The sequence below is a fragment of the Ovis canadensis genome, chromosome 1, assembly GCF_042477335.2.
Source record: "Ovis canadensis isolate MfBH-ARS-UI-01 breed Bighorn chromosome 1, ARS-UI_OviCan_v2, whole genome shotgun sequence".
Classification (NCBI taxonomy): Eukaryota; Metazoa; Chordata; class Mammalia; order Artiodactyla; family Bovidae; genus Ovis; species Ovis canadensis.
Window position 1 is genome coordinate 252,709,179 of NC_091245.1, and position 72,089 is coordinate 252,781,267.

The following is a 72,089-nucleotide window of genomic DNA, read 5'->3' on the forward strand; positions in this document are numbered from 1 at the left end:
AGCCCAAAGTAGAGGAGAGGTGCACAGGTGTGAGTTCTCATTTCTTGGCTTCACTAGCCAGGCCAGAAATGCTGGCTACACAGATGAGAGACTCCAGCTGAGGTTTGAAGCCTGGGAGCTGGTGGCCTGTTGTACATGAGGGGTGGCACTGGGTATTTGCTGGACAGAGTGTTCTGTTTGGGGCAAGGGGTTCTGTGGGAGCCCAACCAGCCAAAAATGAGGTCACCAGGACACCCATGCCTGGCTGTGCCAGGTTTTGAGCGTACATTGCTCATAGTCCTGCTGAGCTTTGCAAAGGAAAGGAAAGTTCCTTTCGGTTGTACTTGTGATCTTTGAGCTTGTTATCTTCAAAGTCTTAAGCCTGGCCCACTGGATTATAAAAGTAGCTCGTTCTAACATGTTCTCCCTGCAGCTTGCTCCTTGCCATCCAGCACACACCGACGGTAACCAGAGGCCACCACCATGACAAGGGACCAGAATGGAACCTGGGAGATGGAGAGTAATGACAACTTTGAAGGCTACATGAAGGCCCTGGGTAAGGGGGATGCAGCAGGTGGGAGAGAGGGGAGGTGAAAAAGGGAGAGAGAGGGCAGCTTCGTAAGGACTGCGGTCTGGCCTCTCTGACAGTGCTGCGGTGGAGTTCCCCAGACCTGTGTGCAAGTCTTGCCCCCAGTTCTGACCAGCTGTGTAGTATGAGGCAGGCCATACTCATTTGCTGAGGCTCAGATTCCTTGTTGGCAAGCTAGGAACAGTATTAAATGAGGCTACGTCTAGAAGGTTCTTGGCACACAGAAAAGATTCGCTGAATGGAGAATGCATACACACACACACACGCACACACGCACACACGCACATGAAGGCACATGCATGCACACATGAGGAAAGCCAGACTTGAGAGGAAAACACAGCAGGTCTCCTTGCCTTGTGGTCGCAGCCAGCTGGAACTGATATTATACACAGATGACCCCTGCATTGCTCCTTTGCTAGTCTTGCAGTGGAGAAGCAAAAAAAAGTGGCTAACAAACCTCTCAGCCGAGAGAAAGTCAGGCCCACAGAAAGCTAGGAAGGGCTTTCGTCACATAGATCAAACAATTTACTGCTCACCTGACTTCTGAACTAGACGCCAGCCCAGGGGCTCCATCAGCATGTGTACTGAGTTAACCTCTTGTGGGATCTCTTGTGGGGCAGGCAGAAAAAACATGAAACCAGAGAAGCTGGACCCATGGAGGGGAGCTCACTTTTGGGGGCAGCTACTGTAGGCCCCAGGTGGTGCCAGTGGTAAAGAATCCTCCCGCCAAAGCAGCAGACACAAGAGATGCAGGTTCAACCCCTGGGTTGGGAAGATCCCCTGGAGCAGGAAATGGCAACCCACTCCAGTATTCTTGCCTGGAGAATCCCATGGACAGAGGAGCCTGGCAGCCTACAGTCCAAGGGGTCTCAAAGAGTCGGACATGACTGATAGTGACTTAGCACACAATGTAGGCCAGGCCCCAGACAAGGAACCTTGCCTGTCCTTATTCCTGTGACGGCTTCTGGATCACCTTTTCTAGCTTTAGATCTCTCCACATATAGAGTTTCCAACTGGAACTTCTCTATACCAACCCTGAGGAAAACGACTGCAAGTGGAGTTTGAGGGCCAATAATTTGGATGTGATGATAGAATGTCTCATCAAGAATGGGAATCATAGGTTTTTCTGTGCAGTTCACTTCTACCTTGATGACACTTCCACCGTGTCAGTGAATAAGAAGAGCTCATGTGATATGTTGTGCAATTTTCAGAGACTGGAAGTTTTTCACGGACTTTGGACATGTTTCCAACACTGAACAGATTTTTTTCCTCCTGGCTACAATGTTGGGCTTCCCAGGTGGTGCTAGTGGTAAAGAACCCAGCTACCATGCAGGAGACATAAGAGATGTGGGTTCAATCCCTGGGTCAGGAAGATCCCCTGGAGGAGGGCATGGCAACCCACTCAAGTATTCTTGCCTGGAGAATCCCATACAGAGAGGAGCCTGGGAGGCTACCATCCATAAGGGTTGCAAAGAGTCAGATTCAACGGAAGCAACCTAGACTGCACGCATGCACAGAGTGTTACCAATATACTTGGGAGAGAAGGGAGGAGGTAAAAAATCCTCCTGCCAGAGCCCTAACCCTGTTGCCTCTGCTTTTAATACTGAGTGAGGATAGAAAATGGAATCCTCCCTCTAACATGTGGGTAAATGCTCTGGAGCTGAGCTCAGGACTAGGATTCTGAACAACATCATACAGAGGAGGAAACCAAACCAGAAGTTCAGCTGAGGCTTTCTCTCTGACCAAATTTTTAACCTTTCTGACCCAGTCTCTTCATTCACCAAATAGAGATACCAGCCTTGCCTGTTTCTCCAGATGATGTTGGATGTGCTTGTTATTTGGAATGACTGAAAATACTTTAACAAAAGCTATTTGGTGGTTTCAAGCTTTCTGCAGTAAACTGAACAAGCCCAACTCAGGGAATATAATCGAAAAGCAATTTTGTCTCCTTTGCTGCTTATTCTTAAACAATAAAAAGTCCTGTGGTGACTTTAGGTACAAAAGCAGGTCTCAGTTTAGTTTTATTCTGTACAGGGTGGGCCCCTGGAGCCCCTCTTTCTAGGCTGGAGGTGAAAGGCATGCAGTCCTGTTATCATCCCCTGACCCCTCTGGGTGGTGCCAGGAAGCAGGGCACCCTGTCAGCTCTTTCAAACAATCCTCTTCTAAAGCAGCTTTCCACTGGACTCTTTCACCTCAACTTACAGCCTCCTGATGGAGGAGGGGTGCTTGGATTGTGAGTGTGATGTGTGGATGTCTTGTTGCAGAAGGTTTTGGAGGGAGTGGCCTTTCTGGTTCTCCTTGGCACTGGACACCTCTTATCTCTTGGAGCTGCAGTCATGACTTTCCATTCAACATCGCACTATGTTGATTTCACTCTAGCAAGCCAATGGGTTGGCCTCTTTGTGCCAGTCTCTGCAGTGCAGAGGGGTGGGCTCACAGTTCCCGGTGGAGACTAATACCATAGGGAATGGTATTAGCTAACTCCAGAATGCGGATGCGCTCCATGCCTTGGCTTGCCCAGCTGCCTCAGTGTTCCTAAGGTGTCCTAGAAATGTGCCCCAGCTTGAACCCATGACTCTTTGTGCAGAAACGCCGCTGCCAGAGTCGCTGTCCCACTCCAAGAGAGGACACCTTACCCCGCTCATCTGCCCATGGGGACACAAGTGGCCAGGCAGGCACTGGCGGTGACTGGAGACAGGTCTCAAGGGCTCAGCCAGAAGCAGCTGAGTGGGGCTGCCCACCCCCACTCACTACCCTGCAATTGAATCTGTTAACAGAAACCCAGCAGATCCATACAGTTCCCTCCGCATCAACCCCGCAGGACAAACGTTACTGCCCCAATATTGACAAGTTGAAGCCTGACTTTCTTGCCCCTTGGAGCATGAAGCCCTTGGCATTTGGAAAGAACATGTAGAGATCCTTCTAAGTCCCCAGAAGCAGAAATATCACTAAGTATAACTCCAAAGAGCCTTCACTTTCTTAGATCTTAGTCCCTAGCACCAAGGAGTCGGCTTTCTCCCTGAACCTGGAAGCTAGTTCCGGAAGAAGGAAGTACTCTTTTTTTTGAGGGGGAGGGGGTTGGGGGACAAACTGGCTTTGTTCCCAGCTGGCAACTCACTCCACACCCAGCCTCCCCACATGACCTGGCTGCCAGCCTCAGTAGTGACATGTCAGGGCAACCTTTGGGCTTGCCCCAACTTATCCAGGTCACTAGCTGTTCAGAGGGTGAGTGCCAAGGGTCAATGGTACCTTGTTTCCTGGTGTTCCTTGAGGCCCTAGATTCTTTACAGTAAGGAAATCAGCCAGTGAACTCATCTTCCCTGAGGAATCTCTCATGTCCTGAGGTCCTCCTTCAACTTGGATCAGGGGGTCAGAGAATGGAGGAGTGATCTTCAGTCTAAGGGACAGACCCCTCAAAGTGAGGTCCCGGTGCTGTGACAGGACAAAAGGGGAGAGTCCATTCACTCTACTCCAGAGTGAAGCCAGCACTGCATGTACATGGGATCATTCAGCTTCTCTACCAAAGCTGTAGACGTTGCCCATGGAAGCCAGGGATTGTGCCATCTGAGGCAGGCCCAGGCCCAGTCTCTATTCTCAAAGAGCTCAAAATGGTGCAGCCAGTCAAGCTATAGCCATATACAAGTTGCATTCCTGTTTTCTATTACAGTGAGATTAAATCACCTCCAAAACATAGAGGCTTTATTTTCTTATACAGCGATTTTATTATTGCCTCTCGTAGATGTGGGAGCTGACTGGGTTCACCAAGAGAGGTCTTGCTAGGAAGCTCTCACTCCACTGTAGCAGGACAGTGGCTGGGGCCATCTCAATGTCTTCCTCGTTCCTATGTCTAGCATTGGGTGCTGGCCAGCCCCTGAGACCTCAGCCAGGGCTGTGGGTGTCTACTTGTGATGTCCCTCATGACCTGGGTGTCCTCACATCACCCTGGCTGTGTGCAAAGAGAGAGGAGGCAGCAGATGAATGAGATTTTATGACCCAAACCCAGAAGTCACATAGCATCACTTCTGTTGTATTCTATTGGTTGAAGCAGTCCTGAGTTCACCTATATTCAAAAGAAAGGTACATAGACCCCGCCTCTCAAAAGGTCAAAATCAATTGTAAGAACATCCAGTAGGATGAGACATTGTGTTGCAGCTATTTAAGAAAGTATAATCTGCCACAGATGGGACAGCAGGTGATTCTGTCCCTTAGGGCTGAAAAGACTATAGTGACGATAGAACAATGGTGACCTGAAGTATGTAAGCTGTATGGTGAGGGACGGTACCCAGGCTTGTGGTGAGAATCACTCTGCAGTCTACACAGATGTTGATTTATGATGTTGTACATCTGAAATTTACATTGTTTTTTTTTGTTTTGTTTTTTAAGCGTGTGTGGTGGGGGATGGTGGTTGGAGAGCTACAATAGACGGGTCATTGAAGGCTTCCTGGGACTTCCCCAGCAGTCCAGTGGCTAAGACTCTGTGATTCCAATGCAGGGGGCCTGACTCTGATCTCTGGTCAGGGAACTAGATCCAACATGCTGCAATTAAGAAAGACCCAGCCCAGCCAAATAAAATAATAATAATTTTTTTTAAACCCAAGTAGCTAAAATTGTAGATGCTTATTCTTTGGACTTCCCTGGTGGCTCGGTGGTAAAGAATCAGTCTGCAGTGCTAGAGACAGAGGAGACTTGGGTTCAATCCCTGGATCGGGAAGTTCCCCCGGAGGAGGAAATGGCAGCCTACCCCAGTATTCTTGCCTGGAAAATCGCATGGACAGAGGAGCCCAGTGGGATACAGTCCATAGGGTCACAAGGAGTTGGACATGACCGAGTGACTGAGCAGGCATGCGTGAAGTCTCCCTAAGTGCTTCTGGGTGAAGTTTCGAAGGAAGGAGAGGAGCGCTCCACACAGAGATAGAGTTGGCTCTGGCCCTGTGGGCACAGGCCAAGTTTGGTTGAAAAGGATGTTTGCGGCCAAGGGACGCAGGAGTCATGTTACCAAGGCAGTGGGGCGAGAAGAGTCGAAAAGGCAGCAGGGCTGGATCATAAAGCGGTGCATCACCACATGCGGACGCCGCCCAAGGGCATCACGCAAGCAGAGAATCCTGGGAAGCACTGTCGGGAGGAGAGAGAGACCATGAATGCCCTGACGGCCAGGGAGTAAGCAGGTAGCAGAGACGGTCGGAGAACTGAAGAAGTGGTTATAGTGGCCCCGGGAAGATGCAAGAGCGGCGCCAAGGAGGGCAGCCAGGGGGACATCCATAGCAGGAAACAGACTAGGCTCGGTGACCAAGTGGAGAAGAGGCAAGGCTGAGCCTAGAAAATAAAACACCACCATGCAACTTTAATCAGGAAAACGGGAATGTATAATGGAAGGCATCTGTTCTGAAAATACCCAGTTACCTTTGAACTTGAATCTTTGGGGAAATTTTTATTCCAAACATTGTAGACATCAGGAAAAATACAATTCCCTTAATTCACACAGAAAAGTGAGAATCTTCTTCTATGAAGAGCATCTTTTCACTGAAATTTTCATGCACAGATTTAAAAGAGCAGTGGCCACTGCAAAAAGTCCTAGTTGCTGCTGCTACTGCTGCATTGCTTCAGTCGTGTCCGACTCTGTGCGACTCCATAGACGGCAGCCCACCAGGCTCCCCCGTCCCTGGGGTTCTCCAGGCAAGAACAGTGGAGTGGGTCTCTGAAAAATTTTACCAGGACGGCAGTAGCCTTAGAGATGGAAGTCAAGGAGCTCCCAACCTGAGTGGTCTATGCCAGGAAGCCTTTCCTGATTACCCACAAGGTTCAAAAGCCTTACACTTTGAAGGAACCAAAGTGTAACATCGGACGTGAGCACATGTACAAACAATTCTCATGCCATGATAAGTATCATGCTATCATGAGCTTCCATTTTTTCATTTGTTTAATTCAGTTTCAACAAATGCACAAGCACCTAAGACACACCAGGAAATGCTCCAGGCATTGGCGAAGTGTAGTAAATGAGGTAACAAACTCCCATCCTTTGTGGAGGGTGCATGCTAGTAGGAGAGAGAGTAACAGTTTGAGATGATGTACTTTAAAGAAAAGAGAAAGGAATTCTTGGGAGGAGAGTGATGGGTGGTCAGGGAAGGCTGTCGAGGAAGTGACATTGGAGCTGAGGCTTGAATGTTGAGAAGCGATGTTTCGGGTGCAGCAAGTTCACAGGCTCTGGGTGTGTTAGGGGAACAAGCAAAGGCTGGTGTGCTGGGCATGTGGTGAACCCAGTGGTAGTCAGGCCTTACGATGGGCAGACTTAGACCATCTTATTTATATTCTTTAAGGTTTGCTATACTGTGAAGAATGAATCACAGGAGGGCAAGACTAGAAACAAGTAGGCCCACTAAAGAGGTTTCTGTGTTGTTCAGGCAAGAAATGATGGTGGGTTGGGTTGGGGTGACGCCCAGGACTAAAGAAGAGAAGATAGAGATTCAGTGAATATTTTGGAGATAAAGCCAACAGGGCTTTCAGATGAAAATTAAATGGGAAGAAATGCAGGTGGCCCCCAGGTTGAAGCCTGCATAATTGGGAAGACCATGACTCCACCAGCTGACATGGGGAAACATGGAGAGGAGTAAGTTTGGACAGGGGTGCCGGATAGGGGGGAATGCGTTAAGAATTCTGAGTTGCTTATTTTGATTTCAGATGGCTGTGATGCATCCAAGGAAAGTGTTAAAATTGGCATCTTGATATAAGATCTAGAACTCAGGGTAGAGTCAGGGATAAAGCCAAAGGAATGCTTGCCATTTTAAGGAGTAAAGAAGCTGAAGGTCAGGGAAGTAGAGAAATTTTCCTGGGGTCACTTCTGGCTGGACAATGGTGTTGCTCAGACAGGAGCCCAGTGTGTCTGCTTCTAACCCCCAAGCCCTTGCTGCAGCACTCTCTCAGGTGCTGCAGCTGCTGCTAAGTTGCTTCAGTCATGTCCGACTCTGTGCGACCCCATAGACGGCAGCCCACCAGGCTCCCCCGTCCCTGGGATTCCCCAGGCAAGAACACTGGAGTGGGTTGCCATTCCCTTCTCCAATGCATGCATGCATGCATGATAAGTCGCTTCAGTCGTGTCCGACTCTGTGCGACCCTATGGACAGCAGCCCACCAGGCTCCTCTGTCCATGGGATTCTCTAGGCAAGAATGCTGGAGTGGGTTGCCATTTCCTCCTCCCAGGTGAGAGTACTAATATGGAGTTAGAGGAGAGGGCGCTTCACGGTGAGCAAGGTTCGTCAGGATGGGGAGCTCCAAAAAAGGCGGGAGAAACACTCAGAACACTGCAGAGACACTGCAGAAACACTGCAAGAGAATAATTCCGAGTCCCTGGGCAGAAATGAATGAACAAGTGAATATATGAATGAATGTCTGATGACCTAACAAAGAGTTAGTTTCACGACATTTAAATTGCTGCTGGTGCTCACAAATCAATGAAGTCAGACACTTGCCAAAATCTTTACTTGATTGAATTTTCACACAGGGACAGTGCTGTGGGAAAAACCCAAGTGAAGATAAGTTTGGTCCCTTTCTATGGGTCTTCCCTGGTGTGTACTGGCAGCCCCTCCTCCCTAATCTCCAGCCCAGTGGTGAGGACCTGACTATGGGTGGGGCACCAAGCCATTTTTTCAACCTAGAGAAGAAGCAGTGTTTGATTCAGTTTGCATAGAGATGAAAAGTACAAGGGGACATGGAGGCACTTCAGGGTCTCCAGCCTGCCTTTGCTGTCTAGGGAAGGCTTTGAATATATTTGGAGAAGTCCATGAGGGTGAGAGAGGAGGAGGCAGGAGGGGGCAAGGACAGTTCCTCTCTCAATGGATTATCCAGAGGAGGAAATGACGTGGAAAGATGGAGAACATTGCTCTTTCACTCTGCTTCTCACAACTGCCTGAGTGCTGATGACTTGTGAATTAAGAGTCCAGGTTCAAAGTCCATGGAAGCTGCACTTGGAAGGGTCTCAGATTTCATGTGATGAATCCGTGTGCATCTCTGCTCTTTAATTTACAAAGCTCGCCTGCCCTTTTAGCCTACAACTTTAGCTTTTTCCACAAGCACATTACAAAGCATTTTAATGTTGAGTAGCATACTCATATTTCAACTTTATGGCTTGCATTGTTCAAAATGCAGTTATGAAAAGTATGCTTTAATAAAGTCACTTCAGTGGTTTTTTTTTTTTTCTTCTACAGCAGCTACAAGCCATATATATTATTCAGAAATTGCTTGCCTTTGGACCTTTTCCTCTGAGATAGAAATTCATTTCACCTGGCTATAAATCAGGCTCAGAGATACCTTTAATCCAGAAAAGCAGATCAAATATATTTGATAACCCTGGTGTTCAAATACCATATCAGGAAAATAATTTCCCTCCAAAGTAAAAAGAGGAAGTGTTTTTGTAATCTGTGTGTGTGTGCTTGTGTATTCTACAGCAGCAGTTAAACCTTTCCTTTTGATTAGAAATATTGAGAATCCACCAAGAGAACGTTCGGCTCCCTTCCCTGGGGTGGAGCAGAGGTGACATGATTAACTAGCCGGCGCACATGGTAAAGGGTAGCCAAGAGACCAAGCTATTTTTCAATCCAGAAAAGAAATGATGCTTGATTCAATTTGTATAGGGCCTCTAATAAGATTCCCTGGCTCTGGTCAGAAAGACTGACTGGGGCTGGGATTTCCAGGACAAACCTGTTCTCTTGGCAATAGACATTTTTAGATGCGCTCTACCTCTCTGAACTACCAGGAACAAGCAATAATTTCTGTTTGGGGAGCCTTAGTTGTAGATGATAAACAGAATGTACTTGTAGGCAAAGAGTCAGGAGCACTTCCTAGCTGGGTACCTCTGAACTGGTCACTTAAATTCTCTGAGCTTTGATTTCCATATCTGTGGAGTAAAAATAGATTTGCTCTCTGAGATCATTTACATTTAGATTTCTAAACGGCTCTGTAGTTCCCAGTTCTTCCTTAGTACAGTTGACCCTTGAACCGCAGGGGCAGGGGGGTAGGGGTTACAGTGGGGGCATGTCAAGGGTCCTGACACTTCACGCAGTCAAAACTGTGCACAGAACATATATTTGGCCCTCCCTATACATGTAGTTCCTCCATATCTGTGGTTTTGCATCTGCAGATTTAACCAACCACAGATGGAGTGGTTCTGTAGCTACTATTGAAAAAAAATCCATATATCAGTGGACCTGCACAGTTCAAACCTGTGTCATTCAAGAGTCAGCTGTGGTTTTGTATGACACCCTCCCCTGTGTTTCATCTGGTTAACACATGATCCGTGGTTTTATTTCCTCATCATCTACCTGTGACTCCAGCAGGGTTTAGCATAGCCTGGACCTCACTCAGTACAGAGGGCTAGAGCAGAAACTCAAGTTTCTACACTTTGGCCAAACTATGGAGTGAGGAAACCAGTCCATGCAAACGAAGGTCTGGTCAGGCTGGATTAAATGCCCTCGTGGCAAGCCGGGGCTGTATGAGGGAGGGAGAGCGTAGATTAGTCAGCATTCTGACTGTTCCTTCAGAGCCCAGGACCCTTGGGCTGTGTGAAGTGGCAGATGGCTGTGGAGATGCATAAATAGGATCTGAATGCTTATCTGGCCACTGTTTTGTTTTTTAGGCATTACAAAACTATTTTTATTTATCTTTGGCCATGTTGTGTGGCTTGCAAGACCTCAGTTCCCTGGTCAGGTATTGAACACGGGGCCCTGTGCAGTGAAAGCCTGGAATTCTAACCATTAGACCACCAGGCCTCCCTGACCACAGTTTGGCCAGAACAGAGAAGACCAATGAGTGGGGGCCAATTGCATCAAATACCCACCAGCTCCTTGGCACTGGGAAGAGCACTTACCTATCATTTTAACAGAATCCTTACATAAATAATGCCATGAGATGAGCTTTCTTTCCCCACTTTACTATGAGAAACAGACTCAGTACAGGAAAGTGACTTCTCTGAGGTCACACAGCTGGGAGATCAGAGACAGGATCTTTGCCCAGATCTCACCCTCACTCTTTTATACTAGGGATTCTAAACATGGAAATGTGCAGAATTACTTGGAAGGCTTGTAAAACCAGGAAGGGCCCAACCCTCTACTGTAGGTTTAGGGTGGATCCCAGAATATACATTTCTAAAATGTTGTCATGTACTTGCTTGCGGGCCCAGGGGCCTCACTTGGAGAACCCCCATCCTAGACCACAGTGCCCACATTAGCCAACCCATAAGTATCTCTTGAGCTCCTACTGTGTACCCAGCCCTGGCTCTGGTTCTAGGGGGACACAGAGGAAAAAGCCAACATCGTCCTTGTCCTCACAGAGTTGAGACTTTGGAGAAAAGAACAACAGACCCCATGAAAAAGAGGAGAATGTCAGGTAGAGCCTCCTGGGAGCTAAACTTCTGGGCCTGGAAAGCAGGTGAGAAAGGAGGCAAGAAAGAGTAGGACGTGCTGAAGCAGGTGAGGCTGGGTGGAGAGGGGCAGGGATTCGGGGAGCAGAGGTACAGGGAGTATCTGGGAAAATGCAAAGGACTCTGAAGAAACTAGCCTATGCAATCAGGGGGCTGATTTCAATGATGCCAGCAGCTACACTTAAGGAGCCATTACCATACCCACCGGATTCCAGGCAGAACTCTCCCACACCATCACATTTAATCCTCAAAATAGCCTGATGCGGTTTATAAATCACTCCACTTACAGCTGCTGCTCTGTGCTGCTTCCAGATCTGGACCCTAGTGACCAGGGATGTGGCTGAAGTGAGACCCCCAGACACCACCTGGCTCATTAGGCTATATTTCTGGGGCAGAAGGAAAGAAACATGAGTCAGAGGATGATATTAGGCTCTGCCTAGCATAAGCACATGTTTATACCAACTGGAAGGTGGAAGACATTCTTTTTCAGCTTTTAACAATTTTAAGGAAGGATTCATTTTTAAATCAGAAATACTTGACCACTTGGTCCTGTTCCTCCATTCCAAACGAGGCAACTATTGCCTTAAATGGGAAAAAATTGAGTAGGGGATATTTTCACAATTGCAGGGACCAGGAGACAGAGATAAAGGCCTCAGGAGGGGCTCTGTCAGCCCTTCCTGTATTATGTTCTGTGAAACCCTGACCAGCTGGAAATCCCACCATGGAGGGTTCTACAGCCACATAAGGTTGGGAAAGGGCTTCCCAGGTGGTACCAGTGGTAAAGACCCTACCTGCCCATGCAGGAGATGTGAGAGAAGCAGGTTCGATCCCTGGGTTAGGAAATTCTCCTGGAAGAGAGCACAGCAACCCACTCCAGTATTCTCACCTGGAGAATCCCATGGACAGAGGGGCCTGGCAGGCTACAGTCCATAGGGTCGAACAGAAACAGACACAACGGAGCGACTTAGCACACACGGAAAGTTGGGAGAGGCTAGCTACATCTTGTACCCTGCTGTTAGAGCTACAAAGGACCTTTTCCAAATTAAAGGCTCCATAAAGTTTTTCAGCATGGGAAACAGCCAGCCTGTCTTGGTTTTAATTATTCATTTCTCAAACTTAGCTGATCGTGAGTTCCCATTTGAAAATAATTTTGACCACTAGTCTTTTACGGACTGAACCCATGGCAAACACCGTGGGGCACCCTGGGCTCTGTGAATGCTGGTCGAGATGCCCAGGGGCTTCACAGTGGCAGAGAGGGCATTTATCCCCCCCCCCAAGCCCTGAGGCCTATACAACTTCCCCCCAAACACCCAGGCTGTATGGCTTAAAAGTGCCCAGGTACCATTTTGTAAGCCACAAGGCTGAAGCTATCAGAAAACATCCAGGGTTGAAGTGTAGTTCCTCCAGTTCTGAATTTCCGTAGAGTCATAGGCCTAGTAATCAATTGCTGTTTGGTGGGGACAGTGCATATGAACTCTGGGGAACATCAGCTGCTCCAAACAGGGAGGGCTCATGCAGTTGGGTCAAGAAGCCCTGTGGCTCCAGGGGAAATGTAGAGTCAGAAGTTCTTGGTATCTTGGGCAGCCACTGGAAGCGCACAAACTGGAGTGGTCTGATGTGATGCGATGGGCCAGCCCAGAGCTCGTGGAGTTCAGAGCTGGCCCTGAAGACAGGCCATCAATTACAGGTTCTATTACCACCTCTATTGCTTCCTCACTATATAATCCAAGGCCAATGGCACAGCCTCTGTAAGCCAGGTTCCTCATTAGCAAAATGGAGATAATATAGAACTGATATTCATCTGTGGGTTTCGTGAGAGAATTGAGCGAGTGAAGTTTCCCAGGGAAGGTCTACCATGGGGCACTATTCCTGGTTGATTCCAAGGCATGTCTTAACTATCACCCTGAAGGTTCTCACACAGCATGGCCACCAGAGTCATTTTACCTAAAACTTAGCTCCTAAGTGCCCCCGTAAAATTTTTTCTCCAATTTGTCTGGTTCTACCTTGGTTCCCTAAGCTCAGAACCTCTGTTTTCACCTCCCAACTTGATCTTCCACACATCCATCCAATTGCCAAACCCTTCTGATTGCTTCTCAACTGTGTAACCTTAGACAAGTCACTTAACGTCTCTGGGCCTCCATGTCATCAGAGAGATTTGCTAGTGAGATGCCATGAGAGATTTCTGCAATTGAAAGGACCTTAGCCCTTTGAGGAAAGAATTCAACAAAGAGACCAAGATTATAAAGCAAGCACAGAGTTTATTAGAAGCACAGTATGTGCAGAAGAGTGTACAAAGAAGCAGTTGATTTAGGGCAGAAGCTGAAGTTGCATCTTCGAAGAAGAAGAGCGCAGGTGTTCTTATGTGGAGGGGTATGAATAGGGGTAGCTTAGCTTGTGAATATGGGCTTAATCTTTCCAGGCTTAGATGGGAGTGACTCCCCTTTCCCTCTCCTGTGATTGTATCATCTGTAATTCTTTATTTGGACTTCCACCAGGCTCCATTTTGCATCTTTCCCATAGCACCTACTCGAAACCCACAGGCGTGGGGGTGGGGTCAAAACTGCAATGCCAATCATATTATGATGGTATTACAATGTGGCTAGGGTTACTAGAGGACTACTTGACATCCTCTCCGCAACCATGTTGGGTGAAGAAATCCTCTGCATCGCAAGGGTGAGGAGGCTGCCGTGGCTGCTTTGTCTTTCATCAAATCATCTGCAGTCTGTACATTTTTATTGAGCCTGCTCCATGGTTTTCATATCAGAGTCTCTTGCTCAGATGCTACAAAGTTTTTGTCTTGGGTGCCATGCCCCCGTCATGGCCTCATTAAGTGCAGAACAAGGAGATGGCTTGCCTTCTGCGTAATACCTATGCATGAGGAGCCTGTTCTCAGGCCCAGCCTTGACTTTTCCTAACTCATGCTTAAACAGCAGCTTTCAAATTTCTTAAACTATTGAAATCTTTCCCCCAAAAGCACTCCCCTAAGGAAATCTAAGGTCTAAAACTGTCCAGAGGTTCAGGGTCTGAGAAGAGGCCCAGTTCTATACTTTTTACATCTTCCCAGGTGATGCAGATGGGCAGCCAGTTTTGGGCCCCATCAGTGAACTCTTAGATGTGGCAAGTTCTGAACAAATAGTATTAATAATGAACAGTAGTTGAGCAAGGTGCTGGCATTCATGTCCCAGCTTAGGGCAACTTGAACCTTTTTGTCTCTTCAACTTACGGTGTGTAATCCTTTTACCTTCTGGGTTGCCTAACATAACTTGAAATTATTCCCTTATGATTAAAGTATTAGTTGCTCAGTCATGTCTGACTCTTTGCAACCTCATGGTCTGTAGCCCACCAGACTCCTCTGTCCACAGGATTCTCCAGGCAAGAATACTGGAGTAAGTAGCCATTCCCTTCTCCAGGGGGGTCTTCCCAACCCAGGAATCAAACCCAGGTCTCCTGCATTACAGGTGAATTCTTTACCATCTGAGCCACCAGGGAAGCCCCTTGTGATAAAAGCTGACTTTATACAATTTAGGATCGCAAAGGCCATCCAGTTGAGATCCTTCCTAGACTCTCCTGTGGTCCAGGCATCCACTTGGACCTCTGTGACAAAGAAAGTGGTAGTGACCAAAGAGAGATTCGGAAAGAAATGGGTCCAAAAGGAAATGGGAGGAGAAGGTGAGCGAAATGATGCTTCACTTCAGGGAAGTGAGTCGCTGCTATCCAGGGAAGGATAGCAGAAAGGGTGGGGATGCAACCACAGGAGCTGTTCATTCTCTAAACTGACAGTTACTCCATGAAGTGTTGATAACTGCCGGTCTCACTCTTGGGCACAATAGTATTTATCCCCCATCAGATAATACACAATGTGAAGTTTAATCACCTACTACCATAGAGATGAGGCTGGAATTCTCAAAGAAACAGCACTCAGTGAATTAGAACTATTCTTTCTCTTGACGTCATTATTATCTTGGGTTATGAGAGAATCAATCTCAGTGTGTTTTGAAATCTAGGTAAACTGTCTCTAAAAAAAAAAAAAAGATTTAGATTGACATCCAAAGATTCTGAAGAATTCACAGTGTGTGTTTGTTGCTCAATCGTATCTGACTCTTTGCAACCCCATGGACTGCAGCCAGCCAGACTCCTCTGTCCACCGGGATTCTCCAGGCAAGAATACTGAAGAGGGTTGCTATTCCCTTCTCCAGGGGATCTTCCTTACAGGGATCAAACTCGGGTCTCCTGCATTGTAGGCAGACTCTTTACCATCTGAGCCACCAGGGAAGCAAGAAAATTCACAGGCGTTAAGGTCAAATGTGAAATATGATTTGGCTAGAGACTGAAAACTTAATGATATTTGTAACAAGGATATGAATGTAACAGTTCTGGTATTAGCCTCTGTTTCTACATCATTTTCACAGGCCAGTAACATTTTGGCTTGGGTGCCACTTTATGTACAGAGGTTAGCAGGAGGTGGACTCAGCACTTAGATTCTTGCTGTAAAATGAAAAGCTTAGGAAATGAAATACACTATTAAAGGACATGCTCCCTTTCACTTACAAATAGTCTCTAGGAAATGAATAAGATTTTCTTTAAAATATCAAGGCAAAGAAAAGGTGTAAATGGAGTAGATGCAACAAAAACTGGACAGTAGTGAACTCTGCATGGTGAGTGTGCTGCGTTCCTTGTACTCTCACCTCTACTTCGGTTTGTTTGGAATTTTTTGTAATAAAAATATAAACAATTATTCATCTTTTCCTTAAAGACAACAAAAGAAAGCTCTGAGCAAGTGTTGATTAAATGTCTGGTGTATGTCTAAGCTGTGCTGGGGGCCACGACTAAGGCACAACAGCCTCCTAAAGCTGCTATAGAATGGAAGTTTGTATGTATGCCTCCTTTTGGAGAGCATGAATGGAAGTTCTGTCTTTACCCAGGATCTAGACTGGTTGCTTTTAAACCACAAAGACTTCTGTTCAGCAGACTCTTAGGAGGAAACCGATATGTCAATAGATAGAAGGGAGCTGCTGTGGGGGAGGGGTGTGTGCATATTGTATATATGTATGCATACAAACACATATGTATGCACACACATACACCCTGGAGAGTTGCAGCTCAGGGGTGAACCCTGCCTGCTATCTCCTCCTCCCATCAAGACTCCCAAGTAAGCGCCCAGAGACCCTGGGTTTCCTGAGAGTTGGCTGAGATGCCCGGACTGGCCGTGTACAAGACAGCTCTTGCTTCCCACTTAAGCAAAGAAATGTGGCCGGCCTGAGATCTGCATCTCTGGTCTTGAGTGCTTGGCCTTGTTAAAGAAATGAATGAAAAAAAAAAAAAAGAAATGAATGAGTCTGGCTGAGCACCTCATAACCTCCACAACTCCCTGTGCCAACAGATATTGATTTTGCCACCCGCAAGATCGCCATCCATCTGACTCAGACGAAGATCATTGAGCAAGATGGTGATAAGTTCAAGACGCAAACCAAGAGCACATTCCGTAACTATAATGTGGATTTCACAGTTGGGGTGGAGTTTGAAGAGCATACAAAGGGCCTGGACGACCGGAAAGTTAAGGTACTGACCGGGCTAGAGTTTTCACTGGCATACTCTTGGTGCAGCGGCTGGGTTTTGGCTTTACAATGGAACAATGACTGAAACAACCTGTGAGGCATCAGGAGAGGGGCACCAGAATGGACTCAATGATGCTGGATAAGCAAGTATTGAAAGTTTAGTGAGAAGCAGCAGGCTGGCCTTTGCATGAAGCTTATAAGCCAAGGAGAGATTAAAGGATACTGACCTCTCAAGTATCCAGAGTAACAGACTGACTCATAGACTGCCATGGGCCTAGCAGGCAAAGGGAAGAGGGCCAGGGGGAGTCATAGGGAAGGATGATAATGGTGCCAACTGAACAGCGTAGCTTCATCACAGGGCAGCCCTCCTCAGCAGCAGCCAAGCATTGCCATAGAGCATGAAGCCCTCATGTTGCCTGAATTTTTATTCTTTTCAGGAGCTGTTGAGCATTCATATGTTCTTACATGAAATATCTCCATTTTAGATGATCCCAACTGATTTATCTATTTATCTTTTAGAAAATTGTAATGCAAATCACACCCAAAAATCAGTAGACTAGATGAAGTCAGGCTGTCTCCAATCCTAGTAACTCAGAGAAATCTCTACCAAGTTTGCATCTTCAGTCTCAGCCTCACCTTAACTTGCAGGACATAATCGAGGAAATCCTCTGTGCATCTGAAGGCAGACTTCTAGCCGCTTGAACTGTTTGGATATAGGGAGGCACCTAAGGCAAACAGACAGCTGAGTGCAGAGTGGGAAGTGATCTCCAAGCCTGAGAACTGGAGTCTGCAGAAGAGGCAGGCCCTCACCCAAGAGGCCCTCAGGAATAAGGCAGAAATTGGTACTAGCAGGGAGAAGTGGGGTGGTGGTGGGGAACATGAGGCCGGCAGCAGGTCCTTCTCTTCTCCCGTGTCACCTGGTGGTATCGCAGCCTAGTGACTGACTCTTATACTGTCCACGCTCATGCTCAGTGTGAATGCCTCTGGTTTCCCAAATGCAATTACACCTGAGTAGTCCCAACAAACACAAATGGGGAGAAATCCAGTCTCAGTCATGTCCACCCTCACGATCAGTGTGAACGTCTTTGGTTTTCCAGATCTAATTGCACGTGGGTAGTCCCGACAAACACAAATGAGAAGAAATCCAATTTAAGGATGCCCACACCCAAATCTTAGTATCATACAAGTGCCCTGAGATTGCACAGTCCAGCACAAGCCCATGCAGTTCATACAAGAGTGGGCAGCTTGAAGCCTCATGGTACCCACTCCCTCTGTGTCAATGCGGCCACCAGGACCTCTCTCTTGACTCCCAAGCTGAGGAGAGCTGGACCAAGACTCCTGTGCCCAGTTACCCATGCTCTCACCTCTACAGAGGGCCAGTCTCTTGGAGGGTCACGAGGAAGCAGGACCCACCAGCCTGCCCTTCTCCTTTCCCCGTAAGCACCTCTCACCCCAGAGTCCCACTCTTTCTGGTGCTTCCAGGAGCTCCTTCAAAATTGGAGATCTCAACTCTTCCCCCAGAGCTCTGGCTCTTCTCCTGGCATGTGGAGGAAAAGAGGTCATCATTCTCTGAGGACGACTCTAAAGCCAAAAAAGCAAGATTTTATTTCTTAATCAGGTTGTCCTGACACATTGATCATCTCAGCCATTGAGTCTGGGTTGAATGGCATTTAATGCCCCTGCTGAAGAAAAGTGGGAAATGGAAAGCACTTTGGAAATGCTTCCATCAGAGCAGTCTTGGCAGGAGACCCGAAGCTCAGCCCTTGTGGAATTACTCCCCAAGGGTTTGCTGGATCTTCAAGGCTTTTCTGAACTGTGTGGCTGTAAGGCCAAATCATCAGACACCAGAACTGATAGGAAGATTTGTCTCAGGATTTTTGCATCCCTCTGCTGTTCTAACCTAATCAGTTCTAAATGATTCATTTTCCCTTCGCTTCTCAGTTTTGGGTGTGGGCTGTTGGAAAGCAGCCCTCTGACTCATTCTTTTATCCCCTTTGATGTTGGAGAACTCACTTTTGCTGAAATAGATCATGTCCTTTTGATCCTTCATGACTCTTAAAGGACTCCATCCGATAATGCCTACCCTTCTGCCTCTCCATTCCACACACTGTCCCCTCTGAGAGCCATCCATCTTCTCTCCTAGATCAGCTCTTAGCCCTGCAGAGAGATAATCCCCTTTCTCGCTTCTGGTCGATGTTTCGCCTGCAGCAAAAAGCCAGGGTTGATGAACATACATAAACACACACACACACACACACACACACACACAATGGGGGTGCTGAGAAGTACCCAGACAGTGGCCTCCTGCATGGGCTGTTCCCATGAGAAATACAACACAGAGCAGGTGCCCTGGGCACTACCTTCTTCTTGTAACCTAACTACAACCCTTTAGCTGAAGAGGGAGGGGAGAAAGCGGGTGAGTCTAAGTCTGATTAATTTCTATTGCTCACGCTTGATAGTAGCGCACGTAGAAACTGTTCTGTGCGCATGCGCATGTTTGCGTGTAGTACTCCTCTACTCCTCGTCCTCTTAATCTCCAGGATCCAGGACGCCACTTTCTTAACTCCATGGTCATTTGCATGAGCCCCTCTGAAAACCTCCTCGTTGAGCAGTTTGGAGGCGAGAGGTTGGGGATGGGGTTGCAGCAGAGGCCCTTCAGGGCCCTGCAGGGCCCAGTTCTGTGATGTCCAAGGGCAGGAGTGATGAAACCACATTGATCATGCATTTGACTCTTTTCTGAGGGACTCAGGGGCCGCCTTCTTCCTTCCTGTGGTTTGTATACATTACTAGCTTCCTACACTTACTTCTTTCTCAGAATTTAAAGCCCCATCAAAAATACACAAGCTAGAGAGTTTTGGGGAGAATAGATACATGTATAGGTATGGCTGAGTCCCATTGCTGTCCACTTGAAACTATCACAACACTGTTAATTGGCTATACTCTGCTGCTGCTGCTGCTGCTGCTGCTGCTGCTGCTGCTGCTAAGTCACTTCAGTCGTGTCCAACTCTGTGTGACCCCATAGACGGCAGCCCACCAGGCTCCCCCGTCCCTGGGATTCTCCAGGCAAGAACCCTGGAGTGGGTTGCCATTTCCTTCTCCAATGCATGAAAGTGAAAAGTGAAAGGGAAGTCGCTCAGTCCTGTCCGACTCTTCACGACTCCGTGGACTGCAGCCTACCAGGCTCCTCTGCCCATGGGATTTTCCAGGCAAGAGTACTGGAATGGGGTGCCATCGCCTTCAAAAAACAAAAAGTTTTAAAAAAATAAAATACACAAGCTACCCAAAGTAGAATAAAACTAAGAAGCAGTAATTTATGTTCACGCCACAGAATGTCATGCAGCCATATAAAGGAATGAAGTGCATGCCCACGTACTATCACATGGATGAACTTGGAAGCTGTTATGCTAAGTGAGAAGACAAACCCAAAAGGCTACATATTGTATCATTTGTATGAAATGTCTGGAATAGGTGAATCTGTAGAGACATTAATGGTTGCCATTAGTAGGAACTGCTAACAGGTACTGGGTTTATTTTGAGGGTGATGAAAATGTTCTAGATTTAATTAGCGGAGATGGCCTGACAACCCTGTGAATATACTAAAAATGACTGAATCATATGCTATAAAAGGCTGAATTTTATCTTATCAGAATTATATCTCGACTGAAAAATAATGGTAGGGAAAAACAGATATTAAGATGGTGGTTAGAGTCATGATTTTGAGAGGACCCATGAGAGCCCAGGGAAAATCGACTCCCCAGGAGGGGCCCCACCGGGCAAGGCAGGAGGCAGAGCTGAGGCTTAGAAGAGAACAGATGTACTGGGGAGGGTTTTAACATGCTGATAGTGTCCTTCACTGCTCCTAATTTAGAGAGCTGTTACTTTCCTTTAAAGAAAACTTATTTGGGAATGATTCAAATTTACAGAAAAGTTTCAAGAGTATAACCAAGAGTACCTATACACTCTTCACCAGGGGAGTGACCAGTTGTTAACATTTTGCCTCATTTGCTTCATCATTTGCTCTTATTCTTTCTAGTATATATACATTCTTTTCTGAGCAATCTTATGGGTTACCTCTAAATAATTCAGTGTCTATTTTCTAAGAATTAGGATGTTCTCTTATATAAGCACAGTGTAGTTATCAACCTCTATAACTTTAACATTGACACAGTACCTGTATCTAATTTACCACAAAAGGCTGTTGTTATGGTTGTTGTTTTCTTGTGGCCATTTTTAGGGGCCTTAATGACTTCGGTGTCTTAAAGTCTCATAACATGGCTTTCTTATTGCCAGCTTTTTCTAAATATGTTTCTGCAGAAACACATTCAGGTAAGCAGGTTCACTGACTGGCTATCATGGGATGTTTTTAATGATGTTAACTTTGTGGGCTTCCCTGGTGGGTCAGATGGTAAAGTGTCTGCCTGCAATGTGAGAGACCCAGGTTCAATCCCTGGATCAGGAAGATCCCCTGGAGAAGGAAATGGCAACCCGCTCCAGTACTTTTGCTTGGAAAATTCCATGGACAGAGAAGCCTGGTAGGCTATAGTCCATGGGTTCCCAAAGAGTCATACACGACTGAACGACTTTACTTTGGACATGGTGATGGGGAAATTGCAGTGTGAGGCCAACTTCCTTCTTTAATTTCCTACAAGTCATCCTCTTCATCTTCATGGAACACTACTCTCCCTCTTCAGCATGGCCCAGAACCAGTGGTTTTCCTCTCTTATATCCATCTCCTCAAACTCAACATCTGTGAAGGCAATTGAATCTCTTTTTGAAGCCTCCTCCAATGCATGGATAAAGGACACCAACTAAAAAGCAAATTGAGTGGTGGCATTTTAGTTCTTATAATCATTTTCTTCTCCCTTCTGTTTGGTTGCTTCATGTAGGAGTGAGGCTACAGTATCATAGGTATTACCACAATTCCTTAGTAACCAATTTACTCTGGGGTCAGAATAACTTTTAGTTAATCTTGTTCCCAAACATGAGTTATTAAAAGAAGACATTGAGACAAGCCCTCATGCACCAACATTTTTCTCCTTTGTTCCTTCCACAAATTTGTTAAGCCCCTACTACCTGTGAGGCCTGGGAGCTATTGATAAATAATGAATCAGACCCCCTTTCCTGCCCTCAAAAATCTCACAGCCTTTTGAAGTAGCAGACAAGTAGATGACAATGACCATCTAGTGTCCATGTTAATGGACACGTGTACCCTCCAGTGATACCAGAACTAAAGCAAAAAGGCAGGGTGACTAAGACACTGTCAAGACTATCAGTGAAAAATATATACACATGCTCATTTATTTCCCCATGTGGATTTATCCTCAAGATGCTGTTTCAACAAAATCATTTAACCACAGACTTACTCAACAGTGCTTCGCAGGGACCTCCTATATGCTGATGACTATGCTGAGTCTGGGGCTGAAGAAATGAACGGCTGCCATGGCCTCTTCTTTTATGAAGCTTGTTGTCTATTGGAGACGGACATTCATTCAGTCAACATAATTTAGGTGTCCTTGATGTGTGAGACAATATGGGCTGGGGGACTGGAAGACCCTGTCCTTGCCCAAACAGAAGATGTGAGTCCTTCCTTGTCTATTTGGGAGGCATCTCTGGAATATTCCAGGTAATAAATTCCTTCCAAAAGGACAAAAAGAACAACCTATGAATTAAGCTTCTCTAAGACATTAAAAAATGTGAGGCTTGGGATGGCCCTGAAGGAAGAAGAGATATTTTCTTTATTAAACATGTAAAATTTTATTGCTAAATTAATTGGGGGAATATTAATATATATACATGGTTTAAAAAAAATTAAACACTAAAAGTGAAATTCCTTCCTATCCTGGCCCCCAGCCCCTCAGTTCCTTCCCCAGGGACAACCACTATTAAAGATATTCTTGCCTCCTTGCAGAGAACATATTCAAAACATGTGCGTACATCCCCAATCCCTTTTTCTTTCATGTACATGGCCCTCCTCCTTGCTTCTTTAACTTAAATTATACACTATGGAGACTGCGCTTCTCCATAATATAGAACTGCCTCCTCCTTCCAAGGACCGCAGAACAGGGAGGAACCACACTATATTTAACCAGTCGCGCACTGATGGGATTTATGAGGCTTCCAGGCCTTTGCTGTAACAAACAATGCTGTGATGGGCTGAGGAGTTAAATAAGGAGAAATAAAATTGTACATAAAATATATAATTTGGTCAAGGTCAAATATTATTTTAAGAAGTAGGTAGACTTAACAATCTGTAGAAAACAGATTTCTACCAAAAAATAGATAGAGCTGAAGTTGCAAGGACAGTGAATTAAAATAAACACACAGGTTTGTTTATCACCAACTGGGTTTGCAAGATAGAGGGGAAAATAAATGTCTGGTCTTTAGCATAATATCATTCATAGAGGTATAATATGGTTCGCACATACTTGGAAGAAAACCAGCTCACATCAGGATCATTCTTGAGGAATGGCAGTACCCACACACCACCACTGCCTGGATGGGAATATCATCACTTCACGTGCAAGCCTAATGTGGGCACAGAGGTGGGTGGCTTGGAGGACCACTTAGGGATAGCACAGATTGTCCCTAGGCAAGTAATAAGACAGGTAAAGAGGGAACCAGAAGGAGAAGTGGGGCAGGGTGTGAACTTTGTAAATAAGTAAATTTAATAAGAGGTTGGAGCCTCTTGTGGCATCTCCAACCCACTGGTCAACTCAGCCAGGTCGTCCATCACAAGCTCTGCATCTCTGCTACCTTCTCTGTGCTAATTGGTTTCCTGGAGGAAACCCAAGACCAAGGGAAAGTCCACCTCCTGGTTCTGGATGACAAGGTTAGCTTTGGAGTGATCTGTGGAGCCCCCTGCTAACTAGGGAGTTTCCCTGCCTTTATTCTTGCCCTCCAATGGGCAGGCCTCCAATGTGTTTCCTGCAGGGAGAATTCCCAGAAGTAGAATTTCTAGGTCAATGTTATATTTTCAAAGGTAATGTAAAATTGCCCTCAAAAAGATTCACACCAATTTATATACCCACTGGCCCTGTATGAGGGCCTATGTTTCTCAGCATCCCCTCCAACTCAGTGTGTTATTAGGCTCTTTGATCTTTGACCGCAGGATGAATTGTATCTGAAAAACAAACAACCTTAAAATGTGCATCTCTCTTATTATAAGTGAAGTTGAATATGTTTTTTTTATGTTTAAAAGCCACCTGCTAGGGTGGTTTTGTTTTTGTTTTGTTTTTTTGTCTGTACTTTAAATTTATTTATTTTTAATTGGAGGACAGTTGCTTTACAATACTGCGTTGGTTTCTACCATAGATCAACATGAATCAGCCATAGGTAAACATTTATCACCTCCCTCTTGAACGCCCCTCCCATTTCCCACTCCATGTCACCCCCTTCCGGTTGTCACAGATCACCGGGTTTGAGCTCCCTACAAAATACAGCCAAATTTCCACCGATTATCTATTTTACACACGGTGATGTATGTTTCCATTCTACTCTCTGTCCATCCCACCCTCTCCTTCCCCTCCTGTGTCTACAAGCCTGTTCTTTATGTCTACGTCTCCACTGCTGCCCTCCAAATAGGTTCATCAGTACCATCTTCCTAGATTCCTCTGTGTGTGTGTGTGTGTGTGTGTATGTTAACATACAATATTTATTTTTATCTTTCTGACTTACTTCACTCCGTATGATAGGCTCTTAGGGTGTTTTTTTTTCTCCTTATAAGTTGTTGGTTTGGTGTCCTATGTTGAATTTCCTATTAGATTAATGATCTTCGCCTCCTTGATTTACAGGAGGGCTTCCCTTGTGGCTCAGCTGGTAAAGAATCTTCCCACAATGTGGGAGACCTGGGTTCCGTCCCTGGGGTGGGAAGATCCTCTGGAGAAGGGAAAGGCTACCCACTCCAGTATTCTGGCCTGGAGAATTCCATGGACTGTATAGTCCACTGGGTCACAAAGAGTCAGACATGACTGAGCAGCTTTCACTTTCATTTTGTATATAAGGAAATCAGGTCTTTGGTCTGATATGAGTTACAATTACTTTTCCCAGTTTGTTATGTATCTGTTGACACTGAGGTATTTTTCCCTCCCAGAAATTTTACATGGCAACATAGTTAAATTCATCATCATTTTCCCCCACTGATCTAGAATACTGTCTTTACCATATGGTAAAGGGGAAGAAGAGAAATCTTTCCAAGAGAACAAAACTAGCCATGATTAGCCTGTCTGGCTGGAATGAAGAGTGTGTGGGGAAAGGAGTCTGGGGCAGGGTAGAGAGGGTGATGCTGGCACGGCTGTGGCTTGAGGCTCTGCCCCGGAGCCAAGCGGGAGCCCGAGAGTGGCTGCAGGGTCTGCACCTGCAGGTTACATGCATTCAGTCCCCATCAAGACCATGTGTTTGATTTTGACTGGAAACCTCTCATTACAGACTTTGGTCGTCTGGGAAGGTGATGCCCTTGTGTGCGTGCAGAAGGGGGAAAAGCAGAACCGAGGCTGGAAGCAGTGGGTTGAGGGGGACAAGCTGTATCTGGTAAGTCTCAGGGTCCACCCAGCTCCCCTCTACTCTGCTTTTGCCAACTGCGAGTTCACCTCGCCAGGCACTTGGACAAGAAAAATGGCCCTCCCTCCTCCCCTAAGCTCCAGCCAAACAAGTGTGGTCATACAGTTAGAAAGTCATTCCTTCCTGGCTCAGGGGACTCCAGGAGGAACTCTATATGGCTATTTCTGTGAATGGCTGCAATTAAAAGGAAAGTTCAAAATGCTGAGTTAGGAAGCTGAAATCCAAGGAGAAATGTACAGAGTCTGTTAAAGACCAGCTAGGGAGAAATGTGAGGCACAGAATTAAGAGGCCCTGGAGGAGGCTGAGACCAGGCCTCAGTGATGTGAGCCTCAGAGGAGCAGGGTCACCATAGGGGTGGGATGTTGTGGGGACACGTTGTACTGGGGGCAGCTGGGCCTGGGAACTGCCTGTAGACCACAGGCACTCCACTCCCATCCTAAGGTACATCCACTTGATCCCAAAATACTTTATGTTAATTTGACACCAGAACAGAGCAGTTGGAATGATTGCTGATTTTCTTGAATAAATTACACCTGTCTAGATAGCTTAATTTTTCACACTTCAGTCTTTAAAATTGATGCATTCAACATTCAAAGAGTGAAAAACTTTTCACTGCTTCATGCATTCAGCCACTCATTTGTTAACTGAATGACTCATTCAATGGATGGCTCTTCCCTCATTCATTCATTCAACCTGTAGTGTCAGGCAGATACCTGCCTCCAGCATCAGTATTCAGGTCACAGGGTGTCCTTCAGAGCCAGCCTTGCCTCACCTGAGATCTTTATTTCAAAGGAAATGTCAACCAGTGATGAATGGGAGGGAGTCACCATGTTTTCCATCGATGGTTTTCCCTACGTGCTCTGGTTTGGATGATAGATTTTTTTAATTGTAGTACAAACCCTGGTGGTCCCTGTGGCTAAGACAATGGATTCATTGTCAACTGGAAAGATTTTTCTGGTTGTCCCACACTCGTGTTTTTCCTCTCCCCCCAGGGGGTTATGAGATGCGGGTAAGGCCTGCGGACTCCCTCTGTCCAGATGAAAGGCCAGCATCTTTTCTACCCAGGCAGGCCTGGAGGAGCCCCTCTGCAGCCCAATCTACCAGAGGCCAGAAAACCCCTCACCAGGCCTTCCAAACACTCCCCTTTCAGATCCTTCCCTTTACCGTGGCTTCGTGCCTTTTGTAAATTAAGCGATGTTGCTTTAATCATGAGAGTAGGAGAAATCCCGCCCAAGAGGGTAATTTCTTTGCATTTTTCATTTTTATAGCTGTTCAAGCTCAATTCAAGTGTCAAAATCAAATTACTGCTACCTGCAGGGCACGCCAGCTGATTGGGTCTCTGAAATGCTCTTTGCCTGGAATGACTAACTGTCCTCTTTATTCCAGCTCCCCTTCTCTCTGACTCAGACACCCAGAGGGCTGGGGGTGGGTGGAAGGAAGGCGTGGCTTGTTAATCGCTCGCCTGCTTTATAATGTTGCAGGAGCTGACGTGCGGCGACCAGGTGTGCCGTCAAGTGTTCAAGAAGAAGTGACGGTGTGAGGAGGGCCTACTGAGCATACACTCCATGCTCCCTGTGAAGAGTTCTCTGCCAGCATTGGGGAGCAGCCATGGGGACCCTCCTGGTCCTGACAGAGCCCATTGAGATATCTGGGCCTCTCCCGCTTCTGTGATGGTCCACACTATGTCTATGGAGTTTGTTTCCTCCCTGAATAAACCTTTTTTCTCTTTCAGTTTAGTTCAGTTCAGTTCAGTCGCTCAGTCGTGTCTGACTCTTTGCGACCTCATGAACCACACCATGCCAGGCCTCCCTGTCCATCATCAATTCCCGGAGTTTACCCAAACTCATGTCCATTGAGTTGGTGATGCCATCCAACCATCTCATCCTCTGTCGTTCCCTTCTCCTCCCGCCCTCAATCTTTACCAGCATCAGGGTCTTTTCCAATGAGTCAGCTTTTAGTATCAGGTGGCCAAAGTATTGGAGTTTCAGCTTCAACATCAGTCCTTCCAATGAACACCCAGGACTGATCTCCTTTAGGATGGACTGGTTGGATCTCCTTGCAGTCCAAGGGACCCTCAAGAGTCTTCTCCAACATCACAGTTCAAAAGCATCAATTCCTCGGTGCTCAGCTTTCTTTATAGTTCAACTCTCACATCCATACATGACTACTGGAAAAACCATAACATTGGCTAGATGGACCTTTGTTGGCAAAGTATTATCTCTGCTTTTCAATATGCTGTCTAGGTTGGTCATAACTTTCCTTCCAAGGAGTAAGCGTCTTTTAACTTCATGGCTGCAATCACCATCTGCAGTAATTTTGGAGACCAGAAAAATAAAGTTCAGCCACTGTTTCCACTGTTTCCCCATCTATTTGCCATGAAGTGATGGAACTGGATGCCCAGTTTAGCTTTAAGCCAGCTTTTGTTTTCTGAATGTTGAGCTTTAAGCCAACTTTTTCACTCTCCTCTTTCACTTTCATCAAGAGGCTCTTTAGTTCTTCCTCACTTTCTACCATAAGGGTGGTGTCATCTGCATATCTGAAGTTATTGCTATTTCTCCCGGCAATCTTGATTCCAGCTTGTGCTTCTTCCAGCCCAGCGTATCTCATGATGTACTCTGCATGTAAGGTAAATAAGCAGGGTGACAATCTACAGCCTTGACGTACTTCTTTTCCTATTTGGAACCAGTCTGTTGTTCCATGTCCAGTTTTAACTATTGCTTCCTGACCTGCATACAGGTTTCTCAAGGGGCAGGTCAGGTGGTCTGGTATTCCCACCTCTTTCAGAATTTTCCACAGTTTATTGTGATCCACATAGTCAAAGGCTTTGGCATAGTCAATAAAGCAGAAATAGATGTTTTTCTGGAACTCTCTTGCTTTTTCCATGACCCAGCAGATGTTGGCAGTTTGATCTCTGGTTCCTCTGCCTTTTCTAAAACTAGCTTGAATATCTGGAAGTTCACAGTTCATGTATTGCTGAAGCCTGGCTTGGAGAATTTTGAGCATTAATAAAAAAGACATCTGAATGGGTTTTAAACAGGAGTGTGTAACAGTAACAGACACAGTCTTCCTTCCTTGAAATCTGGCATTAATCCAAAATCAAAAATCATTCCTCTTCTTTGAAACCCTTTTATCTATTCTCATTTATTTCTAAAACTGTCAGTTTTATTCATAAGCAGAGTGATTGGCTACATGGTGGTTTTCTGTGAAGCTTTTGTTATTGTCTATTTTTTAGTTTAGTTTAGCCTTGTTTGTTTGTTGTTAGTTTCTGTGCGGGGTTGTTTTACCTGGAAACATTCTCTGACCAACACAGCAGCCCCTATTAATCCTTGGACATTGCCTGTTTGAGATTTATTCCTTTGGATAGCACATCTATGTCTTCAAGGTTCTATTTTAAGAAGCATATGCCTTCCAGTTTGTTCTTTCCCTGGAGGAGCCTGAGTGGAACTACCTCTAAAAGCCTCTGCAGGTCTGCAGTACCAGCTGCTCTTGGCTCAAGTCAGCCCTTTGCCCTACAGCTCCAGGCAGACCAGCATGCTGGCAGAGAGGTCACAAAGCTCTGCAAGGTAACCTGAGTTCAGGTCTTATTGCGCCACTTCTAATGGGGTCACCATAGGCAGATCATTTGACTCTCTATCCTTGTTTTCCTCCTCCATAAAATGGAGAAGATAAAAATAACATCTTCTAAAAAAATTAAAAAAAAATAATAACATCTTCTCCACTGGGATGGGTCACTGTGAGGATTAAGTAAGTTAACACAAACAGATTGCTTGGAAGGGCTCTCCTAGCTCTAGTCATTATGTAGAGTTACTCCCTCTACAACCCCAGGGGTCCAGATGAGTGGATGCTAAGTAGCAAGAGGTCAGCACCTCCAAGGCCTCCTGGTGCTTCCAGAACATTAGGTTCGTTCCTCTGAGCAGCATTGTATTTTCCTGCTGGGTACACAAGTGAAATAGTGCACCTGAAACAGCAGAGTAGTTAATAGGGATGGATTTAAGGTGGATCATTCATGGGGTCCTGGGAAGGCATCTCCTCACTCCTCTGTAATGAGGCCTGGAATCTCACAATCAGACAAGCCTTGCCGTTGAAAAGTAGGCTCATGCCAGGAGGGGTAGCCGGTAGTGTTAGCACACTCTGGTATGATTTGAATGATCATTGATCCCAAACATCCTAAATGGGTTTGGGGATGGAGAGAAAGGCTGTCAGCTGCCTGAGTGACCCAGGGTCAGTCTTGGCTCAAGCCCTTGTGACAGGAGGTGGTGACATGGGCCTCCTGGCAATCTGCACTCCCCCAAAGCCATGTGATGTCCAAGGAAGTGACCCATGGAGCTTCACGCTGGCTGGGGACCCAGGGGAGGTGGGAGTTCTCCCCATGGTTGTTGGGGGCAGGGAGCCTAAGGAGGTGCAGGCCCATCTCCTGGGGCAGGCCAGGGTCCAAGTGGAGGAACTGGTGAAGGGGGCCCTTGTCCCCAGCTTCCCAGGAGCCTCTCTGTGTTACTGAATGACCACCCCACCCCTAGTCTTACCCTTGCTCACCACAGCCTCAAATGACCCTCTCATTTGTCCCCCAAGAAAACCCTATTGAATGAGGTCACTGGGGACTAGCTGAAAAGTATTCTTCACACATAGGGGTTATATTTATTAGTAATTCTTGATCCTAGTTTCTGCAAAGTGTATTCTAGGGAATGGTAGCCTCCCAAGATTCTGCGCAACTCTTCGTGGTCAAATGAACTTCAGAAATGCTGAGAACTACATCCTCTTCTTAGGAATGCAGAGTGAGAATTAGTGTCTTTAAAGCCCTGCAACGTCCTTCAGCCAAGAAGCTTGGCCTTAAACCCCAGCACCCCCTCCACCCTGCAGTGTTTCCTGTCCACAGGGTGTTTTGGAAACACTGTACATCTGCATTCAATGAGAGAGAACAAATGACTTCATTTAAAACCCTCTTTTCCCAAGTGGGATTTTCTCAGTATATTTTTTTTCCCACAAATGGAGAGTAGCTGAATTATATTATATATGGCGTGAAAGACTTGCTGTGGCGGTATTCATGCTACTGATCATTCTTTTTCAACTAAAATGCATCTGAACTCTTCAGATATGGTCAAATGAGAGGTACCCATTGTATCTATTTTTTATGATTTTATCTACTTATGCTTTATTTGGCCCCACCATGCAGCATGTGGGATCTTAGTTCCCTGACCAGGGATCAAACCCATGTCCCCTGTATTGGGAGTGTGGATTCTCAACCACTGGACCACCAGGGAAGTCCCTAGAGGTTCCTATATTAAAGCCAGGGGAAACATTTGGGACCTGGGCTAGTCGCCCAGTCCTGCACTCGCTGTGAGTGAGGCAGAGCAAGTTGCCTGCCTCCTATTTCTGTTCTTTCAGCCTATTTCAAAACCAAATCATGACAGGGTTGCCTCACCCCAGTACTGACAAGATTGTCTGGGAACAGAGTGGAAGGGGTCACGCTGGTGGGAAAGACTCCCAGACTTTCAGGACCCCTGCCTTCAGAGTGTGTTATAAGGCTGGGGTTAACTATAAACCTGGGAGCTGAATCTTGAAAGTTAAAGAGAACTTGTCACATGAAAATCTCAGCTCACAAATGGGCAGAGCTGCCAAGTGGCCCAGTGTGGACTTACATGTCAGCCTTTGGATCAAATCCTGCCCCATCTCTCTCTAGCTGTGTGATGGTCTGGCAGTTTCTTCTCCTCTCTGAGCCTCCATCTATCTGCAAAGTGAGGAATAGGGACTGTGATTCATGAGGATTAGTCAGGATTGAGTAAGATCTTGGCACAGTGACTGAAACAACAGCCAACATCGTTATTATCCTCAATGCTCTGTATCTGAGGATTCCAAACTTAGACCAGAGGTTGGCTGAATTCATGGATTCAAAACCTGCAGATATGGAGAGTCAACTATATTATGACATTTTATGTAAGGGATATAAGCATTTCCAAATTTTTGTTTCCATGGGTGGCCTGGAATCAATCCCATGAATACTAAGGGACAAATATGTATGTGTAAATATACAGATGTATATACATATATGAACTTCCCTGGTGGCTCAGATGGTAAAGAATCTGCCTGCAATGCAGGAGACCCAGGTTCAATCCCTGAGTCAGGAAGATCCCCTGGAGAAGAGAATGGCACCCCCAACCCACTCCAGTTTCATTGCCTGGAAAATCCCATAGGCAGAGGAACCCGGTGGGCTACAATCCATGGGGTCACAAAGAGTCAGACACGACTGAGTGACTAACACACACATATATGTATACATATTCTCCATCCCAGTTCCACATATTTATACATACATATATAATAAGTGATTCCCTTCATTAAAATTATTTGCTTTCTAAAAGCTTTAACCCTAAGATTCTGACTATAGTCCTCCAAAGTAAAGATCACCAGGAGGACTTTGATTAGAAACACAGATTCCTGCCCTCCCTTTCAAGATTCTGGCTCTGAGGTCGCAGGCACAGTCCAGAAATGTCTGTTGTTATAAGCTCCCCAGATGAGCACCCAGAGGTGCTTGGCAAGCACATTGACAAACACTACCTTGTTCAGGAAAGCATGATTGATTCACTTTACATACACACTATCAAGCAAAAGCCAGGCCCATCTCTGCAGGTGGCCAAAGGTCATGTGAACCACCCACACAGTTCTTTCTGCTGGGTGGAATCAGGACTGCTGCCCGTGTGGCTGAGCCCTGTAACAGAAGTGATGTCACACTCTCTGAAGCTGGTTTGTGACGGGGCGGGGGTGGGGGGGTGGGGAGGCAGGTGGTGGCATTCAGGCCCTGGAGGATGACGGTGGATGATGGGGACAGGGCACAGCAGAGAAGAAAGGGGCCAAAGCAGGAGGCAGAAAGGCAGCGAGGGCTCGGGGTGGTGGGAGCGCCACACCTACCTGTGATGGTAAGTGAGGAGCTGGATGAAGAAGGTAGTTACTCAACCAAGGTAGGTTATGAAGGCCTTGCTGGGCCTCAATGGGAGCATCATGGGGGCCAGTGCAGGCTTCTGAGAGCCAAGTGATGTGATTCAACTCACAGGCCAGCAGCGATGCTCAGCCACTGTTGGCAGGAGGGATGGAGGTGAGGAAAGGGACTCAGGCTGCTGCAATAAGTCATCCATATGAAGAAGCAATGAGGGACCCATGTTAGGGCCAGGGGGTGGCTGTAGGATGCAAGCAAGGAAGATGAGAGATGATGGGAGGGGGCCCTGTACTAGGTGTTGGTTGCTCGAAGCTCTGAGAGGAAGTGAGGCCACAGGGTAGTGTGAGTTTGGGGAAGAGGGAGGAGGAGCCTCAATGCACCTTAGCAGCCAAGGGGGGAGAGGGCCACAGAGAAGGTCGTGGGCTTGGGTCAGGCCTGATGCACAGGACGCGACAGAGCAGTGATTGCAAAGCCCACGTGCCTTTCCCATCACCCACTGCCATGCTCCAGTGGCCAAGTGTCACCCCCTACACCCTACCTCCCTGCTGGGGCAGGAGGCCATGCTGGGGCTGAAAGAGGGCCAGGCTGCAAAGACACTCTTGAGGCCAGGAAGTGGTGATGACACCAGGAGGGAGGGGAGGGAGGAGGAGAGGGAGAAGGGGAAGAGAAAGGAGGGGACAGGATGGGAGAGGGGAGGGAGAAGGGCAGAGGGAGGAGGGGGAAGGGAGGGGAGAATAAGAGAGAAGAGGGGACAGGAGGGGAGAGGAGGAGAGAGGAGGAGGGACTTGGGATGGAGCCCCTATTCACCTTGAGTAAGGGCAGAAGAGAGACGCAGACACAACCTTGACCAACCAGGCGAGCAGCAGCAGCTGAGACACACCCCAGAGACTTTCTCTAGTTTTGCTCCCCTACATACACCCTGAAGCTCGAGCGCATGCTCAGTCACTTCAGTCGCGTCGGACTCTCTGTGACCCCTTGGACTGTATAACCTGCCAGGCTCTTCTGTCCGTGGGATTCTCCAGGCAAGAATACTGGAGTGGGTTGCCATTCCCTTCTCCAGGGGATCTTCCCAACCCCAGGGATGGAATCTGAGTCTCCTGCATCTCCTGCATTGCAGCTGGATTCTTTACCACTGAGCCACCTGGGAAGCCATAAGCATAGGAAGTTTTCTTTAAATGAAATTGGCAAGTCAGTACAGAGCAGGTATGTGTGCAGGCGCTCAATAGACCTGGGTCCTTAATTGGTGTTCAAAGAGAGCATACAGGCACTTTTGTTAAGTACCTCATCAGTGCTAGAACACTTTCTAAGACTAGGACAGAGGATCCCATTTTACAGAAGAGGAAAGCTCTGACTGGCTCCAACACTCACCCAGAACTTCACATCTGGTAAGTCATACAGCAGAACTTGAACCCAGCTGGGTCTGTCACCAGAGTCAGAGACCTTTCCTGGGGGAGGTGGCCCCTGGCAGGAACAGGGTGGGTCTCCCCATTCCTTGACGTCCAGGCCCACCCCAGTAGGCTCTGGACCCCTGGAGACCAAAGGCCAGGAGACCAAAGGCCATCTCTTCCTCATTATTTGAAATCAGGTTTTCTTTTTCTTAAATTAACATTCGCTATGTCTCTTCCAAGACTAAGTCTGCGGACAAGACATCACTGGAAACGACTGCTTGCATTCTCCCAGTTGCGGAGTTGGGTCACGCCTCTGTAAAGAGCCTAACAGAACTGATATACTGAGCAGACTTCCTGGAACTGATTTTTCCACTTGAACTGGCTCTTTTCATTCATGATTTGTGATTGGTTAGAAGGTCAGGGGTTAGGGATATTTAATTTTGGCTCACTGATTACATTGGTTATGTAGATGGATGCAGTTAAAAGCTGGGGCTTAAGAAAATGAAATAGAAATGAACTAGACAGAATTGTCAAGAACTTCCAAGATTTGGTCATAGATTGTCTGGGGCTGGCCTCACTTTAGTTGCTCCTCATGCTTCTTGGATTGCCAAGGTTATGGAAAGTGAAGGGACACCAAGGAGAAAACCTGGAAAAGATGGTCAAATTCCACCTTTTTTTTAAGAATATTCTAACAGAAAATGCATTCGGCCAATAAGAGATTAGTGAGCACCTGCCAGGGTTAGAGTCTGGAGACGCAAATGTGTCAGTTTACTCCTGGGAGGGAAACAGCCTTGCTAGGCGTTTCTCATGAAGGGGATTCGGTACCAGGAATTGCTTACACAGAAGATGGAAAGCTTAGAAGCCTAGTAGGAGATGAGGCGCATCCAGATGCTTGGCAATAGCAGGAAACTGCCAGTACCACCTACAGGGATGGATGCATCCGGGGGAACACAGTTACCAGAAGCCAGAAGCTGGGGTGGGGCTGGACCACAGCAGGAGGAGCTATCAGAGAAGGCCAAAAACAGAAGATGGAAGAAGTGGACAATCATCCTGTCTTCTTCTTTCCACTTTCCAACCTCCCATCAGTCCTCCCACAAGCAGAAAGTAGCCCAAAGCCTGCTGCCAGGAAGCCTGGGAAATGGAGTTTCCAGCAAGGCAGGGCAGCACAGAGAAAGGACGGGAAGGAATCTGAGAGCAAATGGGCACGAGGGGCACGAGGGGGAGTGGCGCCCAGGCGCTGCCCTTCAGGAGCTTCCAGTCTGACTCAGGCCACCTCTGCAGTACAGGGAAGAGGGAAGGGTCATCACCAACTGACCCCTCCTTGTGCCACAAGTGTGCCAGGTGCTTTCCATAGTGCGGTAGATCTCTTAACCCTCAACACAACGCTGCACAGCAGCTCCATCCCCACTTTACACAAAAGGAAACTAAGGCTTGGCGGGGCAGGGAGGGTGGCAGCCAGGACACGGTGGGGGTGGGGAAGCTTTGGGTCCAGCCTCACAGAGCCTAGGCTCCTGCTGGCATCCCCAGTGCCTGTGGCTGCCTGGCTCCTGACATCCATCGCTCTTTGGCCAAACGCGACTCTTTCCAAATGCAGACAAACCTTAACCCCAATCTTAAAGGACAATGAAGTTAATAAAAAGAAAGCAGTTACTGAACTGAAACAAAACAGACTATTTTATTCACCTTACTTTTAACTCCTATTAAGTACTTAAAAGCTCAATGGAAACGTTTTATTAAAGTTCACTGTTTTGAACTTTAAAAGCAATGGAAAGTGCTCTAAAACTTCCCCAGAGCCCAGATCCTTGGCTAACCATGGCCCCACAGGCTACACCACAGCTCTCGCAGATGTGCTTACGTGTGTCCAGGTGAGTGTGGGATGTGAGTGACTCTGAACCCTTTCTTTGTGGCACTTTTCAAATTGGTAATTGCTTAGCGATTTGGAATTCGTGTTCTTTGTCATTCCCATCCTCCTGGATCCCAGACTCCTCAAGGGCAGAGGCAGCTCTGGTTTGCATACCGCTCTCTGTAGCCTCTGATGCCTGCTGCTGCCTCTGCCCTTTGCCTGTCTGCATCGCAGACGTGGTCAGTCAGGAAGTATTCATCGGACACCCTGGTGCCAGGGCCTACAATAGATACAAACATTTTTCTTCATCAACCTATTCAGTCCAGGAATGTTACTGATCATCTACCAGGACCAGCAGGTGGACACTGATGGGACAGAGGGAAGCCAAGCAGCCACGTTACCTCCTCCCTCATTTTTGGCCTCACAGCTTTGCAAGGCAGGCATCATTATCCACATTTATAAATGCAGCTCAAACAGGGTGAGAAGGATTCCAAAAGCACACTACTGATTTGGAAGTGACAGAGTCAGGCATCTCTTCTCCCTGCTCGACACTGCTCCTCTTCCTTGCTGGATGGGGCAGGAGGTAGAGCAAGAGCCTGCAAATTCACTAGAGAAATCAGAAGATGCTGTTGCTGAGACTTTCCTGGTGGTCCAGTGGTTAAGACTCCGTACTTCCTCTGTAGGGGCTGCGAGTTCGAGCCCTAGTCAAAGAATTAAGATCTTGTAGGCAGTGAGGTTAAAAAAAGAAGACGCTATTGTTTTATGTGTTTTCCACAATGTTGTTTTTGTTGTTTAGTCGCTAAGTTGTGTCTGACTCTTTGGGACCTCATGGACTGTAGCCTGCCAGATTCCTCTGTCCATGGGATTCTCCAGGCAAGAATACTGGAGTGGGTTGCCATTTCCTCCTCCAGGGGATCTTCCCAACCCAGGGATGCAACCCAAGTCTCCTGCATCTGCAGATTCTTTACCACTGAGCCACCGGGAAGCATGATAAGAGAAGAAAATTTAAAACAAACAAACAAACAAACAAAAAAAAAACCCTTATAATCCACTATCCACAGATAAACAAGATCTTGTCTGTAAGGCCCTTAACCCAGAGCCAGGCAGGTAACAGTCAGGCAACAAATCTAAGACAGTAGTCTGTAATTCCTTTTTTTAAAGAATAAAATGGGACTATTTTTTAAAACCAGAAAGGAAAACTTTTGCCCTCCAGGAAACATTCAGCATTGCCTGGAGACCATTTCTGGTTGTTGTAACTAGGGATGGAAGGCACCAGGAATGCTAACACCCTACAACACACAGGACAGCCCCCAAAAAAGAATGTTGTGGCCCCAGATGCCAAAAATGCCAAGGATGAGAAGCTGGTCTTATGGAGACTTCTCTTGCAGCATCAATTATTTATTATAACATTATTTTCAGCAGACACAGAGTGATCAATTCCCTGGGTGATGATCTAGAATCAGTTGGAAGGCTTTTTTTTTTTTTCCCTTGTAACCTAAGTATAGGATTAATAGGCTTTACTCCAGCTTCACAGATGGGCTTCAGGTGTTGCCACTGTCTGCCTCATCCCACGTCCCCTCTGTCTTCTCGCCTCACTCAGGGACCACGGAAGTTAGACAAGACCTACTTTTTTGCAGAGTCAGGACTTCCAAGATTTAGTTCCTATATTTTAAAAAGGAGTTTTTTCAGATTAGATGACAAGTTAAATGTTTATTTATCTATTTATTTATTTATTTGGGGGCACACCATGAAGCATGCGGGATCTTAGTTCTCTGAAAGAAAAGTGAAAGTCGCTCGGCCGTGTCTGACTCTTTGTGATTCAAGAGTCGACCCAAGAATTCTCCAAGCCAGAACACCGGAGTGGGTAGCCTTTCCCTTCTCCAGGGGATCTTCCCAACCCAGGGATCGAACCCAGGTCTCCCACATTGCAGGCAGATTCTTTACCAGCTGAGCCACAAGGGAAGCCCAAGAATATTGGAGTGGGTAGCCTATCCCTTCTCTAGGGGATCTTCCCAACCCAGGAATTGAACTGGAGTCTCCTGCATTGCAGGCAGATTCTTTACCAACTGAGCTATGAGGGAAGCTGACGAGAGATCAAACCCATACCCCTGCAGGGGAAGCTCAGAGTCTTAACCACCGGACCGCCAGGGAAGTCCCTAACTCCTGTTTTTAAGTGCTCGCCCTGTCTGAGTTCCTTCTCTCCCTGTTGCAGGCCTGGAGGCCCCTCTTAGCCCCGTTAAGACCTTTGGGGAATGTTAATGCACTTCCAACAATGGGAAATCTGAAAGCCCGTGCCATGTGACGTGAGCCCAGCCAGATTAGAACGACTTCAAATCCCTTTGGACTCAAGGAACAAAGGCCTTGTCAGAATTGCAGGGATAATTAGAAAATGTGGTGCTACTTTCTCTAATCAGGGTGAGGTTCTGGGACTGCAGAGGCATCTGCAGGGACATGGCTACATTTTCTCTAACAGGTGAGGCTACAGAAGACCTTCCATGGTCAAAACTCGAGTCCCTTGACCAGAAGTCAGGTCCCCAGTTTGCTCTATGTTAATTACACTTCAATAGAGCTCTTTTTGGACCTTGATATAACATGCGAAGAGCTGACTCATTGGAAAAGACTCTGATGCTGGGAGAGATTGGGGGCAGGAGGAGAAGGGGACGACAGAGGATGAGATGGCTGGATGGCATCACGGACTCGATGGACGTGAGTCTGAGTGAACTCCGGGAGTTGGTGATGGACAGGGAGGCCTGGCGTGCTGCAGTTCATGGAGTCGCAAAGAGTCGGACACGACTGAGCGACTGAACTGAACTGAACTGATAACTCTGGCTATAAGGGTAGGGATTTCAATAAAATTCACAGAACTGAAGCTAAGACATGACTTGGTGGTCATCTGACACTCCTTCCCTGCTAGAAGCCAAAGAAGGGACTTGCTAAGATGCCTTAGTGATGAGGACACTGGGACTCGAATTCAGATTTTCCCGACTTTCACTCCACACGCTTCCCAATTACGGTTCGGCTTAAGGGGAATAACCTCCTCATTGAAGACTTGCTGCCTGCTCCCATGCTCTTCTTTCCAGGTAGGGAGAAATCACAAGGGATAGCACTGGGGTCACTAAAAGGGCCACCTGACAATCATGAAGCATCTTTCAGTTTGTGCAGCGTTTTCATATTTGTGTGCGATCTTCGTGAAAACCAGGAAAAAAAGGCAGGTAATGTCAAGATCCTCTTGGCAGATAAGAAAACTGAGGCCCAAGAGGGTCAAGTGACTTTTCCCAGGTCACTCCAATGCTTACAGCAGAGCCGGGCCTCAGATGCAGTTCTCCCCGCTCCCCTGGGGACCACATTTGCTCCAGCCCCGGGAAATCCAAAAGGCAGGAGAAACCCCAGGGTGCCCAGAAATTCCTGGTGGGGGCCATCCAAATTTGGGAGACTTTGGAAAAGGAGAGAAAGAGCCTGAAAGAACCAGGCACTCACTGACCTGGAGGGTGGACGTCTCAATGACCAGAGGAGCCCGCAGCCTCTTGTTGGCACCTGGAAGGTACAAGGCAGGGGTGGAATGGATAGTCCCTGATTCTGGTTCTCTCATCAGAATAAGAAGGAGGAAAAGGCCATACACACCCATCTCCCTGTAACCCCTCCAGGTGGCAAAGGTCAGGCCCCGCCAGCCCATAGGTGGACTCTGCTCCTTGAGTACTTTGAAAACCAGCTTGTCCAAAGTCCTGTTTCCAGTTCCTTATTTTGTACCAAACATCAACAGGGAAACTTCATGGAAGGAACCACATCTTCCAATGGATGAGTCAGTGTCTTCTCCTTGATGGCACTGATGGTCCATCTGAGAGCACCCATACCGATTGTCTCAGATCTGCTCAGATGGGCTTCTCTGCCACATAGCCTGGAGCAGGGGTGGGGGGCAGCTGCCCCAGCCTCCCTGCTTAGGAATGTGCTTCTCTCTTTCCTTCCCATCACACCCACACTAGAAGGACTTTGTCATTAACTGATAGTGCGGAGTTGTGAGACAAAGGTACTCAAAGGTGGGAAGGGAAAATGTGAAAAAGCAGGACTTGTGGGTAGGAAGCAGAGGAAGAGCTGGGTGATGGGGAGCTGCCGGTTAAAGGTTAAGGACTGGGGGCTGGGATGAGTCTAGCACCAAAATTCTAGGATGTGCAGGTGGCGGGGTTGTCACAGAGGGCATTGTTATGTACCAGTCATATGCACAGCAAAAATTCAATCGTCTCTGGGCACTAGAACACAAATGAGCTCTGAGTGGGCAGGGAGGGGAATAAAGACCCGCTGCTGCTTCTCTACCGGTGTGGCCATGCGTGCAGTTCTTAACCTCTCTGAGCCTTGCTGTGGCACGTAGGTAGACTAATCCTTGCCCACCTCTCAAGGTTGCCATGGGTCTTTGTACGATCAGGCCACTCAAGATGCCCCTTCTCTTTCTCTCCGGACATCCCCTGCCCGACTAGTGCCTGCTGCACCTATGCCCTCTGCACAGGACTGACCTTCCTGAGTGCTTGCCTCAGGCCCTGCCAGTGGTTGTTCTTATCAAAGAGGTTGCAAGGAGCGTGCCCCTCTGCTGGTTTCCCTGGTAACTAATGAGCCCACCTGACAACAATTCCCCTATAACTGGCAATCCCCCCTTCCCCTGGAGAGTGAAAACTTCTGCCGTGTCCTGCCTCCACTGCACACAGTGGGATGTTGCTGTAAGTCCTTACTTCAGATCTCTATTGCTAACTCTGGGCTCTTTCTTTGGTCTTGAAGCTGGACAGCTCTTGCAGGCCTCCTGGGTTTAGCCTAACAATCTTCAAGAAGTTAGAAGATGTCATAGTCCTAAAATTCTGGGAGTGCTTCCTGTGAACTACAGTGAGGCACGTCTCTGTTAGGACATGCTGGGGAGTTGCTTGCCCACCCAATCCACAATTCTGCCCTGTGCCCCTTCTAGTTCAGTCTCAAGTTTGTTCTGGGGCCCACTCAGCTCTAGAGGGAAACTGTGTTATTGATTCTGGGGCACCCTAAGTTGCCCAGTCAGGCTGAAAGGATTTACATTTCATGATTGGGGAAGGGGACTCTTGCACTCGTCCCCTACCCTCACAAGAAGGCTGAGACTAGCCATTTTCCCTGCAGCCACCTTGAGATTCTGAAGAAAAGCATCTTGGGAGGATGTCCACTGCAAGGACGGCAGAGCCCAGACACAAGGACAGCCTGCATTCTTGACGACGTCATTGAGCCACCTGTAGTCCCTCGCCTGCATAGCTGAAATTTGGCCTCTGTACCCCGACTCCAAACTGAATCTCAGAGACAGAGTTTGGGGTGTAGTAGAAAAGAATAGCTTTATTGCTTTGCCAGGCAAAGGGAGACACTGCAGCCTAATGCCCTAAAAATTGTGTGTCCCAACCTGGAGTCGGGAGTGAGCAGTTATATAGAAATGGTTTCAAAGAGGGTGTGACCAGTTCATGGACCTTCTTCTGATTGGTTGGTGGTGGGGTAAGTGGGAGTTAGCATCATCAACCTTCTGGTTCCAACTGGTCTGTGGTCTGCGTGCTTATGGGCAGCACAAGTTAACTTCTCCCACCTGATGGGGGTTTTAGTATCTGCAAAACAACTCAAAGATATTGCTGTGTGTATTCTTTGATGGGAAACCAGGACCCTGCCCCAAGGCTGCACTATTTCTCCTTCGTGTCCCCACATCCCCTCCATTCCTGATTAATAACTGTTTGAACCTGCCCATTGGCACTCAGGGAAGGTCATGAAGGCTGAATGAAGCCTACCTGTTAAAAAAGAAAGCTTGTGGGGTGAAGGTGGTGGGGGGAGAGGAGCAGAAAGGCTTTCATGCTCAGGAGCCCCACGGGGTCCTGCTCAGTTCCACCTGGAGCCTGCCTCCTCCTGTACCTCTAAAATTGTGAGAAAACATATAGCCTTATGTTTCAAGCCTATTTGAATTGGGTTTCTGTGACTTACTGCTTAAACATCTTAACTGCCCGCAGTGATATTGTCTTTCCACACTAGCCACTGAAGCCATCCCGGGTGCTGCTGGAAACTGCCACACTTCTCCACACACACTAGGATGCAAAGCAGTCACATGGCGGTGGGACAGAACAAGGTCACCATCCCCCCCACCCAGGATCAACGGTCACTCTTAGGTCCTGCTTTTACCCAGGCCACCCCTCCTGCCAGCCTGCCTTAGGTCCTAGACTGCCTGCCCCAAATCTCTGCTCCCATTCTGTTCCTGAGTCTTCTCTAGACCTGGATTGAACCCTGGGCCCTGATGCATGAAGGCCCAGACCCTTGCCCTAGTGAGAAGGCTTCCCCCTTGGGCCCATACACTTGCTTCTACTCCAGACCCAGGAGTCCACATGACTCAGAGGGACCCTCCATCTTGCAGGAAGCCCCCGCTCCTATCCTGGGCTCAGTGGCAGCCACTAAAGGGCTTCAAGTACTACAAAAGACATGTTTTTATAGCTCCATGTTTAGAAAGACCCTGCTGGTGGCCATGTGGAGGGTGGACCATGGAGTGGGCCCAGTGGGCCTGTGTCTGGGCCTCCAGGCCCCAGGGTCTGTGTAAGGCTGTAGATTGATGGATCCTCTCTGGAGTTAAAACTTTGACACTGAGCTATCCTTTTGAAAGGAATAGTAATATAGTCATAGTTTATAGTAATATAGTAATAGTTTATAGTAATATAGTAATAATAATATGTTATATCATAGTATGTTATCTAGTGATAAAGGCTACCATTTCTGAGTACTTATATCTGAGGCACAGTGCTGGGCCTCTCCCATCCATTCCCTTACTGAGTCCTCACAATAACTCAGTAACCGTTTTTGGTCCCCATTTTATAGACGAGGCTCCCTGCTGTTCAGAAAGTTTAAGTAACCTGTCCAAGTGCCTCCAGCTGCAAAGCAGCAGACCCTTCAGTAAACCCAAATCCAAAGTGCCCATTGCTCTTAAGCAAGTGCTGGTTCCAGCCCTGTACATCAACAGCACATTTCATAGTGTAGGAGAGGAGAAGTGTTGGCCAATGGGGTTTTTTGAGGAGCACACTGCCACATAAGCTTGCATTTGTTCATTGTTCACTGGGTGCAGAGCTTTCCCTGAAGAGGTCTCAGGGCCCTTCAGAATCCTGACCGCCCCCTCCCCCGCCCCCGCCTGCCCTCCCTGAGCTCAGGGATGTGAAAGTGATACATGTGGGAACAACCAGCCCCTTTGTATTTAGGTCATGCTCTCTTTATGGGTGGGTATGATGCAGGGGGGAAAGGATGCCAAAAAGTCCTGAGGCTCTTGTGTATCCAAGAGATGGGCCCTGGGTGAGCAATCAGTTCAGTCTACAAGCAAGACACCTGCAAACACAGAGGAGGAAGAAAAGTTTACAGGTTCTGTCTCCTTCTGGATTTCTGAATGCCAATGGGAAATTCTGCTAAGAATCCAGCCAGACCTCAATCAGTAATGCTGTTAGCTCTCTAGAACCTTAGATTTTGTTTACATTCCCTTTGTCTTTTATTTTTGCTCATTTACCACCGTGCTTTGAAAACTGGTTCCATCCCAGGTCAAGGAACTGAGATCTCACTTTTGACAAGGCAACTAAGCCCTCAAGGTACAACTACTGAGCCCATGAACTGCAACAAAGAGCCTGCATGCCGCCAAAGACCTGATGCAGCCAAATCATAGTTTTTAATTTTTTTAAAAGAGAAAAGAAACCTTCAGCTGATTGTACAGCAACATGCCTGATCAGCCCATTTTGGCCGGGTCCTGTCTTCCGCTGCAGTATTTCCTCTGATTCAGAGGCCAGGCAGGCCACCCCCAAGCCTGAGAAATCCCTGAAGAGTCTAGCTGAACCCCCAGCTCCCAACCACAGGCCTTTCCCTCCCTGGTTTCAACTTTGTTAATTAAGAAAGCAGACCGGGTTTGGTGTGAGGGAGACTATTGTGCCTGCCTTTCAAAAGCAAAGGCACCACTGTAAGAACCAGTTGGCATGGCGACTGAGCCAGGAGGACGCTTTCAAAATGGGCAATTTAATTTAAACAATCATTGCGTTTTTAACTAAATGTCACATTCCCATAATTGTGAGGGCAGCTAATTGGGCAATTAATTGGAATCTTTTATTTCTGTTCTCTTGGTCCACTTAATGTCTGTGCATGTGTGTGCATGCATGCACACACACATACATAATCCCGCACAGTATGGGCCAAGTACTAATCCCATACGAGGAAAATTCTGAAGAGCTCAGTCTCAATGATTGACCATTTGATGGTGGTTGATTCATCAGTGTCATCACTTCCTAATCATGTTCAACCCAAGACTTTGCCCCTAGAAGCCTCAATCCCCAATTCCCACACTAAGGATGTTGACGAGGGTCAAGGTATTGTCAAGGCCCCCTGCAGACACACACCCATTGGACAGAGGTGAAATTTACCTGGTGGAGGGACTTGGACTTGTAAAGTTATCACCTGGACCTTCATGCAATGTTTAATTCTGAAGCCCTTGGGCTAGGTACACATCTAGGTTAACCTGTATAGCCATCTTTTTAAATCACTGCATGCATGCTCAGTCACTCAGTTTGCCCAGCTCTTTGTGACCCCATGGACTGTAGCGCACCAGGTTCCTCTGTCTGTGGAATTTTCCAGGCAAGAACACTAGAGTGGGTTGCCATTTCCTTCTCCAGAGGATCTACCTGACCCAGGGATTGAACCCACGTCTCCTGCATTGGCAGGTGGATTTTTTTACCATGGAGCCACCGGGGAAGCCGGGGGCCACCTCAGTAAAAAAAAATGCAGATATTGTCCTCTGAGAGAGAAATTGCCTGGACAGTGTGCAGGTATGTTATTTGCTCTGGTGAATCCTGGATTCCATGATTACAGGCTTGGGGCCTGAACTGGAACTCAGCCCTTTGAGTTCACTGCTTTGATATAATAACCCCCATAAAATAATCTTTGTTTTGCATGCATGCTCAGTCGTGTCCAACTCTTTGCGACCCCATGGACTGAATGTAGCCTGCCAGGCTCTTCTGTCCATGGGATTTTCCTCTGCCCATACTATATGGGCAAGAATACGGGAGTGGGTTGCCTTTTCCTTCTCCAAGCGATCTTCGGGACCCAAGGATCAAACCCATATCTCCTGCATTGGCAGATGGATTATTTACCACAGAGCCACCCAGAAATCTTTGTTTTAAATGTTTCCAAAACTCTGATCCAGTGAACAACTCTGTTTTGCTGGGTTCCTGAGTAGCGCTGACTTCAGAGGGAATATTTTCACCATACCCTGCCTGAGACAGACTCTCCCTCCTAAAACAATGTGGAGCGCTGGTTCACTCATCTTAACTATTTTTAAAAATTCAAATTGCTGTTCTGAATAAGCTAGAAGGAGCCGAATGTACTCAACTTGTGTTTCCGCCCAGGTCAGCAGGCTGACTCTGCTGTTTAATTGAGCTGAAATCCAGAGATGAAGAGGTGGGAAACAAGAGTCTATCACCCCAAGGGAGAAATGGAAACACTGTTCACTTGTCTCTGATGACAAATGCCATTCTGACCTCTCAACATTGATTGTGAGCCTTTTCAGTGCAAAGCATCCCCTTTTGTTCTGATTTCCTGACAACTGTTTAATCATAGTCTATTCATAGAAATTATAGTAGAAATCTCTTGTTTCTCACATATCAAACAAGATAATGCACAGGGAAATCAAGTTCTGGAAACAAATAATTGAGTTGAAAGTCTCCCATCAGGAGTGAAATCCTAAAGTGTGTTTAAGGCTAGATATGTGGATACAGACCAGAGGACACGGAGAGCATTTGTCCTCCACAAACATTTCCAGATAAATTTACCCTCAACCTAGGGTCCAATTATCAATAAAATAAAAAGAATCTAATTTTAGTGGCACAATGGAAAGACTTTAAAGAGGGAAACTGACATGTATTGAGTATCTCTCATGTAAATTATTTTATCTGATTCCTACAATGACCCTATAGCATAGGGTCTATTAAGTGCATTTTATGGACAGAGGAGGGTTTCTCAAGTGGTGCTAGTGATAAAGAACCTGCCTCCCAATGCAAGAGACATAAGAGACATGGGTTCGATCCCTGGGTTGGAAAGATACCCTGGAGGAGGGCATGGCAATCCACTCCAGGATTCTTGCCTGGAGAATCACATAGGAGAGAGGAGCCCAGCAGGCTATGGTCCATAGTGTCCCAAAGAGTTGAACGTGACTGAAGTGACTTAGTGCACACATGCACTCATGAACCGAGGAACAGAGGCTAGAGAGGAGAAATAATTGCCCAAGATTGCCTGCCCAACAGTTTCTGGGTTCTTTCTCTTTTGCTACCCCATTCTACTTTCCAAAACAATTCATCTGCCACAAGTCCAATGTCCCAACAGGTGCCTGCCTAGCCGGCCATCAATAGCTTTAGGTCAAGCAGCTGTTGCTGAAACTTCCCAAGGGCTTGGGGCTATAGAACTGTCCTAAGGCCAGACAAGGTGTTTGGCAAACTCACTACAAAGCAAACATTGACCTGGTCTCATTCTGTCTAGTCCGTCTCATCCCAGATGGCTACAGGGACCTTGCCAGTCCCCTGAGCTCGAGAAAGGCAGAGAGTGTACAAGCTTTTTTTAAAAAAATAAAATCAATACACATATGATGTAAAAGAAAAAAGTCAACTCAGTACAGAGAAGTGCAGAGAATGAGAAATGAGACTGAAAAATGAGAAATCCTATCATCCAGAGACAGCCATTGATAACATCTTAGAAAACACTCTCTTGGGTACTTTTCCAAACGTAAGCACACAAGAGCAAGTATGTAGAATGGCATCAAAGGGGTCTTCCTTGGGAATTCCCTGGTGGCACAGTGGTTAGGACCCCACACTCTCATTGCTGAGGGTCCAGGTTTGGGAACCTGAGGTTTCAAAAGCCACTCAGAAGTTTCAAAAACAAGGCAAAGAGTGTCTTGCTTTACATGTTGCTCCATATCCTAATTATTTTCACTCAGAAATGTTTTAAAAATGCAAGCCCCAGTATTTAGTCTCAACATTGCAAAGTATTCCACTGTATGAATTTCTACCATTTATTCAATCAATTTTTGACTCTCTAAATTATTTTTGTTTACTATTATAAACAACAGTAGAACAAATATCCCTGAATATACATTGCTTTTGTTTGCTGAGAGGCCCTTCTTTGACTTTGTCCTTAAGCATGAATTGCCAGAAGTAGAGGGCTAATCAGAGATCTAAGACATTTTCTTCTTGTCTTTTGCTTTCATTGTTATAAAAATATGGTGAATGGCCAACTGGACAAAAACAGCTGCCTCAAAATGGCAGGAGGGAATTTGCTTTTATTCCTTGGGTTTTTCTTCTAAGCAACGTTCTTCATCTCTCCTTTGCCTTCTTCATGTTGCTTGCTTTCATTTTTTTTTTTATTTTGGTCATTATAATGTAGGCACCTCTGACAAAACTTCATTTGTAAACTCTGTCCCACTGTACCCAAAGGCTGTTTGTCTTCTCCAAGCTCTAGAAGCTGGGGTAATGCAAGTCTCTCCAGTCTTATGGGTGCAATAGAGAGGAGGACTCATGGATGAGTTCCATGAAGGCTGGAGGATTTCAGTTTTCTCTCCTGGGAGTTTATTTAAGCTATAGGCATCTCCCCTAAGGCTTTAGAATGGTCCCTCCTATACCCACTTCCCTGGTGGCTCAGACAGTGAAGAATCTGCCTGCAATGTAAAAGACCTGGGCTTGGTCCCTGGGTGGGGAAGATTGCCCGTCCTCAAGAATGGAATGGCTACCCACTCCAGTATTCTTGCCTAAGAAATCCCATGGACAGAGGAGCTGGGTGGACTATAGTCTGTGGGTCGCAAAGAGTCAGACATGACCAAGCAACTGTCAATTCCACCCCTTCTTCATAAAGGAGCCTAAGAAATGTTGAGTCCTATTGCCAATGAGATCTTTCTAGGATAGTTAGGGGCTTGTTTTTTAATACTCTACAGAATATCTGCTCATGATCTCAGTCTAATGTTGCCAGATTTAACAATAATAATAATAATGATGCCAGGACACCTAATTAAATTTGAATTTCATATAAACAAAAAGTAATTTTTAGGATAGGTTATGTTCTAAATATTGCATAGAATAAAAATTACATTGTAATTTTATCAATTAAAATTATATTGCATAGATGAAGAACTATTATTGTTTATCTGAAATTCAAATTTAATGAGAGATTCTATATGTAAATTGGCAGCCCTGCCTTGGTCAGTCTTGCTCCAGATGGGGAACAAGAGTTGTGGGAATTCTCAGAATTTTATTCACTCTGGAAAGTTTCCAAGTCATGGCAAGTCAAGTCATGTTCCTTGACCACCACTCTTTGGGCTTTTGGGCATGAAGTTGTACCCCTTTCCTTGATTGGCTGCTGCTGATTTTTATTTTCAGGGCGAAGATAGGGTGGGTGGCCGAGGGAGGTTGGTTTTAATTCTGTGATTCTTTCATTAAGTATTTCAGGAAGGTGAGTTGTGATCCAACTTCATATTCTCTAGAGCTCAGGAGTTATATTCTTTACTAGAACCTTTAGAAAAAAACAAAGGTGAATCCAATCCATAATCCCCAGCAAGTCTCCTGGGAAATCTGTTTTCTCTGTTTCCTAATTCTCTTATACTCCATTCTCTCTGAAGCCCCTCACTAGCCAAAATACCCTCAAAAGTATGTCTCTCTACCTCCAGACTTTGAAACTTTTTTTTTCATCTCCTCCCTTCTTTCTATCAACTCGTTTTACTCTCTTGGTGTGGAGGTAGAGTAGGGAAGGATTGAAGTAAGGATAAAGTGAAACCAGGTAGAAAATTAAGAGGGAGTGGGTTCTCTTTGGTGGGGTAGGGAAGAGAAATATCTTGAATATCTCCAAGCTAATAACTGATATCTCATCTCAAATTCAGTAGAAATCTTTACAGTTTAGTGATCAGGGAGCTTAAGTTGATTTTTCCAAGGTCACATAGCTAGTCAGGGATACAGCTTGAACACACCTTTGGATTCCAAAGCCTGGGCAGTTTCTATCTCACAACACTGCTTATCTCATATTTTAAGTGTACATCATAGTAGTGATATTTGTGTAACTTCCATTGCCTAATGGCAGATATGGTGATCAACTCCCTAACATTTAGTCCACCTCTATTTTAGTGTGCTAGGGCTGCCACAATGAAGTATCACAAAGTGGGTGGTTTAAACAGAAGAATTCATTGTCTCATAGTGCTGGAGGCTAGAAGTCCAAGGTCAAGGTGCCTGCGGGGTTGGTTCCTACTCAGGGCTGTGAGGAAGAATCTGTTCCCAGGCCCTCCTTGGGCTTCTAATGGTTTACTGATAATCTTTGGGGCTCCTTTGCTTCTGCTACTTCTCTGTAATCTCTGCCTTCATCTTCACATGCTGTTCCCCTGTGTGCAGGTCTGTGTCCAAGTTTCCCCTTTTCATAAAGGATAATGGGCATATTGGAGTAGGGGTTCACCCTACCCCGGTATAAGCTCATCCTAAATAATTATGTTTGTAATGACCCTATTTCCAAAGAAGGTCACATTTTAAAGTGCTGGGGGCTAAGAATTCAACATGTAAATTTGAGGGGTGGGAAATGGGGATGTAATTCAACCCATAACATCTTCCCCCAAATCGATATGCCTTTGCTGAGTATGGACTGCAATATCGATTTGGCTCCTTCCTCATCTGTATTGTTCATGATGAGTAAGACAACACTTGTGGGAATAAACTGCCATCCAGGGAGTGCTTTCCCAGGTGTCTCCCCATCCTCTCTGTCGGGCCCCAGGAAGCAGTGCCTTATCTCTGCAGTGAAAAATGAAATGCCTGCTCACCTAGGGGGCTGGGCTGCTCTGTGATTTGTTCTGTTCTGCACACTTCTTTGTGTTGGCTTGTTCTCAGTGTAGGGGTATTATGGCTGCAGAGTTCCTTGGACTGCAAGGAGATCAAACCAGTCGATCTTAAAGGAAATTAACCCTGAATATTCATTGGAATGACTATTGTTGAAATTAAAGCTCCACTACTTTGGCTACCTGATGGCTTCCAGACTCACTGGAAATCTTTCTGATTCTGGGAAAGATTGAAGGGAAAAGGAGAGGGGGTGACAAAGAATGAGATGGTTAGCTAGCATCATCGACTGAATGGACATGAATTTGAGCAAATTCCAGGAGATGGTGGAAGACAGAGGTATCCAGCATGCTACAGTCAATGGGATCACAGAGTCAGACATGGCTTAGTGACTGAACAATAACAAAAATTCTAGATGTCATACCCAGACTTGTCAAACTGCAATAAAGTAATCTATTTTTGTGGCTCTTTCTTTAAGAACTAGGAAGTTTTTTCTACAAGGTCCTGGAAGGCTTCCCTCTGGGTCTCATTGACTGTTTCAAAACTACATGCCCACTTGTAAACCTGTAACTAACAAGATGATACAGTTCCCACTCAGCAAAGACGTACAAAACGTGCAGTCCCCAGCCAAAAGTAGGCAATTAAGTTAGATTGGTCTTTATTGTTGTTGTTCTTACTGCTTTCAGCTTGATGGAATTCACAGGAAAACTAGAAATTCAAGAAGGTGGGTTGCTGCCAAGTACCATTGTTCATTGGAAGCTATTGATGGTCAGCTGTTCTGGGGAAGAGAGCAGGTCAGTGCCTCTAGACCCTCAGGGACTGAGTCCTGAGAAATGATTTTCCTCTAAGAAAGGACAATGTCCCCACCCCACCCCCCACAACACTTTGCAGGGTAGGGGTTTGTGCAGGAGGGAAAATAGGAACCACTCTAAATTCACTATCTGTCTCCTCTAGACTTCCAGACTGACTCTTCTTGAAGGTCCTCTTTCCATTCAGAGCTGGACTACAGGCCCAAGTCCAGGGCTCTAGAGAATCTGTCTCTTCCCTTTGATATTTATATACAACTACAACTCCTTCTTGACCTCTGCCATTTCTTCATTCTTGAACTGATGGAGGAGCTGAAATTGGAGCCCATAGCAATTATCCAGCCCAAGTCTTTCATTCTGGAGAAGATGCCCAAAGAAAGAAGCTGACTTGTCCAAAGTTTCACAGGATACTAGTGACCAAGGTGTGCTGAAGAAAAACCCTACTGAGGGCTGGTGTTGGATAAAAGCTGGCCATGAGACACATTTTAATCCAGCTCAGGTTTATGCTTATATTTGTTATTGAGGAGAGGCAGAGGGAAGGGTTCAGATAAATGTCACTGAGGGGCAAGGCAAAGCAACACCTCTGTGTAAGTGCAATTATGTGTCTGTCTTCTTCCACTCCCCATATTTTTTAGTCACTCAAGTTTTATGTGTTCATACCTTTTTTTTTTCATTGTTGCATAGCATTGTGTTATATGGACATACAATAGCTTTTCATCCATTCACCAGCTGATGGACACTTGGACTGCATCCAGTTTTGGGCTACTGTGAATTCAATTCAGTTCAGTTCAGTCGCTCAGTCGTGTCCGACTCTTTGCGACCCCATGAATCGCAGCACGCCAGGCCTCCCTGTCCATCACCATCTCCCAGAGTTCACTCAGATTCACATCCATCAAGTCAGTGATGCCATCCAGCCATCTCATCCTCTGTCGTCCCCTTCTCCTCCTGCCTCCAATCTCCCTCCCAGCATCAGAGTCTTTTCCAATGAGTCAACTCTTCGCATGAGGTGGCCAAAGTATTGGAGCTTCAGCTTCAGCACCATTCCCTCCAAAGAAATCCCAGGGCTGATATCCTTCAGAATGGACTGGTTGGATCTCCTTGCAGTCCAAGGGACTCTCAGGAGTCTTCTCCAACACCACAGTTCAAAAGCATCAATTCTTCAGTGCTCAGCTTTCTTCACTGTGAATTAAGCTGCTATAAACACTCACCTACAAATGGTGTGAGGACTTGTGCTTTCATTTCTCTTGGGTAAATGTTTGGATAAGTTTCTCTTGGTAAATAGGAGTAGAATTTCTAGAAATTAAATTAAGTATATGTTTAACTCTATAGAACCAAACTGTTTTCCAAAGTGGCTTTATGGTTTTACATTCACACCAGTAGTGTGTGAAAGTTTCAGTTGCTCCATATTCTTGCCAAATCTTGGTACTGTCTGTTTAATTTTAGTTATCTAGTGGGTGTGTGGTAGTATCTCACTATGTTTTTGACTAATGTTGAGCATCTTTTCATGTATTTATTTGCCATCTGTATATATTCTTTAGTATAGTATTTGTTCAAACCTTTTGCCCATTTTTAATTGGGTTGCTTGTCTTATTAATGAGTTGTAAGAAAGCTTTCATGTATTTTAAATACAATCTATTGTTAGACATACACTTTGCAATCATTTTCTACCAGATTAGACCATGATATTTCATTTTCTTCATGGTGTCTTTTGAAGACTGTCTTTAATGAAGTTCAATTTAATCATTTTTTTCTTTTATGATTCATGCTTTTTGTGTCCTATTAAGAAACTTTTGCTAACCCAAGGTGGCTAAGGTCTTAGTTTATATTTTCTTCTAGAAGTCTTTTAGTTGGCTCTTGCATTCAAGTCTATGATCCATTTTATGCTAATGTTTGTATATAGAGTCACATAAGAGTCAAGAATTGTGTTTTTACATAAAGATGTCCAATTGTCAGTCCTTCTATTCTTGAGGCTCCTGATACTTAAAAAAAGAAGCTATACCAAAACAGAATCTTAAAATATTTTCACATATTTTAAATGTTCACATGAAATGAGTTAGTACTCTTAACCTTAAATTATGAAAGGACAGTGATTATATGTATAATCTCATTTGCTCAAATGATCTCAAGGTCCCTGAAGACAAGCTCCACTTGCAAGCCTGTTTCCTTCAGCCATCTTGTAGCTTCTCAACTTGTGGCTGTTCACACTAGCTGAAAAGTGAGATGCTACACTTTTACAGTTGTGTAACAACAATAATGATAATCTAAAGGTTTACCTTTCCAAAGTATTGACTGCTTGCCAGGAGTTGGGGGAAGATGCAGAGAGTCACCAGGGAAGTTTAGTCCTCCATGACACTCTGGTCCAGGAGTTGCCAGGTAGAAGTGGAGAGAGCCATGCCTCCCAGCCTTCCCAGGACTGGCTGAGCCCTAGGAATCAGAAGTGGGAGGGATGCATGAGGTTACATGAATTTCTTAGTAAACAAATGTTGTAAAATGTGGAGAGGTAAAAGGTCCATTGGCAGGGAACAGGACAGGCATCCAGCAGACCTGGCTTCTAAGCCCCACCACCCCTAACGGCAGCCTGCTTTCTTGGACCTTCCTCCCAGTATACAATATGGGATATGCCCAGGTGATCTCTATGTTTACCAAATATGACCTTATGCATGCATGCATGCTAAATTGCTTCAGTCATGTCTGACTCTTTGCAACACTATGGACCATAGCCTTCCAGGCTCCTCTCTCCATGGGATTCTCCAGGCAAGAATACTAGAGTGGGTTGGTCCTCCTCCAGGGAGCTTCCTGACCCAGGGATCCAAATGACTTTATGGGAAGGCTCAAAAAATGGAGCATGTGATAAGGAGCACAATCAACATAAAGGCAACCCCACCTATCAAAACTGAAACAAAATGAGAAATAACTAAAGTAAGGACTGTATTATAAAATAAAATAAATATATATGATTCCATATTAATATAAATTTTTATTGCATAAGTAAATTAAATGAGAAGAAGGGATGACTTTCCTATAGGGAAGAATCCCAAAAAATAAATATAGAAGAAATGAAAACTGTAAAAAAAATCTTGTAAATCAATTTATACTTCAATTTTAAAAAATAAATGTAAAAAAATCATGATTAGGAAAGCACCACAACAACAGTTATTACAGGAAAAAACCTACTGATGGATGCTCAAATTAGTATGAGAAAGTTTGAGGATAAACAGAATATTTGCATAGTTTTGAAGTATTTCCCCCAAGATATTTATTAATTATAAAGGTAAAAATAGAAATTTTACACTGGAGAAACCCAGGAGACACCCCCTCAACCAACTGCTCAAGGTTAATTATCACCAGTAATAAGGCATATTGACATCATATACCTCCAGATATATATACTGAGAAGGTCACATCACTCTGAGCTATTCCTGTCAAAAATCCATAACCTCAGTCTAATAGTGAGAAACTTCCAATAAACCCCAAATGACAGATAATCTACAGTATAACTGACTAGTGTTCTTTAAAGTGGCAAAGTCACCAAAGACAAGGAAAGACTAAGAAACTTGTCACAGATTAGAAGGGATTAGCAGGCCTGGCAACTAAATGTAATGTGAGCTCTACATTAGTGGAAGAAATTCAGATCAGGCCTATAGTTTAATTAATAGACATTAACAGCACTAATAATCACATTCATAGTAGCAATGTCAATTCCATGGTTTTGATCACTGGACTATTGCTAGATAAAGTGTTAGCATTTACTTTCAGGGGAACTGGGAGATGGGGACTATTTTGGCAACTTTTCTGTTGCCAAAAATTTATTTCAAAATAAAAAGTTTTTCAAAAATACTGCGGTGTACTTAAGTGAAGTAGAAGTCCCCCTAGACACTGCAGTCTGAGGTAGGAGTCCCCTGTCTTTCCCAGCTTCCTTTGCAGCCTGTTAAGATGTCTGAAAGCCCATCATTCAGGATGCACACCTTTCAACTAAGGTTTTGAATCCCATGATTCAAGATGCATGCCTTCCAACTAATATTCAAATAGTCATGTAGCAGACATTTGTTAAGCACATTTTACCCCCAGGCACCTGCCAGGTACTAGGAATGAGTAGTGAATACAACATGGGGGAACTTCTGTTCCCTTGGAGCTTATAGTCAGCCATTAGCATCTTAGTGTGAATTAGCTGGTTTGAAACCGGTCTACTAAGGAGGGGGGATATTTTACTGAGTAAAAGAGAGAAGGCTCAGAGCAGGGAGCAGGTGCCATGTGCAGAAGGTAGGTCTGCACAGGGGCTTCTAGAAGTTCTAAGATCTAAGTTCTAAGATCTATGGCCCTGAGACAGACGGGATGGGGCACTGGGAGGCAGTTCACCCCATACCCTGCATGTTAAGGCCAGCTATGAGGCAGATTCCTGTGAAGCCTGAACTGAACCTGAAATAATAGGAATAACAACATCTGGTGGAGAAGGCAATGGCACCCCACTCCAGTACTCTTGCCTGGAAAATCCCATGGATGGAGGAGCCTGGTGGGCTGCAGTCCATGGGGTCGCAAAGAGTCGGACACGACTGAGCGACTTCACTTTCACTTTTCACTTTCATGCATTGGAGAAGCAAATGGCAACCTACTCCAGTGTTCTTGCCTAGAGAATCCCAGGGAGGGGGGAGCCTAGTGGGCTGCCGTCTATGGAGTCGCACAAAGTCAGACATGACTGAAGCAACTTAGCAGCGGCAGCAGCAGCAACAACATCTGGAGAGCACTAACTATGCAGCATGTATGCTCTCGTGACTTTAGTGCTGATGACACATTCAATCTGCCTAACAACCCTGAGGTAAGGTACTATTACTATCCCATTTTACAGATAAAGAAACTGAGGCACTAGAAGTTTAGAAATTTGCCCAAGTTCACACGGCAGATGTGTGGTGGATCTGGACCATGGACTGGGGCAGTTTAGCTCCTGAATCTGTGCACTTAACATTCACTCTCCAATGCTTCTCCCAGAGCCAAGGGGAAACACAGGGAAGGAAGATGAAGAGCGGCACAGAGCCAGAACAAAGGCCTTTTCTGCATCTAAAGGAACAACAACAACAGCAACAACAACAAAAAAACCCTGAACCTTGTTTTGTATGAGTGCCTACAATGTTTTAGACAAAGCTGCCTAGGGCTTTCCACATATTAGGCATGTAACATTCATACTTCTGAGGGCTATCATTCCTAATTTACAGATGAGGAAGCTGAGGCTTAGGGAAGTTAAGTATTTTTCCCAAGGTCACATGAGTCTGATATTAGGGCAATCCAGAATTTAGCCGATTTGTGGCAAGTTTTAGACTTGGCGACTATCAGTCCCACCCATGGCCTGGTACTAAATAAGCCCTCTCTTCCGGTCTCTCCCTCTCTTTCTCTCCTCCCCTTTTCTTCTCTCTCTCTCTCTCCCTCCCGTTCTCACAGGAAAGTTAATTATTTAATGCCCGCAGTATAGATCTTGAGTATGGCATTTTGCAGCGCTGAGCTTTAACAGTGCATGTTTAAATACATTTAATCCAATGAATATTTCAAGGTAATTAATCTCCACAGGGTGAGAGAACGCTCAGGTTTTCCAGCACATCATAATACATCTGAATCAACTAAGGAAATGATCTGCTCACTCCGCAGTAGGTTGAGAAAGATTCACTTAAAGACTTTTAGAGCTGACTCCCCGTGGTTAAAGAGCAAAAATGCTGCCACTGAGAAGTACTTAGGCACCGCCTAGTGGCTGAAAGTATTTATGCAAAGAGAGTATATGGCTAACTACTTTAGGACCAGATACCAACTCTTTAGGGCTACCAGGTGGTGCTAGTGGTAAAGAACCCGCCTGCCAATGCAGGAGACATAAGGGGTGTGGGTTCAGTCCCTGGGTGGGGATGATCCCCTGGAGGAGGGCATGGCTATCCACTCCAGTATTCTTGCCTGGAGAATCCCCATGGATAGAGGAGCCTTATGGGCTACAGTCCTGGGGGTCCCAAAGGGTTGGGCTTGACTGAAGGGACTGAGCTTGTTTGGGGATTTTTGGAGGGGGTGCCCTGAAGCTATCTGTTTTATGTTATATATAAATATATAATATATAATATTTTATATTACTAATTAATATATGATTCAGTTCAGTTGCTCACTCGTGTCTGACTCTGCACAACTCCATGGACCGCAGCATGCCGGACTTCCCTGTCCATAACCAACTCCCAGATCTTTCTCAAACTCATGTCCATCGAGTTGGTGATGCCATCCAAATAATATATGATTAATATTATAATTATTTTTATAAGATAAAAATAGAATTTTATTATATATATAATATACCAAATATACATCACCATTTTTCATGGGAATGACAGTGGGATATGGATAAGAATGAGTGAGAATTATGGTCACACACCCATGTCTCCCTGCCTGAATCCTGTAACCCTTCTGTGAGGTGTTGAAATGACTGTGTTGAAGGCTGAGTTTGAGGCCATGGAATTCCAAGCAGCTAATAGACCAATGGTCTCCAAATCATGACAGTAGTGGTCATAATGGCTGCCATCAACTGAAGGCCTTTGGTTGTGACCATGTGTGTATACAGGTATGTTGTATGCCATATATACATAAATGCATATGAAAGATTTAAAGCTTTTGTCAGTCCTGTGAGAATTAATATCATTATCCCATATTGCAGATAAGCAAACTGAGGTTCAAGGTCACCCAGCCAGTCAAAACCAGGCCTACTAACCTCCATATTACACTGCCTTTGTAACACATATTAGATTTCAGTCAGCTTGTGCTACCAGCATCCAATCAACTAACATGCATTTGTATCTGTCCACTTGATGCAGGATACTGTGCCTGGTACTGTTGGGAGAACACACACACACATAGAGTATGATGTCCATCCTTGAGAATTAAATGATTTTATTGCATAATGTTGGAGAAGGAAACGGCAACCCACTCCAGTACTCTTGCCTGGAGAATCCCATGGGCAGAGGAGCCTGGTAGGCTACAGTCCATGGGGTCGCAAAGAGTCGGACACAACTGAGCAACTTCACTTTCATTGCATAATATAATGCATAAAGGCTTAAAAATTAAGTAATAGCAATATATATACGCATATATATTCAAGCAGACAAAACAACCTTAGAAGATAAGACATTAAAACAATGCTTTGGCTTGTTTAATTGCCAAATAGTATGACAAGAGGGCTTCCCTGGTAGCTCAGCTGGTAAAGAATCCGCCTGCTAGGCAAGAGATCCTGGTTCAATTTCTAGGTCAGGAAGATCCCCTGGGGAAGGGATAAGCCACCCACTCCAGTATTCTTGGGCTTCCCTGGTGCTCAGATGGTAAAGAATACACTTGCAATGTGGGAGAACTGGGTTCGATCCCTGGGTTGGGAAAAAGCCCCTGGAGGAGGGCATGGCTACCCACTGCGACATTCTTGCCTGGAGAATCCCCATGGACAGAGGAGCCTGGTGGGCTATACAGTCCATGGAGTTACAAACAGTCGGACATGACTGAGTGACTAAGCACAGCACAGTATGAGTAGAATTTCCATGGAAAAGTTCATGAGGGGGTCTCTGAAAGCTGGGTAGGATTTAGGTGGACTGTTGGGGGACAGGTAGCGCTTTCCCAGGAAGAAGCTACCCCAGAGGGTCATGAAACATGGTGAGGTAGCCACAAGGCACTGGGATGGGGCTCAGAGACCCAGAGATTCAGTCCCTGGCTTGCTGGGCACATTGAGAATCCTTCCCTATCTGTCCCTCAGTTGGCCCACTTGTAAGTTTAGGGTGTTGGCCCCTCTAGGAACCTCGTTGGTCTGAAACTCTATCATTTCACAAGTCTGGAAGTTTGAGTCTCAGTCCATAAAGAACTGCATGGTGTTTGGGAGTTTTATTGGTGGTGGAGTGGCTGTATTCCTTCAGCTGCTCATCTCCAGGTGATGGGAGAGGAGTCTCCCCACCCACACTCATAAACGTGCCAAGGATGCCCCCTTGTGGTCATTGGCAGCACACCCTTGGGGTGGTCTGGAAAACCAAAGACGTGCAGCATCATTACCCAGATTGTGGGCGTGGCATTTCATAAATAGATCATCCCAGCTTGGTGCACTGCAACCCATGTGTAAAAGAAGGAACACGACGCAGTATAGAAGGGAGCCCCACCTGACAAGACAGCCGGTGGTGCGTACTTTCCCATGAACGTTCTGCAGCTCCCAAAATGCACATGCTTACGTCTATTACCAACGGGAATGAATTTCAGCTCAGGAGCATAAGAAATGTAATGTTTATTTTGCTCTAACTCAAAATATACATTTGGATCTGAGCCCCTATTCTGCTAGGTGGAGAGCCAATTTGGAGGGCCCCTTCAACACCCTGACTGCATCTAGATGTGGGGGCAAAATGATGGGGATTTGTGTAATATCTTGGACATTGCCTGTTCGTGCTGACTGAGAAGTCTCCTGACCTCTAACCCTTGAGTTGCACAAGCCTCTTTGGACTTCTGTGGTTTTTCTCCCAGGGACACTTCTAAAAGTTCAGGAGGGAAAGGACCTTGCTTCACAGGACCCAGCAATAGCAGTGAATTCTCCCACCACCACCCACCACCCCTTTCTTTCCCTAGGAATCCTTTCCAAATTTCAGAAGCTGAAAACTTTCGATGACTTCACAGCACAAGGGTCCAGCCCAATCACAAGAAGATAGGCCTGCAATGAAAAACATTCAACAACAACAACAAAAAAAACTTTGATCTTTGGTGATCAAAGATGGTGTCCAAGATCATGAACAACAAGGAAAATCTGAGGAACAGTTAGAATTAGTCAGAGAATAGGGGAAATAACAACCAGATACAACATGGGATCCTAAGCATTAACAAAAAACTGAATGGGGTCTTCAATTTGGTTAATAGGATTGTAGCAATGTTAATTTTCTGGTTCTGATAACAACAGATGTTTATACAAAATGTTAATAATTGGGAGTGTATAGGTGAAGGATATATGGAAACCATGCTATTTTACAATTTCTCTGTGAATCCAGAGGAAATTCAAAATAAAAAGTTAAATAAAAATCTACTTGCTTAAATTTCTAGGACAATAGTTCTCAATTAAAGTAAGCTGCTTTATAGATAATACAAAAGAACTTTTCTTGCACAAAGCACTGACACATTTAATTAAGCTTTTTATTTTGAGGTAATTGTAAGTTCACATGCAGCTGTAAGAAAGAATACAGAGATCTCATGTAACTTGCTCATTACCCCCAAAGATAACATCTGGTAAAACTACAGTACAAGATCACAACTGGGATATTGGTATTGATACAGTTGAGATATAGAACTTTACCATCACCACAGTGATTGCCACACCTCCTTTTATCGCCTCCATGGTCCTCTCGCTCCTGGCAACCACTCATCTGTTCTCCATGTTCACAGACTTGTCATTTCATCCACACATACTGTAAATAATACAGTATATAACCATTTAGAATCGGCTTGTGAACTCAACATTGGTGCACGCGCTCAGTCACGTCTGGCTCTTTGCAACCCCACGGACTGTAGCCCACCAGGCCCCTTTGTCCATGGAATTTTCCAGGCATGAATGCTGGAGTGGATTGCCATTTCCTCCTCCAGGGGATCTTCCCAGCCCGGGGATAGAACCCGCTGTCTCCTGCGTCTCCTGCATTGGCAGGCAGATTCTTTACCACTGCGCCACCTGGGAAGCCCAGCTTCATTCTCTGGCGATTCATCCAGATTGTCATGGGTATTATCAGTAGCCCCGCCATTTTTATGGCTGAGTAGTGTTCCATGGCGCATATGTGCCACAGATTGTTTACCCATTTTCATGCTGAAGGACATCTGGATTGTTTCCAATTTGGGAGTTAACACAAATGAAGCTGCTATAAACAGTTGTGTACAGGTTTTTTGTGAATGTAAGTTTCATATCTTTGGGATAGAATCCTAGAGGTACAGTGACTAAATTGTATGGTAGATGCATGGTTAGTGTTTCAAGAAGCTGCTAAACTTTCCCTGAGCAGTCTCACTATTGTACATTTCCATCAACGCTGTATGAGTGCTCCATTTGTTCCATATCTTCATCAGCATTTTAGCCATCCTGACGTGTGTAGTACCTCATTGTGGTTTTAATTTGTATTTTATTAATGGCTAAAGATGAACATGTCTTTATTTCCTTCTGTATATTCTCTTTGGTGAAAATCTCTTTTAGCAAGATTCTTTTCATGTTTTTTGCCCATTTTATAATTGAATTATTTGTTTGTTTTACTGTTGAGTTTTGAGCATTCCCTGTATATTCTAGATACTAGGCTTTTGCAAGACATGTAGTGTATAAATATTTCTTTCAGTCTGTAGTTTATCTTTTTTATCCTCTTAACAGAGTCCTTCACAGAGCAGAACATTTTCAATTTTTATGAAGTCCCATTTATCAAATTTTTCTTATTTGGATTATGCTTTTGTGGTCAAGTCTAAGAATTCTTTACCTAGCCCTAGATCTGCAGACTTTCTCCTGTTTTTCTTTAAAAAGCTCTATAGTTTTATATTTTACATTTAAGTCTATGATTCATCTTGAGTTTATTTTTATGGAAATTATGAGACAGAGTGAAATTCTCTTTTTCCTCTCTAGATATCCAACTGCTCCAGTATCATTTGTTGAAAAGCTTGTATTTCTTCAATTGAATCGTTTTTGCACTTTTGTTAAAAATCAGTCCAGCATACTTGTATGCGTCTATTTCTGGGTTCTCTATTCCTGTTGCACTGATCTATGTGAATATACTTCTTCCAACGCCATGTGGTCTTGTTACTGTAACTACATAATAGGCCTTAAAAAGATTATTCCTCTCACTTTATTTGTTTTCAAAACAGTTTTATCCATTGTAGTTCCTCTATCTTTCCATACAAATTTTAGAATAATTTTGTCTATTATGTACAAAATACTTTGCTGGAATTTTGATAGGAATTGCAAATATATATAAATCTGTGCATCAGTTTGGGGAGAGTTGACATCTTTTCTATGCTGAGTCTCCTAATCCATGAGCAAGGATTGTCTTTCTATTTACTTTAGTTGTTGTTCAGTTGCTCAGCTGTGTCTGACTTTTTGCCACCCCATGGACAGCAGCACTCCAGGCTTCACTGTCTTACACCATCTTCTGGAGCTTGCACAAACTCATGTCCATTGAGTCAGTGATGTCATCCAACCATCTCATCCTCTGTCATCCCCTTCTCTTCCTGCCTTCAATCTTTCCCAGCATCAGGGTCTTTTCCAGTCAGTTGGCTCTTCTCATCAGGTTGCCAAAGTATTGGAGCTTCAGCTTCAGCTTCAGCATCAGTTCTTCCAATGAACATTCAGGGTTGATTTCCTTCAGGATTGACTGGTTTGATCTCCTTGCAGTCCAAGGGACTCTCAAGAGTCTTCTCCAACACAACAGTTCTAACATGTATACTATCATGTGAATTGAATCCCCAGTCTATGTCTGAAGCAGGATGCAGCATGCTTGGGGCTGGTGCATGGGGATGACCCAGAAAGATGTTATGGGGAGGGAGGTGGGAGGGGGGGTTCATGTTTGAGAATGCATGTAAGAATTAAAGATTTTAAAATTTAAAAAATAAAAAAAAGGGAAAAAAAATAAAATAAAATAGAGACTGTTACAATAGACAATGATAAATTTTACAACATGAGGAATATAGCCAATACTTTATAATAAGTAGAAATGGACTATAACTTTTAAAATTGTGAATCACAACGTTGTACACCTAAAATTTCTGTAATAATGTACATCAAATATATCTCAAGAAAAAATATAAAAAAAAAAAAAAAACAAAAGCATCAGTTCTTCGGCACTCAGTTTTCTTTATGGTCCAACTCTCACATCCATACATGACTACCGGAAAAACCATAGCTTTGATTATACGGTGCTTTAGATCTTCTTTATTTCATCAGTGTTGTGTAGTTCTCAGCATACAAGTTCTATACAAGTATTGCTACATTTACATCGAAGTGTTTAATTTTTAAAGCAATTATAACTGATAGCTTGGGCTTCCCGGTTGGCACTGGTGGTTAAAAACCTACCTGCCAATGCAGGAGACATAAGAGATGTGGGTTCAATCCCTGGGTCAGGAGGTCCCCTGTAAAACAGAATGGCAACCTCCTCCAGTAGTCTCGCCTGGAGAATCCCATGGACAGAGGACCTATGTATGGACCTACAGTCCATAGGGTCACAAAGAGTTGGACATGACTGAAGAGACTTAGCACACAGCATTGTATTTTTAATTTCACTGTCCCTGTGAAATTCATTGCTAGTATATAACAGTCAATTGTTTTATATGTTTATCTTTATCATGCAAACTTGCTAAAGCCACTCATTTGTTATAGTTCCATGGAGATTGCTTGACATTTTCTACATAGACAACCATGTCATCTGTAAATAGGGACAGTTTTATTTCTTCCTTTCCAATATGCATGCTTTTTATTTTTCTTTTCTTGCCTTAATGCATGAATTAGAACATCTATCACTATGTTGAATAAGAGCAATGAGAGTGCCTTTTTTGCTTTGTTCCTAATCTTGGGGTGAAAGTATTCAATCCTTTACCATTAAGTATAATGTTACTGAAGGTTTTTAGAGATGACTTTTATCAACTTAAGGAAATTCCCTTATATTCCTAATTTTCTGAGAGGTTTTATCACGAATAGGAGTTCAATTGATACCATCATGTGATTTTTTTGGCCCATTGATATGGTATATTACACTGATTGATCTTCAAATATTGAACCACCCTTGCATCCCTGGTGAATAAACCCCACTGGACTCTGATGTATAACTATTTGTATGTATTGCTGAATTACATATGCTAATATTTTGTTGAGGCTTTTTATGTCTAAGTTCTTGAGGTCTTTAGGGTTTTTATTTTTGGTATTAGGGTAACACTAGCTTTATAAAATGATGTGGAAAATTCTGCTTCCTTTTTCCTAAAAAAGACTGTGTAGAATTAGTGATAAATCCTCTTTAAACATTTGGTAGAATTCTCCGGTGAAGGCATTTGAGCCTGGAGACTTCTCTTTGAGGAGTTTTAAAATTATAAACTCAATTTTAAAAATAGTAATAAAGGTATTTAAATTGTCTACTTACTGGCCTGGGTAGCCATTCCCTTCTCCAGGAGATTTTCCCAACCCAGGGATCAAACCCAGGTCTCCTACATTGCAGGCAGATTCTTCACCATCTGAGCCACCAGGGAAGCCCTTAATTTCCTTAATAGTAATAAAGTTATTCAAGTTGTCTGTTTCATATTAGGTTCAGTTCAGTCGCTCAGTCGTGTCCGACTCTTTGTGACCCCATGAATCGCAGCACGCCAGGCCTCCCTGTCCATCACCAGCTCCCGAAGTTCACTCAGACTCACGTCCATCAAGTCTGTGATGCCATCCAGCCATCTCATCCTGGGTCGTCCCCTTCTCCTCCTGCCCCCAATCTCTCCCAGCATCAGAGTCTTTTCCAATGAGTCAACTTTTCGCATGAGGTGTCCAAAGTACTGGAGCTTCAGCTTTAGCATCATTCCTTCCAAGGAAATCCCAGGCTTGATCTCCTTCAGAATGGACTGGTTGGATCTCCTTGTAGTCCAAGGGACTCTCAAGAGTCTTCTCCAATACCGCAGTTCAAACACATCAATTCTTCGGCACTCAGCCTTCTTCACAGTCCAACTCTCACATCCATACATGACCACTGGAAAAACCATAGCCTTGACTAGATGGACCTTAGTCGGCAGGGTAATGTCTCTGCTCTTGAATATACTATCTAGGTTGGTCATAACTTTTCTTCCAAGGAGTAAGCGTCTTTTAATTTCATGGCTGCACTCACCATCTGCAGTGACTTTGGAGCCCAAAAAATAAAGTCTGACACTGTTTCTACTGTTTCCCCATCTATTTCCCATGAAGTGATGGGACCAGATGCCATGATCTTCGTTTTCTGAATGTTGAGCTTTAAGCCAACTTTTTTACTTTCCTCTTTCACTTTCATCAAGAGGCTTTTTAGATCCTCTTCACTTTCTGCCATAAGGGTGGTGTCATCTGCATATCTGAGGTTATTGATATTTCTCCCAGCAGTCTTGATTCCAGCTTGTGTTTCTTCCAGTCCAGCGTTTCTCATGATGTACTCTGCATATAAGTTAAATAAGAAGGGTGACAATCTACAGCCTTGACATACTGCTTTTCCTATTTGGAACCAGTCTGTTATTCCATGTCCAGTTCTAACTGTTGCTTCCTGATCTGCATACAAATTTCTCAAGAGGCAGGTTAGGTGGTGTGGTATTCCCATCTCTTTCAGAATTTTCCACAGTTTGTTGTGATCCACACAGTCAAAGGCTTTGGCATAGTCAATGAAGCAGAAATAGATGTTTTTCTGGAACTCTCTTGCTTTTTCCATAATCCAGCAGATGTTGGCAATTTGATCTCTGTTTCCTCTTAGTTGTGTGTTTTTTAGAAATTGATCCACTTCAGCTTCATACTCTTTTTCCTCTCCTTCCAGGACTCTGATGACACAAATATTCTTCTTTATATATTTCGTTTCCTTGCTGAAAATTTCTTTTTTCACTTTTTATTTGTTTCAAGCGTGTTCATAATTGCTCACAAAACATTTTTAAGATGACTGCTTTACTGTGGTACATATACACAATGGAGTATTACTCAGCCATTAAAAAGAATACATTTGAATCAGTTCTGTTGAGATGGATGAAACTGGAGCCGATTATACAGAGTGAAGTAAGCCAGAAAGAAAAACACCAATACAGTATACTAACACATATATATGGAATTTAGAAAGATGGCAATGATGAGCCTGTATGCAAGACAGCCAAAAAGACACAGATGTGTATAGCAGACTTTTGGACTCAGAGGGAGAGGGAGAGGGTGGGATGATTTGGGAGAATGGCATTGAAACATGTAAGAATCGAATCACCAGTCTATGTCCGATGCAGGATACAGCATGCTTGGGGCTGGTGCACAGGGATGACCCAGAGGGATGTTGTGGGGAGGGAGGTGGGAGGGGGGTTCATGTTTGGGATTGCATGTACACCCGTGGTGGATTCATGTCAATGTATGGCAAAACCAATACAGTATTGTAAAGTGAAATAAAGTAAAAATAAAAAATAAAAAAATAAAGCTACAAAAAAAAAAGATGACTGCTTTAAAATCATTGTCAGATAATTCTAGCAATTCTGGCATCTTGGTGTTGACATCTATTGATTGTATTTTTCCATTCAGTTTGAAATCTTCCTGATTCTTTGTATGATGAGTGATTTTCAATTGAAATCTGGACACTTTTGGTATTGTGCTTGACTTTTGACCTTATTTGAACCTTCTGTTTTAGCTGACTTCCTCTGACATGCTCCAGTGATGTGGGGAGAAGAGAGGCTCTCATTGCCAGATGCAGGTAGAAGTTCAGGTTCACTACTTAGCCTCCTTTGACACCTAAGAGCAGTATGGGGTAGCTCCTTGGTACTGTTAGGTGGAGGTAGGAGTTACAGCTCCCCTCCAGACCTCCACTGACACCTGTCTAGCTAGGAGGGGTAGGAATGTATCATTGTTTTTCCCTAATGGGCTCCGCTAACATCATGAGGGTCAAGGGGACAGTGGTCACCTTACTGCTCACTCTCCATTGATATCACTCCAGAAGGATGAGGGGCACCTCCTTACTGACACACAGACAGGAAGTCCAGGCTCCCCACATGGTCTCCACCGACACTGTGGCGGGGGGTGGGAAGGGATGAAGGATGCAGCTTGGTGCTGGCCTTCCCTGACACCACCACAGCAAGAGGGTTGGGACACCTCGTTACGGTCTGGCATGGGTACAGCCTAGGCTCACTACTTGTTCTTTGCCGGCATGAGTAGGGTGGGGCAGCATTTTTTTCTGTAGTGTTTGGCTAGAGAAAAGTGATTATCATCTAAAGCTTTTCTGTCTTTCTAGACTTCCTATTTCCTAATCCATTGGTTAGTAAGAATAGCCTCTTATTTGAACTTTTTTTTGTTTGTTTGTTTGCTTGCTTGTGTCCAGTGATGTTTCCAGATTGCTGGCTTTTTCAGTTGCAAAGAAGCTGACGATACATAGCACAAAAAGGCCATCCAGGGAACTCACCATTGTGTCATTATTTGGGTCTTGGGTCCCTGGCTGGTCTGTTATACTTAGGGAGAATAGTAAGGAAAAATCTGTCTACTCAATTTTCCTGGAAGTGGAAGTCAAGTACTGATATTCACAAATTTTAAAACATCCAAATTGTTGAATTCTCTAGTCTACGTCCTGTGTCCTTTCTTTCCTCTCCTCAGTGACTAAAGGGGACTTCTCATAAGTCTGTTTTTCATACAATACCTCTTACCCCTGGGGAAGTAATCATAGAATAGTTGACCATGAATGAGGGGATGGGGGGAGGAATTTTAGTGCATACAAAAAAGGAAATATGAGGTAAAAAAAAATTGGGTCAATATTTTAAAAAATGGTAACCTCATTTCAAATGTATTATTTTTATAGCACCTGCAGCAATCCATAAGTTAGGTATTATTATCAGTTTACATTGAAAAGACTGAGGTTGCTAGAGGTGACAAATTTCCCCAAGGTAAGAAGAAAATGTGAAGAGACTGAGTTAGCTATATCTGTCCCCTTTATTAGGAAAGTGAAGGCTTTCTCAGAACACACTGACTGACTTCCACTAGCGTATCACTGGTACAATACTATGTCACATGGCCATTCCTCACTGCAAGTAAATCTGGAAAAGCTAGTCAGCGTTTCAAGTGGATAACCATAAGGAGAAAGTTGAGAATGGCTGTTGGGTCCACCACCCTGCAGGTTTGCCATAATCCATAACTGTTATCCAGGGGCCTCTCCTTATGCTAACCGGCCCAAATTTCCAGGGGATCTACTTCATTTTAAAAAGTATATTCAACATGCTTTCATATATGGGAACTTTAAAATAAATAATAGGTTGGAAAACTTTAACTTAACATCTTCCTCACATCTGGGAATTTGAAACTATAATGACCTATATATGGTAAGGGAGAATTTTTATATCTAACCAAAGAGGACATAAATTTAAGCAGATTGAAAAGTCTGATAACAGAAAGTGAGCGCCTTGGGCACTATAAGAGATACCATCTGTATCAATCAGGGATCTTTATGAAACAAAGCCTACTTATGTATGTGTGTATGAGTGTGCATGCACGCTTAGACATGTCCGACTCTTTGAGACCCCATGACTGTAGCCCACAAGGCTCCTCTATCCATGCAATTGTCCAGGCAAGAATACTAGAGTGGGTTGCCATTTTCTACTCTGGGGGATCTTCCTGATCCAGGAATCAAACCTATATCTCTTGCACTTCTTTCTTTGGCAGGTGGGTTCCTTACCACTGCCCTACCTGGGAAACTATGTGTGTGTGTGTGAGAGAGAGGGGTGGGGGAGAGGGGAGAGTTATTATGAGGAATATAATTATGAAGGTTTCAAAGTCCCAGACTTGCCATCTGCAAACTGGAAACCCAGGTAAGCTGGAAGCGTGATTCAATCTGGGTCCAAAGGTCTGAGAGCCAGGGAAACCAATGGTTTCTGTCTCAATCCAAGGGCAGAAGACCGACATCTCAGCTCAAACAGGAAGGGAGCAAATTCTCCCTTCCTTCACTTTTTGGAGGAAATGGAGGCCCTCAGCAGATGGAATGATGCCCACCACACTGGGGAGGACCACAAGCTTTACTCAGTCCAACTCAAATACTAATCTCATACGGAAACACCTTCACAGACACTCCCTCCCTACCCAGATAATGTTTATTTAAATAGCTAGGTACCTGGTGATCCTGTCACATTGACACATAAAATTAACCATCATATTACCCAAAATGGGCCTTCCTGGTGGCTCAGATGGTAGAGAATCTGCCTGCAGTGCGGAGACTTGGGTTTGACCCTTGGGCCCCCTAAAGAAGAGAATGGCTACCCACTCTAGTATTCTTGCCTGGAGAATTACAAGGACAGAGGAGATTGGCAGGCTACAGTTCATGGGGTTGCTAAGAGTCAGACACAGCTAAGTGTGCGACTAAAAGTGATTTTCACTTTTACCAAACACTCTGAAAGTTATAGGAGCTCTAAAGGCCATATACAAAGATGAATTGACTGCCCTTTTTGTCAGCATCAGCTTATCTATTGAAAGGGGTCAGTGTGTTCTCTGGACCTGTCTAGAGTCAAGATGTAAGTGGTCACAAACAGTTTTGTGACAGTGTCACGTGTTCCTGAAGTGCAAGGAAGACCCACAGAGGGAGGGAGAAAAGAAAACATATGCTGTAAACCATGGCCAGAGCTAAGGGCCTTGTTTGGTTATGCTTTCCTTCAGGGTCACTTTGGCATAGACAGTAGTCAAGCTCAGGATTGGAGGAAAATCTCTTCTACTCTATTGGATTGCTAACTGTCCAAGGAGTAAAGCACAGTAGAAATAGCAGGCAGATATAAGACTCCAGATGTTGGTGATAATTGTATTTAACCTTTCCTAAAGGAGCATTAAAGAGGCTTTAATGCTTTGGTGCGGGGGGAACCCCAGTGCGTGAAAAAAGAAACAGCAATTGCTGACAGAGTCACTTTCCATCTGAAAGAACCATGCCAGAATCAATTTCTGATAGGAAGGAAGGGCCATGAGCGTGCACTGAGGATTACGGTCACGTTCAACATCACTTGCTAAATCTCTAAAAGCTTCTCTGGACAGATTGTAAATTACCCTGACCTTAAAGAAAATGTTCACATTAAGGCTTTGGTTTTTTGAACATTCCACCTGGACAGTCTGACCTGGCTTTCAGTGAAATAAGAAACGAGCCAAGAAACCAGCTGAGTCACACAGAATCAAGGGTCAGGCTTGGTTTGATGATTGATTCAGACTGTTTCCTTGCCACCCATATGTTGAGGACAGAAAAGAGGATTATTTCCATAAATGATGACCAAACCCAGGGCTAATTTGGAGTGACTACTTGCTACCCTGGGCTTCCCTGGTGGCTCAGGGGTAAAGAACCTGCTGCAGTGCAGAAGATACAGGTTCTATTTCTGGGTCGGGAAGATTCCCTGTAGAAGGAAATGGCAATGAACTCCAGTATTCTCGCTTGGGAAATCCCACAGACAGAGGAACTTGGTGTGAGTCAGACATGACTTAGCGACTACACAACAATAACAACTTTCCTCACCAAATTTGCTGCAGCTACTGTCAAAAATCAATGTGGGAGGAGAACAAGATGGTGGAAGAGTAGGTGGACGTGGAGTACATCTCTCTCCACAGATACATCAGGAATACACCTTCAAACACAGAAGTGCATGCAGAACACCAGCTGAGAGCAGGAGTACCTGACGAGTGGAAAAGAATGTATAGAACCTTGCAAGACTCGGTAGGGGGAGAAACAGGAGTGTTAGTAGGACTGGACCTGCCCTCAGCAGGTGGAGGAACTGAAGCAGGGATCCGATCCCCACATGGGGCAATTGTCTGAGTTGGAGGAGAAACGTTTAAGGCTGAGAGTGAAACAGGTGACCCGTGACAGCCTATATGGAATGAGAATCAGACAGTCCTTGCTGCAGCCATACGTACCCCAGACAGGGATGCAATTGCCCTAGAAGGCGCAGTGGCTGGGAGCTGGAGCTGAGGGATTGTGGAGCAATCCCAGGGTTAGGGCAGCTGTTGATTACAGGGAGATGGATGGAGGCGGTGTGAGGGAGGAGATTGTGGTGGGAAACGCCAATGGAGGCAGCCATGGAAGCAAGGTGATACTGCTGAGTCACGCATAGAGGGTGGAGCCAATACCATTGTTTCTCTCTCCCCACTCACCATTATCTGCAGCTGACCGATAGAGAGGCTGGCCTGATGCACTGAACTACAGAGTAGGACCCCACCCAGGGTGCCCCTTTGAGTGCCTGACGTGCCAATCTACAGAGTAGGATCCCAGCCAGGGAGGCCCCTCTATGTACCTGCTGCATCAAACAGCAGAGAAGGGCCTCAGGCAAGGTAGCCCTCTAAGTGCCTGAACAGGTGGAGCTACGGAGAAAGACTGGCCAAAGAGACCTTCTGATCGCCAGCTATAAGAGCCTCAAAAAAAGACTGATAGGGCCATAATTCCTGCGGCAGAGAGAGTCTGTGTCACTGGACACCACCAGGATCCTGCAAGCCAAGCACCTGTGCCATCTTCACGCTCAACTCTCACTGGGGCACAGCTACCACAGGCAAAAAAAAAAAGTCACATCTATGCACACAGGGTCGCTTTGGTAGTGTTCAACTCTTTGTAATCCCATAGACTGTGGTCTGCCAAGCTTCTCTGTCAGGGAGCAGGTTTCTCCAGGCAAGAACACTGGAGTATATTGGCCAATACTTGTTGCCATATCCTGCTAGAGCACTGTATTTTCTGCTGCCTTAGCTGCCAACTCCCCTGAGTACCTGGTGCTGCCAGAACCCCTGTGACCCAAGCAGCTGCACCACCTCCACACCTGGCCCTCACAGGGGCAAACCCAAATCCTCCAGGGCAGCCTCAGGAGCAAACCCCAGTGGACAACCCACATGCAGAGGTGGAAATAAAATCACAATTGAAAGCCAGGGGCAGTGTGGCTAAGGAAGAAGACCTAAAACCTTTCCACCAGCTGTTCAAGCTGCAAATTAAATCCACATGATCAACTAGGCAGATTCTTTGTCTATGAATATATAAAAGGTCATTGAGGGCTCCCACAAAAGAAAATGCACTAGTTCTGATAGCTGTGGACATTGGAGGCAAGAACACACAGAGGTAGGACCAGATTAGAATCTGAGCTGCCTCCACAGCAGGTCCAGAGATCAGCACAGTGTTTGAGGGCATCCTAGGGAGGTGAGATGGACTGTGACTCCCAGCAAAGGAAAGGAGTCTGACAGCAGTGACTCAAGAAAAGCATGTATTATTCATATGTTTTGACTTGTTCTGTATATTCTTTCGGATTTTTTCTTTTTCTCTTTCCTTTGTATTCCCCCCTCTATTGTAGTTGTCGATTTTATTGGCACTATGAAATCTAATTAAGCTTTTGAGCTTTTTTTTCCCCTCAGTCACAGTTTTTTTGCTGTTGTTATAAACCTCTGCCTCTACATTGGGCTTTTGCAGTTCTGTGGAGTTTTCCTTTCTTTTCTTTTTTCTTTTTTAATTTTAATGTTTTAAACCTATTATCATTTTTTCTATAATTATTCCTTTGTTTGCCTTTCCTACTATTCTTTTCCCCTTGCACTTCATCTTTAATGTATATAAATCTTCTTCATCTACCTCTATTTAATTTTGCATGTCTAGTCTCTCTATCCTTTCTTTCTTTCCTTTTCTCTCCACATATTTGTTAGTTCTATTTTCATTGCTTTATTCCCCACTTGGCATCTTGCTTTAGTTTTGTTTTCCAGTTTGTGCTTTAATTACCTTTGCTCTTAACTGGTAAATATAATTTTTGATTTCCTTTGTCCACTGGGTCAATCTACTGTACTTTACTTTTGTTGGACTGTTTTGACTTTGCTCATGGGTGCATATGTATATGTGTCTATTTCATTATTTTAATTATTATTTACCTGATTTTGTAACTGCCATGTGTCTAGGTTTCATCTTTGATTTCTCATTTTTGGATATTTGTTTTAATCTCACTTAATGCCATAAAGAACCTCTTGCGGAATCTTCATTCCTGACCAGAAATAAAGCTCTGAGCCTTTGGAGTAGGAGCACTGACTCCAAGACCCTAGACAACCAGAGAACTAACCCTAGGGAGTATCAGATAGTGAGAACTCACAAAAAGGAAACCACTTGAACACAAGACCCAGCATTACCCAACCACCAGTAGCACCCTGTGCAGGATGCCTCATCTAAACAACAAACAAAACAAAAATACAAACCAAATCATCAGCAGACAGGATGACCACCTCACTCAGCCTTGCCCATCAGAAGAAAAACAAACAAACAAAAACTCAGCACAAATCTCACCCTACACAAGCTTATACAAACCACTGGACCAACCTTAGGAAGGCAGAAACCAAAAGAAGAAAGAATTCAACCTTGAAGCTTTGGAAAAGGAGACCTCAAACACAATAAGTTAAAAAAAATAATGAAAAGGCAGAGAAATTCTACACAAATGCAAGAACAAACTAGAAACACAGAAGTCCAAATAAATGAAGAGGAAATAGGCAAACTACCTGGAAAAGAATTGAGAATAATGATAGTAAATAAAACACCTTGAAAACA

The 72,089-nt window shown here is 45.1% G+C and overlaps 1 protein-coding gene and 1 non-coding gene across 2 annotated transcripts; one reads left to right on the top strand and one right to left on the bottom strand.

Moving 5' to 3' along the window:
- The first annotated feature begins 218 nt into the window (after positions 1-218).
- On the top strand, positions 219-26,818 carry RBP2 (retinol binding protein 2). Its single transcript, XM_069564180.1, has 4 exons — positions 219-535; positions 16,357-16,535; positions 24,956-25,057; positions 26,569-26,818. The coding sequence occupies exons 1-4, from the start codon at positions 463-465 to the stop codon at positions 26,617-26,619; spliced, it is 405 nt and encodes a 134-aa protein (XP_069420281.1). The 5' UTR covers positions 219-462; the 3' UTR covers positions 26,620-26,818.
- Positions 20,748-20,881, bottom strand: LOC138431651 (small nucleolar RNA SNORA33). Its single transcript, XR_011253802.1, has one exon. It is a non-coding gene; the product is annotated as a small nucleolar RNA SNORA33 (small nucleolar RNA).
- Positions 26,819-72,089: the final 45,271 nt, after the last annotated feature.

What these genes read in the sequence shown, in the direction of transcription:
- RBP2 (XM_069564180.1), top strand. Translation starts at nt 463, where the DNA reads ATGACAAGGGACCAGAATGGAACCTGGGAGATGGAGAGTAATGACAAC. An exon ending in TGGACGACCGGAAAGTTAAG is followed by an intron (nt 16,536 to 24,955) that starts GTACTGACCGGG and finishes CTCTCATTACAG; the next exon opens with ACTTTGGTCGTCTGGGAAGG. An exon ending in AGGGGGACAAGCTGTATCTG is followed by an intron (nt 25,058 to 26,568) that starts GTAAGTCTCAGG and finishes ATAATGTTGCAG; the next exon opens with GAGCTGACGTGCGGCGACCA.